We start from the raw sequence: 72,089 nt of genomic DNA, 5'->3' as shown, positions 1-72,089 counted from the left end.
TGAATCAACTAAACATTTCGAACCATTTAACCAACCTATTTGTTTATCATGTTTAGCCTTTTAGATTTTGAATGTCAGCTTTTCAACATCAGTTGTCGAAAATCTTTTTGAATTTTTGAAAATAAGAAACATAAATGCAGAAATAAAATGCAGAAATGAAATATGTACAAACATATTTTTGTGAGTTTGTGTAAGAGGATCATATCAGTTTTGAGACACATCACAAGCACCGTTAAGCTTTTAATCGTTTTAAGTTCTAAACGATTCACGTTGATTGACGATATTGTTGTCCACTTAAGTTTTCATACAATTTTCAATCTATTCAGGATACTATTTAAGTGTTTTATGAACTTAGTTCGATTCATGTGCCCCACCTCTTGAATATACTCCCGTATCCAGAATCTCAATATTCAGTCTTACAGGCAAGAATACTACAATGATATCTGTACATAAATTAGGGGTTAAATGCGAGAACTGAGGGATCTCAGGTCAGAACTTCCGTTCAGCAGAGAGATATCAGCTTCGACTTAGCAGTGTGTCCCCTTTAGAGGATCTTTTCAGCTACAACAGATGATTATCAATTTTATTGTCTAATCAGCTGAGGGCTTTATGCTATGTTTCAAGCATTTTGCGGAAAGTATTAGCCAAGGACTAGGTCAGAACTACCGTTCAGCAGAAGTCCCGGAATAATACCCCAGACATCATAGAGTATAAACACCTAGTATATCAGAATACGAGACCTTTCAAACGAGATTTCAGGGGTTACCTATATATCCAAGTAGTGTTCCCCACGAATTTCACAAGTTTGAAATTTTAGGTTTATATCCCGAATAAATCTACTAAATGTACAAAAACCTATCGTCACATCATCAGTGAGACCGTTTATCACATTTTACATTACATTTCTTTAGCATGCTGTGATAGTCCACTGATTTACTATCATTTCCTCTTTTTCACAACAAAACTCAGTTTTAAATTTTCGATGTTTTTGACATTTTCAAATTTTCTATTTTTTTTTTAATTTTCTCCCCCTAAAATCAAAATATGTTTCAATTTTGATTTTCTGGGAAAATTTGAAACTAACTGTACAAACTTGACAACTTGATGAGAATCACATTAATTCTCCATCCACTTGGCGTAAACAATCAGAACTCCCCCTCACAACAAACTATTTTCCCATTATGATTTCAAAACACTTAAGTTTGTTTTAATCAAAATGGTTTTTCCGGAAAATTAGTTTTATGTGTCATTTCATAAACTCGGGGTTTCATCACCTTGTTTTTCAAATTACCACTTATAGGAAAGATGAATCAAGTACAACTTAATGTCCCTGATTTATCTTTTGAAAGACGAAAAATCACCAGAGTGAAATTTCTCAAGAAATATGCCGATTCATGTTCCACGCTTACCAACCTGGGAACTCCGGCAAGTCAGGTTTTTCATTTGAAAAGTTTTACCCAAGCCTGACTGTCCTTGGGTGATTTTGAATTCTTGTTTATCAATGGAGGAAAGTTCGTATCATCCATTGTTAAACCTGAATTCTCAGATTTTATCTCAACAATCGGCTCTTCTAGTTTTGACGAACCAGAATCATTGCTTGAATGTGGCTTGTCTGACTTTATTGAGTCAGATTCGTCGCCGACATGTGGCTCCTTTGTTTCCGAAGAAACAGATTCATTGCCACAAACTGTTACCTTCTTCTTTATCTCCTCTTTTGTCCTCAGATTTGCATCTGATGAATTCATCTTGCTTGGCTTTGCAGACGATGGGGTTGATTCATCAGCACTCTTATTCGATCTGTCGGGTGAACTCGAGGACAAAATCTTCTCCAGATATTCTCTGGCCTTCTTCCTCTTCTTTCGCAGTTTGTCTTTTTGCCCTTGTGAAAGCTTCACTTTCTTTTCTTGAACTTTAGGTTCTTGAACCTTCTGTTCTTTGACATTCTGTTCTGAAACTTTCAGTTCCTTGGGCTTGACAGTGACTGGTTTCTTTGCCAATTTCTGAGAATTAACCCTCAATCTTTCATTTGATTTCCTTGGGAAATTCTTGGCAATGTGTCCTTTGATTTGACAATTATAGCATCTTCTTGTCTCAAATCTTTGTCTCTGGCAATTAACAGCAATGTGTCCTTGATAACCACATTTGTAGCACACTCTGTTATCGTACCAATCACCATCTTCATACCAAATGCTCAGATCAAAGCACTGTTTGGCTTGGTGATACTCTTTCCTCTTCTTGATTGTTGGATTTGTCTTTTGAGCACTGTGGTCAGACCTGCACCACTTATTACCAACAATTTTTGAGTTTTCGTTTTTCAATTTTTGTACTTTTTGATTGCGATTGGATGATCGATCTGATGAGCTTTTATTTTCTTTTTGAACAATTTTCGACTTTTTAACAATTTGTTTTTGTTCTACACTCTTCTTAACAGGTTTCTGCTTTGAGCATTCACCTATTTCAGTAGATTGCAAAACAGTATTTTTGAATTTTTCTTTTAATTCTAAAAACAATTTTTGTTTTTCAATTTTTTCAATTTCATCATCAGATTTCTCATCACAATCTTTAACTTTGACATTGTCAAAGTTTGTGACATTGTCACTTATTGGAATTGAATTGATCGGTTTTGGGCATGAAATATTCACATACGCTGAAGAAATCACAAAACCTTTCAATTTATTTTCAAGCTCATTGATTTTCTTTCGAGCTTGCTCGCTTTCCTTTTCAAGCTGAATAATCTTCTCAAGATGAGAATTGATCATTTTTTGCTTTTCGATGTTATTCTTACTAAACACATTCCTCCCATCTTCAAAAATCTTTATTTGACTTTGAAAATCTTTTTCAATTTTTATTTTTTCATTTTCTGAATTTTTTATTTGAATTTTCAAAACATTTTCTGAATTTTTAAGATTTTTGTTTTCTAATGTCAAACTCTCTAATTCCCTCAAGAGTTTGGCATTTTCAAATTTCAGATTCTCACAGTTTGAATACTTGTCGATCTTTTTTACAGATTCAGCTTTCTTTTCCACCTTGATAGCTGAAATTTATTTAACCTGCTCCTCTTCCTTTCGCACATTTTCCTCAGATTTGAAATCTACTTTATCAGTTGCTGCTTTATTCTTTCGGAGTTCAAGTTCTCGTTCTTTAATCTTCTCGATGAAAAAACTCAAATTCACGTCTAAGTATATCTTCCTCAAATCTGACAAATACATGCTCCATCTATCATCCAGTAAAGCATTTGCTAACTTGTTAACCAATTCCTCATTGGTCTTGATCATCTTCAATCTCACCATCTCCCAATACAACTCGATATATCTTTTGATCAATTCTTCAATCGATTCTCCATCGATACCTGAAAAATTATTGAACTTGTTCAGTGCAGTATAAATTTCAGAATCCATGTCTTGGTAATGAGAAATACACAGCAACAGATTTTCAATCAACTAAAAATTTCACACAAACAAAAAATCTGATGAATATCCGATTGATGAAAATCCGGTGACAACAAATCACTTCGAATTACCTGCAAACACACAAATAAACAATCAGTAAAAATATCAATCAACTAAATCGGACGGAAAGTTGATCGAACAGATAGTATGCTGAACAATCGGACAAAAACGCTATTCAATCAAATGAGTCAAACGAAAAATCAACTTGTCGTTCGATCGGCCGACTTAACCGTGATTGGGCGATGCTGGTTAACTCAATTGATTATTAGACCTTCAAACAACCCAAACTGTGATTGGGCCTTCAAACACTTCACTTACCAACCAACTTTAAGAAATCAACTTGTTAGGACCTTTGTTTTGATTAAAATGAACTGACAAACATGTTACTTTTAACGTGATCTCTGACATAACATCAATTAATGAGCCGATGACATGCACATTGATTCAACAGTCTTCACATGTAAACAGACACAAAAACGCATGATTATCTAGATTCACATACAGCCAACAAACAAAATTCTTATTCAACTCTCATTGGGCCATTTTTTATTAAATGGGCGGTGTAACACAAGGCTTTGATTGGGCCTTTTTGCAAGTGGGGCGGTGTAATCTTCTTAAATGGGCGGTGCTTATTAAGTGATTGATTCAAATTTGAGTTAATGGACGGCACAACTATCACTATCACATGGGTTAGTGGCGGCAACAAAGTAATTAAATGATCCAAATTTTGCTTCACTTCACTGATAAAGCTGCCCACACCTTTAATGATCACAGATTTCAATTTATGAGCTTCACATGGGTCGGTTTAATAAAGCCAAACAATTTATCTATCCAATGATTAGGTCGGTGTAATTATCATTTAACAAAACTTTGATTGGGCCGAAGGTATTAAAGTGGGACGGTGAACAAACGACTTCACATGCAGACACCGACAACAACCTGTAATCATCAGACAAACATGTGAAGACGATGACAAAAAGGCGAACCAATATCAAACATTTGGAGCGGACCCAAACGTCAAATAAGCGGACCAATAAGTCAAATAAGCGAACCAGTTTCTTACTCTATGAGCGAACCTCACTTTGATCAAAAAGCGAACCAAACCTTTTAATACGAGCGGACCTGAATTGTTCGAATAAGCGAACCTGTATTACCAAATGAGCGAACCTGTCTGATCTGATCGTATGACGCGAATTCGACCCGAAAAACGCGATTTCTCCTAAACGACTTGGAGTTTCGAGCTGAAACTTGGTAGGGTTGTAGATCAGGTCTATACGCACAACATATCCAAAAATCAGACGAAACGGAACATGAAAACCTGTTCAATTTGACGTTTTTCAGTAAAAAATGTAAGAAATGAGTAGAAGATGAAGAAATCGATGAAATCGGATCTGATTTGGCTCTGAAATCGCTAAAATCTGGTACGAGATGATGTGTTTGATCTTGCAATCGAGCTCCTAGCTCTGATACCAATTGTAGGACCGGTTTTGACGCCGTTCGATTGCGTAACGAACGTTTCACGTGCGGAATCCGTGAACGTGCGTGACCGAACACACGATAACGTACTACTAACGTGATTCCATTGCTAGATTTGACGTGTACGGTACAAGAATCACGATTACACCACTTTCTCTCTCTAGAAAGTCTTCTCCTTCTAACTCTTCCAAAAATCTCTTCTAAAGTCTTACTAAAATCATGACATAACCCTCTATTTATAGGTCAAGGCAACTTAATGAAAGTTCTCATTAATTACAAGTTTGCCACCTTGCCATTTCTAACTAAATATGACATTATGCGCTTGATTTCTTCCGGCTTTTCACTACGACTTGAATTGACGAAGGCGATAGACAATAAATGCATCAACAACTATATAATAAACAAAGTTCAAAACAACAAACAACATTCAATAAAATATAGCATACTAATTCCTAATCAATGGGCGAAACAGTAGTCTCGATAAATAAGCTCCTTTCGGACCATTGTAGTTGTCAACATGTTGGAGGTATTTCAGAAGTTCGTTGCTCAGATCAACTTCAACCATATCCTCCCAGATGCTTGTTATCAGCCACTTGTTGTTTTCAATTATATCAGTCCTTTGGCGCCTATCTACATAATCAACTACACGAGGATTATGGAAAGCAAACACCTTCATCCAGCCTCTTCTTCATATATGAGCAAATAAGTAGTTAGCTCAGCATACTTTCCAATAACAATCAAATGCAGCCTCTTTGCGATGGTCAAAAAAATGCCCTTGGCAAGGATTGACTGCAATACTCTCTGGAAAACGAAGCATTCTGAAAGTCTCAGAAAAAACATCAAAAGCAACGATGTTCCTCTCACCTAGTGGATACCAATAATTTGAAACCATGAAATATATGGTTTTATCAGCATAAACTCCTGTAGACCATGAATAACCACTTGAACCATAATTATTTATGCTACCAAAATTTATTGTTCTCCATGACTCACGACATCGTGAGTAAACACGAGCAGTAGCTACATTACGGTAACATCTGATGTTCAGCACTTTCAGATCATTGAGTTGATCAAAATAAATTCCACCAGTATTAGAGTTTCGATCATGATTGTAATTTAAGTTGTCATCAGACAAAACCTTATAGCGCCTGGTAGTTGGATTCCAAAGAATCAGCTCACAGCAAATCTCTTCATTGCAAACTAACAATAATTCGTTAAATGACGATAGAATACGTAAGAAGCTAGGGTGGACATTGTTAGGAAAACTTAAGGTTTTGCTTCTAACAATATCCAAATTACCAGCAACTACGTCGTCAACGACAATTGACGTGTCTTTAAAGGAGAGTAGTTTCTTTTGTAGTGAATCTCTACTTCGAAGACCATGCATCATCTGAAATCCATGACTTGACAGTTCCCTATAAAAATTCTTGGAAAGATATTTCAAACGACCAATATCTTCTGTAGAGAGCCTTGTGAAAATTTCGTCAACAATCACTTGAAACCCAATGTTTTCCATTTTGCAGTGAACCAATGCGTCTTTGAAAGTAAAAGAAAGTGTAATGATATTGATATACAAAAACCTTTTGAAGATGATTGAGTAGATGGATGAAAATGGTAATGATGAAAACCTCTGCCCAATGTATTTTATATACCCAATGAAGGCGGTTATGACTAAATACATCGTCAAACGAAAGAATATGATGCGACACTCGTTAGGCTTTTAATGCATTTCCATGGGAAAAATATAAAATTTAACACTTATTATAATTACAATTAACCTCTTCATTTACCATAAGATAGAACTGAGTGAGTGACGTGCATTAATTTCAAAGTACATATCCCCAGGCATTTTGAATTTGAAATTACCCGCAATTTCAAAACCACTGCTAAGGTATATGTTTGCCAAAGGAAACATCTGCTAAGTTATACTTTCTTGGCGATGGGCAGTGGTTTGCCCTCTTGAATGTGGGCCAGATCTTTGACATTTGAATATAGAGCAGTGGTTTGAAATTAAATGTATTTTAACTCAGATAAAAAATCTCAGATAAAAAATTGCTTCATTTGCAATCATCATTTAGTCATAACTCAGATAAAAAATCTATTCATTTAAAGACCAGCAATACTCTACATAATAAACAAATGTTTCTGCAACTCCAGCAGACAAAGATATTGCGAACATCTGTTAGCCAACAACAGATATTACCAACAGTAGCAAGTCAGACATCCGTTAGATTAGCAGAAGATCATCACTAAACAAATGTTCTCTTTGGGCAGACTTTACCTTTGACAGGGAGTTAAAGTAACAGATGCATCAGTATTTACAATTGAGAGGAGGAAATTCTTTGAAAAGCTCTATTAGGCAACAACAGATGTTGGCAACAGTAGCAAGTCACACAGCCGTTAGATCAGCAGATGATGATTTAGAGCAGATGTTCTCTTTTGGCAAACTTTAACTTTGACAGATCTATACACTAACAGAAATTGATACAACATCAACATAATCTAATTAAACTCAGAGACAATTTCACTTCTACATCAAAAGTACCGATCTGCAATAATCAGATGATATTAAAAATTACATAATAATACTTATTCACCTTAAAATTAGTAAAAATAAAATGCTCCACAAACATTAATAGGATTAAAATTTAATTATGAGGATTAAAAGATCAACAATTACATCTAGTACTGAACAATGAAACTTTAAAATCTAACAACACCAAGAAATTTACGAATCTAACAGCAAAAATTTAGTGCTTTTAGCTTAAACTCCATCGAGTACCGAACTTCTCATTGTATATCTTTGACAATCGCCATGAACTCCACGGAAGTACTGAATGCATCACCATTAGGTTTCTGGAAACCTGGTCTCTCATGAACAGACCAAGATGCAGTACATGAAAACACTTATTCAGCTGTTGAAGAGTAGCCCTATCCTCATATACTTAATCCTTAACTTGCTTCATAAAGAGCTACTTTAAACCAAACTTTATGCTTATTTTAATACAAAAAAGGCAGGAAAGAACAAATCTCTAGTAAAATAAAATCTTATCTTACAGCAGTAGCAGATCCTTTCTTGCGTTTAGTAGAAACTACTGTGGGTTCTACATCATCATCATCATCTGCCCAAGTCATATATAATCATCATTTAGTCATAAGCAAAAATTATTTTAAATGTACATATAATAATCTTTCTTTGTGTTTAATTTAACTTTATGCTTCTTTTAATACAAACCTAAAATAACCCGCATATGATTGTATGAATTTCAAACAACTGTGATTAGACTGAAATATAATGCGAGAATTAGAGTATATCACTTCAAAATTCAAAATTAAAAATATCAAAATTAGGGTAGCAAAAAAAACACACTTTAAACGATGTTGGAACAATGATGCTGGAAACAACCGTAGAACAATCATCATCATCATCTGCTCACATCATTCACAATCATCATTTAGTCATAACTCAGATTAAAAAAAAACTTTAGTAAAAATCAAAAACCAAAATAAACATAATCATATATATAACATTACCATCATCAAGGCAAACCACATATCCCCAAAATTTGTTCTGAAAGTAGGTCAGAGAGAGCTTCCGTTTTCTCTTATCCTTTATGAAAAATTGTCGAGTATTGAGAAGAAGGGATTTGAGGAAGAGATACATTAGAAATGTGGTTTGAAAATACAAAAGAAGAGAACACGAGAATGTAAATATGAAGAGTGAAATGAGAATATAAATCAGTTTATATAAGAAGATGATTGACAGAAGTGAGTGACATGCATTAATTGCAAATTACATATCCCGATACATTTTGAATTTGAAATTACCCGCAATTTCAAAACATCTGCTAAGGTATACGTTTGCCAAAGGAACCATCTGCTAAGTTATACTTTCTTGTAGATGGGCAGTGCTTTGCCCTTTGGAATGTGGGCCAGACCTTTAACATTTGAATACATAAGGCAGTGCTTTGAAATTAAATTAAATGTATTTTAAAGTGATTTATATATTCCAGTTTATGATGCAGTAATGACATAAGAAAAGCCTTGTTGGACAGCCTCTCCAGCTGACACATCAGCTTTTCTTATGTCACTCAGATTTCTCCTTTTTATAGATAGTATAGATAGATTTGTCTTTTGTCAAACGTATTTGTGATTTTTTGCATCGTTAGCGGGCCAATAATTAGGTGGGTTATTGGAATTTGTGAACGAGCAATTAGGTTGTACGGTTATTATTAATAATTGTCCTTAGTCGTTATTCTAATCTAGTAATTCCAAGACCATGTTTATGTGGTGTTTTAAGTAATTAAACTAAGTTTTGTGTAACACCTATAATCTAAATCCCGGGTGGATGTTGCTTTTTTACATCTGATAACCTTTTCTCATTTAAGTTTGTTTGTTTTCTTGCAACCAAACAAACAACCAATCGATTTTGCTTCAGTAATATGTTAGAGAACTTAATTGATCAATAATTCCCTGTGGAGACGACTCGACTTCTTTATACAACACTTTTAACTTTTTTTTTATTAGCCTTCGAAAGTTACATCAATTATTTATGAGTGTAATGATTCTTTTTAGAAAAGATAACTCATGTTCCTTTGGTAATGAATCATAAAGCTAAAGCAAAAGGTGTCACAAGGAAAAGCGGGTGGCGCCCACCGTGGCATTTCGTTACAATTTCTCTGAATGTCGCCGTATAAATTGAATGTCAACCATCATGGTGAATTAGTTATGTCCTTGAGGACAAGGACATTTTCAACGGCTCCAGGAATGATACGTGCCTAGCACCCTCATGCGCATGATGGTGATCATGGGAGGCATAACATGCATCAGTAGTTCCGTTTTATTAGTATTTATTGTGTTATTAGTTTAATAGTGAGCATTAGTGGGTAGTTTTAGAGTAATGGGCATGCATTATAAAATCAGTCATATGTGTTTCTTTGAAGATTATGAATTAATTATGAAAATTGGTCAGATTATGATTTAATTATGAAAATTGGTCTTTTAATTTTTCTCTATAATTTTTCTCTCTTCTTTAATCACCATTCTTTTTATCTCAATCCAAGTGATGCATATCAATGTATTTCGTTGATTTACTTTCGGTAAATAAAATTGTGGTTTTTGCTCAAAATAAAAGACCTTGTAATTTAGCAAAGTAAATTACATGTAGTTTGGGCTCAAAATAACACACAAATGTGGACATTAGGCTGCTCAATTTCCTTTGGTGGAGCCCAACATGGAGCCCCATTGGTGGGAACACTACTGTTCGCCACACTCTAGCCCATATGGGTTTTACTAAACATATAATATGTAAATAACTTATATTTTGCAAAGTCATAGATTTGGGAATAGGTCCTTTAGTGTGGGTATCCATCGGCCCAACATTTTAGCCAAGAGAAGATGTTATCCGCTATTTACAAATTATATGATAAGTAATGTCTTAACCCGCGTTTTGCAGCGGGGTGAACGTGTGTGGTATTGTTGACACCTACATATGTAGTCATGTACATAAAACGAAACGTAAAGCTATGACAACTTGAATCTAAGTATCCAACCAAAAGAATTACATCATTGTAAAAATAAGCGTAAAAAACGAAAGCTTATTAAAAGAAGAAGTGACATAAAATTTATACCCGAAATATAATAAAATAGTTTATTAAATTAACGTAGATAATAAAACAATCAAGCTATACAAAACTAATATAAAAACATTATAAAATTCATTAAACAGTAAAAACATTAATCTTCTTATACTAATAAACAAAAATCCTTTTTGGACACGTGTAATTTCTCACCTTTATTTTTTATTTATCTCTACTGTTAAATAATAATAATAATATATTTTTTTTAATACCACAAATATTTTTGTTATTATTATAAACAAACTCAATACAATTACAAACTAATGGTAGATAGACGAGCAACAAGTTGCGTTGCTACCATAAATCTATTTATCTCTCTTGTTTTCATAATCTGAAATTGATTTTCTTTTCAACTCTAAAGTTTCAATCTTTGACAATTTAAGTCTACATCTGAAATTGTCAAATTGATTTCTTTTTTAACTCTAAAGTTTCAATGTTTGGCAATTTAAGTCTAAAGTTTCAATCTTTGGTAATTTAATCCCTTTGATTAATTTGATTTTCCATTTCTAGTTCAAAATTTTTCATCTTTTTCAATTTAACCATTTTAATTTTTTTTATTTTTAACCCAAAGCTTTTCATCTTTTGCAATTAATCTCAACACTTTTTTACTTTCAACTTTGGTCCTTATACTTTTCATCTTTCACAAGTTCTCCATTTAACGTGTCATTCTAAACTTCCGAGTTAACACGCCGTAACGTGCGTGTGGGGTTCACCTTTTTTTCATCTATTCTTTTCACGTTTGACAAGCCCGTCGCAGTGCGTCTATTTTCCCTATTTGATAGGTCTGTCGCAATGCGCGAGTCAGATATCGACTTAGTTATTTTTTTTCTCGGTTTTACGCACTCGCTCGTGGTCATGTGAGAACCATTTGCCTCTCATCTAACATGATATATATAACTAACGAATCCCCGTCGCATTGTGGCGGGTGGTAACTGTCACACCCCCAAATTACCACCTAGGGCGTGTCCCTGATGGAGGTGTAACGATTCAACAAAGAGCCACCAATCATATCAAACACAAGTTACAATATAATAAAATACCCAATTGAAATTAATGTAACGTCTGAAAAGTTTAATCAAAACCAAGTACTGAGCGGAAGCATAAAAGTATCAATGTATAATGTATTAAAAGCAAATTAAGATAACGGTTTACTATGACCACAACCACCCCAGCAGCATCAGACAGCAAGCTCCCAAGTTCCTTCAGTAATCACCTACAAGCATGTAAACAAGTGTGTCAGACTACGCTGGTGAGTTCAAGGTTTGTGTTTGTTTACCAAGTTGCGTTACCAGTCCTGTGAGTAAAACAGTTTACAAAATGATATGTTGTTTGTTGTTAAGATGTTTGATGTTTCGATGTTTTGATGTTTCTCATGTTAGATACCCTAGGGAGTGTGCCCATAAGTATCCGGGGAGTGGGTACCCCTTAACGACCGTTTGCTATGTTGCCTTCGTTAGATACCCTAGGGAGAGTGCCCATATGTATCCGAGGAGTGTGCCTCTAACAACCATAGCCATACCCAGATAATTAGTTCACGCCCGTCCTTACGGCCCGGTGTGAGGTTTCCCACCTAATAGCGCTATCAACTAATCACCCCACTTGCCCTCCAGGCAATAACCAAAACCGATTAAGTTATTTACCCAATGTTTTCCCTTCCAAATATTTACCAGTTGTCCCAAACCACCGGGACGCATGCTTGAGAAAAGTGCAATGAACTCACCTTGGGTTTGCTCGGTATGTTACGTTACGTTACCCGTTCCCAGTTGGTCAACCAAACCCTATCGTGGTTACCAATCCACATCAGTCACAAATCGACAAGTTACACATTTGTACACAGTAAGTCACGTAGTACATAGTAAGTGTTTAGATTTCATACGTATTTACATCACACGTTCATGTTCCTAACAGTAGTCACCAATGGTACCAGTTTCATAAAAATCGACTCACGTGTTGTTACAGATTGTGTCTAGCTACGATCATAGTATAATACATATCAAGCGTTCAGTTTTCAAATAAGTCTACATCCAGTGTTCACCATACCTAACAACGTTCTACAGCCCACTAAGTCAAGACTATATCAGTTCATCATTATGTGCGGCCCAGTTAATTACGGATATTCATTTTAATCATCAACCCATTAACAAGTCGGCCCACTACCAAATAAGAACATACACCTAGTCGCCCCTTTATTGGACCCTTGCTCGGCCCTATAAGTGATAACACTTGTGGCCTCCCCACCCCACTCATCAAAAGTCATAAGCATAATATCATAGTAGCCGCCAATTATGTAGGTCCCTATCTAAACTTTCCAAAACGGCACACACACATCAAAGTTCTATCAAATCATCATGTGACCGAATATATACATGACATATTATACTGTCATCATCAAACATCTCGTGACTTAGGGGCATCAACATCATGGACCACATCATCAACATATGTAAATTAAGTGTGGCCGACATATCAAATTTTGATACATGTTTGACCACCGACAGTATTTAATGCACTCACATGACTCACTTCAAAATAATAATAACACATGGTTGTCTAGCAAGTTATCATCGAATAAGCAGCCATCACTTATTAGTAGCCGCCGCCCACCATTGGACCATAGTTCGGTCCAATTATGAGGTGACAACCCATCCTTAAATAAATCACATAGAAATTAGTATATGACGACTACCGACCATGTTTAATGCAGTTTGACCATAGTATCTATCATGATTCCTATCATAGTTTATAACAAGCCGCCACTAACATTAATTGGATGTATATTCGGTGATCACATGACCGACCACATGCTTTATCCCTATTTGACCAAACAACTACTTTTAAGTATTGATTTCATCATTGCTTAGCCATCTATTCATCCATTAATAGCCAAAGATTATAACATTACATACATCATTAATTGCACGTTACAAGCATATCAAGATCCTGTGACTTTCGAGTCTTATTATACTAATACTTTTGCTAAACATCAGCACATAAGAAATAATCAAATAATGATGAGCATAGTATGGATTTACTTACCAAGATCTTTGGTAACCGAATGATATCTCACGAGAGAGGGGCTGCTATAGTTCGTACGAGCAGGGGATTAGAGGTGAGGGGGGTAGGGTTTGTTATAGTTATAAGCTCAATCGGAATTTTAGTTAGATTATAACACGTATTGCATATGGGCGGTTACTAATTACATATGGGTTTGTTATAGTTAAAGTGTTGGGCCTGCTAAGGGATTAACACGCATGTTAATCGGCCATACATATATTTAATCGGCCATACATATAATTTAAGTGGGCTGTCCCATTAATTCAACATACTCATGGGCCGATCCATTAAATTAAACATAAACATGGGCTGATAAGCCCAAACAATGTATGTAATTTGATTCGTATGGGCCGAACTAGGTTACCCGGTTAACAAGGCAAAGTTCATGAAAGAAAATAGCGCGGAATCGAGATTACAACTAACCTCGGAAGTTCGGATTGTCACATCATCCCCAACTTGAAGGAAATTTCGTCCCGAAATTGGCAAGCGTAAAGTGTGAGAGAAACGAAGTGAGAAATCAGGATTGTTGCGGGTTTTGCTCAGTTGTGGCATCATTCCCAACTTAAAGAGGAATCTCGCCCCGAAATTTAGCAAACAGTCACTGAGGAAGCTAGTTTTGTTGTGTGGTTTCCTGGGGTGTCACATCATCCCTCTGTTGGTTTGGAATTTCGTCCCGAAATTCCGCAGAACGATAAGAATGATGTCGATAGAAAAGGTCTGATTAGCAAGAACAAGATTGCAACCCTAAACTATGTGTGTGGCCTCTCGACTTTTACCGCTTGCTAGTTCTACTATGTGCTTGGTGTTCAAAAGTGTTGGGGTACGATTAAGCATTTGACTTACTTTTAAAGGCTCGAAACTAGTATCGGCACTCGAATAAATTAAAACAGTAACCTAAAAGTCGTCAAGTAGAAACTCACCCTGACCGATCACGAAGACACGTCCCCTAGCACCATTGTCGTCGTTGTTACCCCCATTGTTGTTCCCATTTCCTTGGTTGTTGTTGTTCTGATTCTGATTCAGCTGGGGGCAGTCTCTTTTGAAATGGTCTTCCGCACCACACTGAAAGCATCCCCTGTTGCCTTGCTCTTGCTGCTGCTGCTGCTGGTTCTGTTGTTGCTGATGTCCGGGCTGTGGGGCTCTACAATCTTTGGCTTCGTGGCCCGCTTTACCACACCTGTTACATGTTCGTCCACACTGCCCGAAGTGATGATAGCCGCACTTGCCACACTGAGGCTTCTTTCCTGCATAAGACCTCTGACTTTGATTCACTGAGGATGACTGGCTAAAGCTGCGAGTACTGCCAGTGTCGGTCTTCTTTTGGGGCTGAACCGAGTTGGACGCTTTGTCCATATCACCCCACTTGCGTTTACTATCAGCGGCAGGAATAGTGGCGGCGGTGGCGGCAGTAGTAGCTTTAGAAATACGTGGTGGCAAGGAGTCGCTCTCCACCTCCTGGTCAACGATTTTATGTGCCAATCTAACGATCTGGGTTAGGTTATTGAGATTCGCTGCGGTAACTAAACCCTTCACCCGTGGAGGTAACCCATTAATAAACAATTCGATTCTTCGGGGCATGGGTCGGGACAAGTTCGGACACAAATCAGCTAACTCATACGACCGCTTCACATACGCCTCAATTTCAGACCCCACCATTTTCAGATGATAGTACTCATTTTCTAACTTCGCTATTTCATCTCGAGGACAGTACTCCTCTCTCATCAGTTCCTTAAAATCATCCCACGTAGTAGCGTTTGCTGTCTCAATACCCAGCAGCTGAACCTGGGCATTCCACCAGGTTAAGGCACCATCCTCCAGCGTGCCTGTTGCATACTTCACGCGATCCCCCACAGGACAGTTGCACATAGCAAACACGGACTCAGCTTTCTCGAACCACCTTATAAGTCCCACAGCCCCTTCCGTCCCGCTGAAGGTCTGTGGCTTGCAATCCATAAACATTTTGAACGTACAAGCAGGCTGGTTGTTTGGGTGCGCTGAATGAAAGGAGATATGACACAAGGGTAAGAGTTGGGTTCACAATACAGGATTTAAAAGTATTTGGTACAATTCATACCAGCTTGGTAGGCTGCCAGAGCCTCAGCCACACGTGTGTTTATCAGGTTGGTTAACTCAGCCTGAGTCATGTTGATGCTACCACGACCGTGTCCTCGTCCACTCATGGTTCTATATTAGGGGAAGGAAACGAATTTAGGAGTCGAGAACGAGAAAAGTATTCAGGTTTATCACGTTAAGGGCGATTAACTACTATGTTCGTACACAAACAGGGAAGAACCCCTCTTACACTCGTTAAGCCTCATTGGGATTTGCATGCACCACGCCTTATTATTATGTGTGCACCCATGATAATAAGGCGGTTTGCATGCTCCTCTCAATGCTTCTTAACTTCTGTTCGAAGTTTCTCCCACTCCAATCAACACAAATTAAGCAATACCAATAAGATGAGAATTTACTAGATATAAATGTTATGTTACACTTATCAATGTGTCATGATGTCCACCCTGTCGTATTGTACATGCTATATATATAGTTACGTTTACTAGACATATAAGCATAAGCTAAGGAGGAACGAACCTTGCAGTCTGAAGCTGAGTGTCATGGTCATCGTTTGGATCAATTCGGTTATAGTCTGGTTTTATGAAAACGTTTTTAAAACCAAGTTCTCTATAACCAGTGGCTCTGATACCAAACTGTCACACCCCCAAATTACCACCTAGGGCGTGTCCCTGATGGAGGTGTAACGATTCAACAAAGAGCCACCAATCATATCAAACACAAGTTACAATATAATAAAATACCCAATTGAAATTAATGTAACGTCTGAAAAGTTTAATCAAAACCAAGTACTGAGCGGAAGCATAAAAGTATCAATGTATAATGTATTAAAAGCAAATTAAGATAACGGTTTACTATGACCACAACCACCCCAGCAGCATCAGACAGCAAGCTCCCAAGTTCCTTCAGTAATCACCTACAAGCATGTAAACAAGTGTGTCAGACTACGCTGGTGAGTTCAAGGTTTGTGTTTGTTTACCAAGTTGCGTTACCAGTCCTGTGAGTAAAACAGTTTACAAAATGATATGTTGTTTGTTGTTAAGATGTTTGATGTTTCGATGTTTTGATGTTTCTCATGTTAGATACCCTAGGGAGTGTGCCCATAAGTATCCGGGGAGTGGGTACCCCTTAACGACCGTTTGCTATGTTGCCTTCGTTAGATACCCTAGGGAGAGTGCCCATATGTATCCGAGGAGTGTGCCTCTAACAACCATAGCCATACCCAGATAATTAGTTCACGCCCGTCCTTACGGCCCGGTGTGAGGTTTCCCACCTAATAGCGCTATCAACTAATCACCCCACTTGCCCTCCAGGCAATAACCAAAACCGATTAAGTTATTTACCCAATGTTTTCCCTTCCAAATATTTACCAGTTGTCCCAAACCACCGGGACGCATGCTTGAGAAAAGTGCAATGAACTCACCTTGGGTTTGCTCGGTATGTTACGTTACGTTACCCGTTCCCAGTTGGTCAACCAAACCCTATCGTGGTTACCAATCCACATCAGTCACAAATCGACAAGTTACACATTTGTACACAGTAAGTCACGTAGTACATAGTAAGTGTTTAGATTTCATACGTATTTACATCACACGTTCATGTTCCTAACAGTAGTCACCAATGGTACCAGTTTCATAAAAATCGACTCACGTGTTGTTACAGATTGTGTCTAGCTACGATCATAGTATAATACATATCAAGCGTTCAGTTTTCAAATAAGTCTACATCCAGTGTTCACCATACCTAACAACGTTCTACAGCCCACTAAGTCAAGACTATATCAGTTCATCATTATGTGCGGCCCAGTTAATTACGGATATTCATTTTAATCATCAACCCATTAACAAGTCGGCCCACTACCAAATAAGAACATACACCTAGTCGCCCCTTTATTGGACCCTTGCTCGGCCCTATAAGTGATAACACTTGTGGCCTCCCCACCCCACTCATCAAAAGTCATAAGCATAATATCATAGTAGCCGCCAATTATGTAGGTCCCTATCTAAACTTTCCAAAACGGCACACACACATCAAAGTTCTATCAAATCATCATGTGACCGAATATATACATGACATATTATACTGTCATCATCAAACATCTCGTGACTTAGGGGCATCAACATCATGGACCACATCATCAACATATGTAAATTAAGTGTGGCCGACATATCAAATTTTGATACATGTTTGACCACCGACAGTATTTAATGCACTCACATGACTCACTTCAAAATAATAATAACACATGGTTGTCTAGCAAGTTATCATCGAATAAGCAGCCATCACTTATTAGTAGCCGCCGCCCACCATTGGACCATAGTTCGGTCCAATTATGAGGTGACAACCCATCCTTAAATAAATCACATAGAAATTAGTATATGACGACTACCGACCATGTTTAATGCAGTTTGACCATAGTATCTATCATGATTCCTATCATAGTTTATAACAAGCCGCCACTAACATTAATTGGATGTATATTCGGTGATCACATGACCGACCACATGCTTTATCCCTATTTGACCAAACAACTACTTTTAAGTATTGATTTCATCATTGCTTAGCCATCTATTCATCCATTAATAGCCAAAGATTATAACATTACATACATCATTAATTGCACGTTACAAGCATATCAAGATCCTGTGACTTTCGAGTCTTATTATACTAATACTTTTGCTAAACATCAGCACATAAGAAATAATCAAATAATGATGAGCATAGTATGGATTTACTTACCAAGATCTTTGGTAACCGAATGATATCTCACGAGAGAGGGGCTGCTATAGTTCGTACGAGCAGGGGATTAGAGGTGAGGGGGGTAGGGTTTGTTATAGTTATAAGCTCAATCGGAATTTTAGTTAGATTATAACACGTATTGCATATGGGCGGTTACTAATTACATATGGGTTTGTTATAGTTAAAGTGTTGGGCCTGCTAAGGGATTAACAAGCATGTTAATCGGCCATACATATATTTAATCGGCCATACATATAATTTAAGTGGGCTGTCCCATTAATTCAACATACTCATGGGCCGATCCATTAAATTAAACATAAACATGGGCTGATAAGCCCAAACAATGTATGTAATTTGATTCGTATGGGCCGAACTAGGTTACCCGGTTAACAAGGCAAAGTTCATGAAAGAAAATAGCGCGGAATCGAGATTACAACTAACCTCGGAAGTTCGGATTGTCACAGTAACTCTAGTTAACAATATATAAAAAAAATATTTCATATAATCCTTTGTTGAATAATTGAGCGCTGATGAAACAACAAACATGTCCCAAAAAAAATATCAAAGTATGCTCATCCTACTTATACATATGCATAAAAGAACTTGTAAATCAAGTATAGTAACTTTTTGTGAGACAACCCCACTTTGCCATTTATTATATATAATTAGTTGTTTATACAATTCTGTACACTCAAAGTTAAATCTCACTCATCTACCTCTATGCTATTCTATGAACACGTTATTAGACCATGCATAATTGTTAATACTCTTTAAAGGGCATTTTTTTTAACGGCTAATGTCCATTTTATTCATTATTTTTTATTATTTTTCTCTTCTTTGAGTATTATTCTATAAATGCCCCTCCCTTTTCATGCCCCTATAATGCCCAAATGAACGGTGTTGAGGTGTTGTCAAACCATTTCACGCCCATATAATGCCCGTTACGCATAGTCTTAGTGATCTATAAAAGCGATGTCGAGTTAATTTGAAAATAATTGCTTTTCCCTGTTCATTCTCAAAGCCTTGACAACTGTTTCTCTCAATGAAACGCTTTTCAACAATTTCCCAGAAGGGTCATTTTACTCTCACACCTTCAAAATCTTATTCTCATATTCTTTTTACTCTCTCTCTTTCTCTCTCTCTCTCTCTCTCTCTCTATATATATATATATATATGTAGGGTTTATGCGAGAACCACCTTTATTGCGAAAATCACTAGAACCAATGTGAATGCAACAAAATAAACCCACTACACCACCCAAAACCTAATTCCCCACCCCCCCCAAAGAAAAAAAAAAAAAAAAACCCTTACACCCTCCCCCCAAGCTAAATGTTAAAAACTAAACTATAAAGCTGAACCCCACAAAAAACCTAAAAAAAACCCAACCCCCCCCCCCCCCCCCAAAAAAAAAAAAAAAAAAAAAAAAAAAAAAAAAAACCTAAACCCCACACCCAAGCTAAATGCTAAAAACTAAACCATAAAGCTAAATTCTCCAAAAATCTAAAAAACTTGTGTTTACATTGTTTCTCGCAATAAAGGGTGGTTCCTAACAGATTTTTCTCCTATATATAAGCACTAGTACAAAAAAGGGCAGCTAATAGGACGGTTTTTTAATCAAATAAGTCGTTTAACAAACCGTCTTTAAAAATAACGTAGTTTTTGATAAATGACCGTCTCTTATTAATTGATACCAAAAACTACAGTCCATATAACCGTCTTAAAAGCACTTGATTTGGTTTCGTCTTTTTATGCAAATATTGGGCAAATACCACGGTATTGGGCAAATAAGATGGTTGATTTGGTTTCGCAAATAAGACGGTTCAATAGTTAAATAAGACGGATTTACTTTATTTACCGTCAATTTAATTCAACGATTTAATATTTTTCTAGTTTATCATTAAGTTAATTCACCACTTTATTTTATTTTACCATTAGTTTAATTCACAAATACTTGATTAGATTCAATTTCATTTTAATTAGAATAGCCTATAAACACATAAAACAAATAAAACAACATAACAAAATGAACCATATAATTAAAATAGCCGAATCATCCATTTTGACCCATTGTCTAAAGTAATCATTTAAACATAGTAAAAAAAACATCCAAGCATATTCAGTTTAACAAAAACAGAAACTAGCATCTAAAAACCTCCTTAGAGGTACTTCAACATCCTTTTATCATCCAAGATAACCACAAGCCCCCTCGACCACCGGCTAGCTAGAATTCCTTTGACACTGATCAAAACGCAGAAAATTGGCTATTAGCAACCATTAAAGAGTAAGATAAACCAGGATCCCATGGTTGGAATCATGAGGACATAGCAAATCCGAAAATATAACATAAGTCATACCAACTAGAGTCAACATCAACACAAATCCCTTTAGTACTCGTAGGAACCCCTAATATATAAGATATCTATTTTGTCAAATGCTTTTAGGCGCACCTAGGCCTTGTGGTCAAAACGAATGAACAGGTCAAAGTATATTAACCATCTGTGTAATTGACTCTCCATATATAGAATAAAAAGACTATTCCGGGGCTCACTCAAGTGTTCTAAACCAATAGTTATAAAAAAAATGAAGAAAAAGGTACTTAAAAAAGAGTAGCATTCTAATATACTTACCTTCGTTCATCCTCCTCGCCATGACGAAAAGATGATATGAACACCTTTAAAGTACGCTCTACAAATTCGTTAATTTTGACGAACCATTCTAGTTTTATTTACCAGCTAAAACATAAAGATAGATAAAAGTTAGATTACAGTTTAATATACATTGTAGTTAAACATATATAAGTTTGAGTGTATAAATATACTTACCATGTGTTCTCTGTTGCAAATCACAAAATCATATATGGCCATCATGACACAATAACCGCACTCCCATCCGTTAGGTTGTAGACGACACTAAATAATAAATTGAATTAACAAGTAATTAATTAAAATATATTAATAAATATCTTGAATGAAAGATAACTTACATCAACCTTATCCCAAGTTATTTTCTGTTTTATGGCCTTTTCAAATATATGTGTAATCCCGTAATCTGGAGGCTCCTTTAAACTTTTTTTTGAATCAAAGAGGTAACCCATCCAAGTATTATATATAGGATGATGTTGAAGTACAACCAATACCCAATGTTTGCTGCATGCGTAGGAAAATGATCTGATTTAAACAACACTTAATAAATAAAAATGAAAACAATATTATAACATAACTAAAACTAATACCCGGCTATATGTGGTGCCATAAACCATTGTTTGTCCTTATGGAAAGAGATGACATTTCTGATGTGGTCGATCACAAATTCAACATCGTCTGAGATAAGACCACCCTCAATATTACGGGGATGAAAATATGCGGTATTATTTAAACCCTCTGGTCCCCAGTTGCATATAAATACCTAAAATATAAGTAGCAAAAAAAACATGATAAGGTTAGTAACATTCAGTTTTATTGTAAAAACTAATAGCATAAAATATTTATACAAAAACTAGTCAAACATACATTGTAAACCAATGCACAGAGCAAGCATTTATCCAGTCGTTGACACATAACTGTATAACTGCCTCAAATTCAACTGTCTCTTCAATACGTTCCTCATACATCCCTGTCGGCGAAGTAAAAACTATAGACAAGGCTTTATCAGATTGAATCGCCAGTTGTTGCGCTAATTCATATATGCTTTGAGGCCTTGCCCTCGCCTTTTCTAAAAGATTTAATACTTTTGTTTTTTTTTCTTTTAAAGGGTTAGACGCAACAACAGGCTCAGTAGGTTTACAAGCACGAACGGTCTCATCAGGTTTAGAAAAAGAAACATGCTCTGTTGTATTCTGAGAAAACTGCTTATCAGCGAACTGCATTAACCAATAACGATATTAGTACACAAATAAATATACACATATATAAATAATGTGATTACCAGCTGATTAAAAGCCTCCTCGTCTTGTAATGCATTCGAGTAAATTTGATACTCGTTTCTTTCATTTGGGATCGTTTGTTGTTGGTGAGCAGATGTTGCATCAAACTACATTGCCAAAACAGATACTTTTATATATCAAGTAGTTATTAAAATAATTATATATATTAAAAGCTACCTGTGGCCTATAAAGTGTACTCATAGAATGGTGGGACGGTTCTACGATTTAAGAAACACCTTTGTTTAAAATCTGTATGTTGTGAAGACAAAAACTAATAAAATAAGAGAAACATAAAATAAAAAGAAAAGAACAAAATTTAGTGTAGCAAATTTCCAGGTCTCTTTCTCTATCTCAGCCCATTCGCTTTCTTTACATAGGTGTCCAACACCAAAAAGGAAAAATTAAAACAGTTGTGTGGCAAAAACATAAATCCAAAATCTTCACTGGCGCAAAAGCTTGTTAGCATTTTATATATATAATAATATACCTTTATTGATTTTGCGGACCACTGAATAAAACTTCCTTTTGCGTCTTCCAAAAATTCTACGGCGTCGGGAATACATGACTGAGGCAAAAGACGGATCCCTTCGCAACCTTCAACAACTCTATCTATTTGAACTTTAACGAAACCGTCTATCATTGGGTCGTTATGAATAATCCTCTCAGGACTAGGATGAACACGGCCCATACCTATAACCGTAGGAGCGCCTTGGTCGTAAGGATCCAAAAGTTCACATTTTTAATAGACTGCAAACAATAGCTTTTAGTAAATATATTAAAATTAAAAAAACAAACTTTAACAATAATATTACCAAGATTTCTGTGTACGAACTATCGAACGCATGACTTGAGCCACAAATACCAGGGCTCGCCCCAACTGTTGTTTCCACAGCCTCGCTCTTCTTTTTCTTTGTTTTTAATTCGGAAAACAAGCATTTCGTAGGACCAATCACGCCTGAATATAATCGTGTACACCCCCCATGTTGGTGTCCCTTCCCAATTACCTCCGTAACAACATCCTTTGTAGAATAAGAACCAGCATCCTTCAATTTTTTTTCTATTAAATACTATTAAAAATATGACACAGTTAAAAAATGATTAATATAAATCATGGTTGCAAAAGTCGCTAGACGCTCCATAGTCGGTCGACCAGGGAGTTGAGAGTACTCGGTCTAGGCGGAGAGTATTCGGGGAGTACTCGGACATGTTAAATTATAAAGAAATTACTTGTTGGAGATTAAATATATGTAAAGTAACATAAATTTACTAATATTTATAATAAAATATGTGAAAATGATATTTACTCCTTAATATGATAGGCATAGAAATTATGTTTTATTATTATTTAAATCAAACTAGGCCCGAGTTGACCTACTAGATCCAATTCTGGCCAAGGTTGACCACGTTTGACCAACTCCGAGTAATTAGGCGGAGTCGAAGAAAGTCGGCTCGGCAGCCTACCTTGTAGCGACTACCCGGAGAGTACTCGGCCTTGGAAACCTTGTTTTACAACCATGATATAAATAGATAGAACAAATATGTAGATGCTTACCAATTTTTTAAGTGTTCTTTTCAATTCTCCTTCTGATACAAAGTGTTCACTAAGTTCATATAACTTTGTAACTGGATTGAAAGGCGCTCTACTAACGGTATACATTTTAGAACGGTCATCTTGAATAAGATCTAAAATTGGATAACTTGAAACAAGCTGATTCCATCTACTTTCAACATGGGGCTCGAATCCAGAAAATCCACAACGTCCTACATGCGAAGGGTCAGTGTTCTGTTCTGCACTTTTCTTTGCTTTTAGGCTTGTTTCCTTCATAAAATATTACAATAAGTGTATATAGTTATATAATAATAATCTATCTCTTATACTAAAGCAAAATAATGGTTGACTATTTGACCATGATCTGGCTATTCTCTTTGGCCAGAGAATTGGGATTTTAGGCGGCAAAATGTTTTCTCTCCTTTCTCATTCAGTTTCATGAGCGGCAAATGGATTTTAGGCATTCTCCGTCATTCAATATGAAACCGCTCATATGCTATTCATATGAAAACTGCAATCAATCATCAATCAGTTGAAAATCTTCTCCAAAACCTTTAATACCTTTCCATTATTATCGCATATGTACAGTTTATGTTCAATCGGATATTCAAACGCCAAATCGCTTCATCGGTCTTTGAATCTGAATCATCAGTTAGTATTTTATTGCAATTGCTTCTTATGTTATGGATTATGTTGATATATGTTCGGATTGGAGCTCTGATTGTGTGTTTTTATTAGTTATAAGAAAGCCCTAATTTCCTTTGTCTTAATTTGTATGTTGTTGCTGATTAACATTTTGATTTTTTTTGTTTGCAGAGCTCATGTGCTTTTTTGAATCTATCTATCTCTGAACGATTAAGGGAGAAAGCTGTTGAAGAGGTTATACCTTTTTGAATCTCAAATAGATTATTATTTTTCTTATGGATTATTCTGTTGTGGAACCTAATTTAATGTATTTGATTGCCCCAAATCTCAGTCTCATGCACCAACTACCAGGTATGTTCTTCTCGATCCTCTCAAATTGTGATTGATGATGTTTGTCCGTGTTTTTCTTCTAAAGTAACTGACCGTGTTTGAGATTTTGCGTTATTTTGATTTATGTAAGTTCATCATTTAGGATATCAAATAAATCGAGTTACCTAAATCATTTGTTTTTTCAGAATTCCTTTCTATGCTAAGTTTTTCTAAAAGCCCCAAATCTGATTAGTTTTCTAAGAGTCCTAAACTTTGTGATCATAAGGATTCAATTTACTTCAGATCTACTCATTTGCATACACTATCTCCAATGACATTACTTATTAAAAATTTGATCATGATTGTCAAAATCTGAAATAAGCAGTGAAGCCATCAAAAATATTTGGGATTTCACTTAGAAAGGTATATCATCTTTTAAAATTTCAGTATAAAGTTCTTTAAAGAATGGAATCATGTTTAATCAGTATTGACTTCCTCTATCCAGGTTCAAACACCATAGGACATCACAGGGTTGGAGTATTTGCTGCAATGATGGATGTGTTAAACCGAAATGCTTCCCAAACAAATACATCATATTTTTTTAATTAGATTGTGTTAGGATGGTTGCAACACATCTCATATACATAGAGAAAGATCACCCATTTTAGGCATTTTTGTTAGTCTGCAACTACTTATTGAGTCAAATGAAGAAAATGGTTTCGGTGGGTATTATAATTTTATAATCTTTCATATAGTTTTAAGGAGTTAATATTTTTTTTCTTTTTGCAAATGAGAGTAATATACTAAACGGGACATTCTTTTTTTGCAAATGGAGTTAATTATAATCTTTCATATTTTTTTCTTTTTCTTTCTCGATTGTGCACTTTTGTATAGTACTACCTCAAGTATATACCAAATGGGTCATTCTTTTTGTTGCATACTTGTGCTCATAATCCTACTAGAGTTGATACTATAACTGAAAAATGGTTAACGGGTCAGAACGAGTTGGGTTGGTTGTGCCAACCCTTAAACACACATTCTAATACATTTTTTTTTAATTTGTAATATGCTAAGGACAATCCTTATGCCAGAAATTTAGAAGACCTGCGTGATGCAGGTTAATAGCTTCTTGTGACGCTGATAGTGAGTTTTCTTAAATAAAGTGAAGTTTTCATTTGCAGGTACGTATATATCATTCTCTTTTGGTGAAACTATTGTTTGCGGAAGGGAAGGGCTGGCCATCGTTAGACTTCGGATTTCACCAAGAAAAACTTTTTTCTCCTCCCTCTCAAGCATCATCATCATCATCTGTGTTTGGTGTTTTCCTGTGAGTTGCAATCGTCAACACCTCAACGGATCATCTTCATCTGTGTGTTTGAGGAATCAGGTATAATTTTGTAATAAGTTGTATTCATATATTAGAAACGTAGTCATTAAAATTTGTTGTCTATAGGAACTCAAATAATAGAGAACACCTAATGCTTTTTTAAATAAGAACTATGTATGGTATTCATTATTTTTATGGACCAAGGGATTATTTATTGATACTATTCATATATTGGTATGTCGAAGTGACTCGAGGTGTGTTATTCTTTTAAAACCGTTGAAATATAATATTATTATTTATTTATAGTTAAGTTTTTATTTTGTATTTGCAGGTGTATGGACTCATCATTAGTACGAAAAGGCTTTGTTCGAGGTTCTATGACGGTTGTTATCAACAGAAATATGTAAACAATATGTTGGAAGTTGTTGTTGATGGTACCTGGAAAGTATGCTCTGTAGCTTGTGGACCAATCCAGTTTCCTGCCTTTAACGGTAATTTTCGAAATCAAAAGTTGTTGCCTATATTATTATTAATTTACCAATCAATTATTATTACTTTTTTTTTATTTTTATTTTTTCAAATTTTAGGTGACCTGATTTGCACGCTATATCATGAACTTTATAGTGGTGTAGACCATATTTTAACATTCGAATACTGCCCAAACTCATGCAACTCTAATGGTGACTGTGTTGGTGGTATATATCACTGTTTTCTCGGTTTTAATGGCCACGGTTGTAGAAAACTTAAGTATCCCTTTTCAAATGTATATCATTAAGTGAATTGATTTGCATTTGGGTTGTTTTTATATAATATATTTATAGGGTCCTGGCCGATCAATTGCAGCGGAAATGGGGAGTGCCTAAAAAATGGTATCTGTGAATGTGCAAATGGTTACGCAGGGATTTATTGCTTAACATGTGAGTTTTCGTGTAAATTAGAAAGTATGTTGGCTTACGTTGTTTACCCTTTTTATTGTTTCACCAAACCTTTGTGGACTCATCGTAATTGATGAATTTTATAACACTAATATACATCATCTTTGTATGTTAGTTAGTAGGTCTTTGGTGTTATGTAGTTATAGATTCTTACATTAAGGACCTGTTTCACTTTTCATAGTATCTCTCATTTGCCTGTTAAAGATTCTAACTTGATTAGGTTGCTTAAATATTCATTTAGAGGACAACTATTTAGAATATTAGCGACTTTTTATTTTTTTACCACCGTCTCTCTCAATCCATCTTCAGATCATCTTCATTCGCTATGAAGTTGTTTTTTTACTCGATGACTACGTTGTGGATTCATAGGATTTAAGGTAAGACTCATCTCATATTTGACATTGTTTAATCGATTCTTAAGCATCATACGAGTTTACATTAAGTTGTTTTCCTCTTATTCAAGTTATGTTTACGGTATCCCTGGATTGATACATGCCCGACGTTCTCCTTCACCTAAATCTTGCTTCATGCTTACAGGTTTTATTGTGAGCAGGCTTGATAGGCTGCATTCCAAGGTAATGAATTCTAACTCTGATGCACTGATTATTTTACTTCTTATATGTACATTTGGGGTTTGGCGGTTACGAATTAGGCTCCTAGGTTGTTGATTGCTAACTTTGTCTTTGTCTCTGTACTTTTGTGCACGTCTTGGTTTTGAATTATGGTTTCTATGGGTTGTCAATCTTTTTTTGTCTAAGACTGAAGAACGTCATCTTAAACCCTTTTGTTAGCGGCTATCAATTTGTAAACATTTTGGAAAGTGCATTTCCATATAGTAAAATTTTACAATCATTGAAATGTCCACTATAAGTATCATAGCATATTCTTAACTCGTGATTTTGGATTCATGTGTTGGTACTTGGTTTCTTAATTTATGTGTAAACTTTGCACAAATCATATTCATATAGTACTTTCTTTTATTTGTTATTGCATACGTAATACACATGGAAAATACCTTATTTAGTTCTTATTTGTTGTACAAATAGTTTGACGAGAGTGTTTCAAGAATGACTTCTAAACACTTTTATGAAGATTAAGATACAAGTTTACTATTTTGCGCCAAATGTTTGTAGTTTTTTATGGCAGATGTGAGTAACTAAAAAATGGATGGGTTTTTATATTTAGAACTTTTTTAGTTCTTGATATTGGTAGGATTTAGTTTAAAACTATTTTTTAAAGATAAAACAATGTTTTATTTTTGAACCGGTGTATTACATTACACGGGGGTAACGAGTAAAACTTGGTTAAATTTTGTAATTTTGAATCTGTGAGATATCATATATTATGATTATTTTTAATAATTAAGCTTACACATACACGGGTTAAATGAGTAAAACTTGGTGGAGCAATTTTCAAATACTACAACTTTAAGGCCTAATAATATGTGTGTGTGAGAGCTTATTTTTTTAATAATCATAACATATGTGTTTTATGGAAACTATAAATGCGATGAGGTGGCTTTTCTTATTTCCTTTCACTATACACATGTCGACTTCCAGCTAAAAATAACTTCTGCTTCATATGGTTGTTATCATTAACATGGATTGAAAAGCTAAGCTTTTTTAAAATAATATCTTATACACTTTATTGAAATTTTTTTACACATCGTATTATGTTTATTCTATTATAGAACATCCAAAGTTGTATAAGGAGATGTTAGAGAGATTTATGAACTATTTGAATAATTTTCCATTATACATATAACTATCTCTTTACTGTTAAAGATTTTTGTTATTCATTTGTCATTTACAAGACGTTCACTTGCTAAGCCCGTGTACACATTTCTTTTATTTCAATGTTTATGTTAACACTATTAAATATAATATAATATATTTTGAGCAACCCGTGTAACACACGGGTACTTAAAATATATTTCAACGTATATAAAATTAAATTTTTACTTCACAATTTTAAATGATTTAGCTTTCCTGTTTAGCCACCTGTGTAACACACAGGTATTTAGTAAGAAGATAATGATTGTAATCAACTTTACAACTTGAAAATTTGACAAAAAAAGTGTTTGCGGGTTGGGCTAAGCCTTTTTGCCAACGGTTTGATTGTGTTATCCCTTAAGAGTAATCATTTCGACCTGTTAATTAGCATAAATGACGTGTATGCAAATCTTTATTGTTTTGGATTATTTTGATAAGATTTCTTTATCAGTGTAAATTGACATTATATCAGCTGCAGTTGGAGGCAGGAACGGCAGTGGAAGCTGGTCACATTATAGCTGCAGTTGGAGGCAGGAACGGCAGTGGAAGCTGGTCACATTATATCAACTACAGCTGGAGGCAGGAACGGAGAATGAAAAATTTGAAATGTAATCGTTAATTAATTTTTATAAGATATTATTTATCTTGATATTCGAACAAACCTGTAATAAATTATTTACGTATTAAAGTATAATTTTTTTGTTGTTTAGCCACCCCTGTATTACACGGGACTTAGACTAGTATTAATAATAAATGCACATGTTACCTTCCATTCTTCACAATCAACAATAGCAACAAAAGAACCCCAAAGTTCCGAGTCTAGGTAATCGTACTTTTCAAAGGGATCATTACTTGTATCATTTTCAGGGGTTTTGTCTTTATCTTTATCGGGAGATTCATCTTTATAAACGTAATTTTTTTCTAAGTTTGTAACGAAACTTCCTCATTATGCTCTTCGCCTTTGATAATGTAACTGTTTTTCCAAGGTCATCAGTAATCTTCCATGTTGCCTACATATTAAAATTAACAATAAACATGAACAAGAATTAAACATGACAACATAGAATTCGAAAGCTTTTGCCTTTTTTTTTAAATTAACCAATATAATTTTCTAAATTAGAAGGAAAAGGAAGAAAGCTATACCTTCGCATATTCCCAAAGATCTTCATATAGTTTAGGGTTTACATGTTTGACGAATTTATTGTACGGAACCGTTTTCTTAACTTCCACACCAATAAAGGACATAAACCTTCCAGCATTCTTACCTATCGCTCTACCCGTCTTGTCAAAATCAACAGTGCATTCTTCGGGATGCAAAAGCTTTTTCTTGCATTTGGAAACTCCTCTTTTTTTCTTTTCAGACATTTTCAAAACTTGATTTCTAGAAAAAAAAACACACAATATGGAAAGTGATGTGTTGTGTGTGACAAATAGACAAGTAGAGGTCAAGTTGAGTATGACACTTCCACCATCTTTAAATATATATTCCACACCATGAAGTTTTTCACAAATATATTTTTTCTAAAGCATATTTATTAAAAATAAAATATATCATCACATGATGCATGCTTAAGATACTTTAATATATTCCAATGCTTTAAACAACCCAAATCAAATAATTGAACTGAAGTGAATTGAGTCACATTCAACAATCAATTTACAAATAAAAACCGAATCAAGGGAGAAACACTCATTTTATAATCAGGGAACTATATCATACATTATCTTCAATTGATGTCACAAAAAACTAATCAGAGAAAAAACTTGATTTTACAATTACATACATAAGACAAGAAGACCAGTTGAGGTTTGAGTTAAATCAATAAAACTACTTATTCTTAAACCACTTATAACAATCATCAAGCAAGTCAATCATTAAGCAAGTTATCAAAAAAAAAAAAATCAAAATTTTACAAAACTAGTAGCAGAACCAAGGTCAAACCTAAAAAAGAAGAAACATCGACTATAATACGAAGAACAATCATCATCATACTAAGATTGCAGGTAGAGATTGGAGATAACTTACAAAGATTGCAGATTATTGAGGGGCTTGGAAATGATTATCGATGACGGCGGAATGATGAACAGTTAATTTGGGGGAGTATATGACGAAAGAAAGTTAAAACCTTAATTAATAATTTGAGGGAGTACATATGATGAAAAAAGTTAAAACGTTAATTAATTCCCGCTGTATAAAAATTGCCGCTTAAATTTTTCACGGTGAGCTTTTTTCTTTTATGTTTTCGTTAATTAATAACTATTATTATTTAAGAGGAAATCTATTAAGAGATCTTCGAGGCTGAAGTTTATTTACATCTAAAATACCAATAGGAAAAAAGAAGAAGAAATTAAACATAAAAGATAATATTAAACTTATTTTAGGTCTTACTAACAACAACCTTTAGAGTTACAGTATTAATATAAATATATTTTTAAGAAGGTTATTTTTAACAGTATCTTTTATTGATTTAGTTGATCCAAGCCTTGCATCTCCTTATCTGTTTCTTTTGCTTTTAACACCTTGCTATAGTTTTGCTACAATTATTTGTGAATTATTATTATTATTATTATTATTATTATTATTATTATTATTATTATTATGATTATTATTATTATTTAAATATTATCTGATGAAGAGCTAATTTCTATTGGTTACACAGATGTAGTTTTATTGGTGAAGGGGGCGGTTGATAAAACGTGTCATCTTGTGCTTTAATTCCAACATATTTCACATTTTTTATCTTCATGTTAGTTTGGTTTTTTTTCTTTTAACAATTTACTAATTTTAATTATATATGTAAAATCATAATTTGAGATGTTAGGATACAAGTTATGCACTTATTTCTATTAGGGGTGTAAACGAGTCGGGCCAAGCCTGAGCTCGGCTTGGTTTGAGCCTACTTATTTTAACTCGACCTCAGCTCGTGAGTAAAACCCAAAGTTCAGGGTCGGTTCGGATCAGGCTCGATTTATTTTGAGAAGAACCTCAAACGAGTTAAAAGCTCGGCTCGAGCTCGCTTAAATGAGCCAAAGCTTGGACTTGGGGTCGTTAAGGCTCGACACTTGAGCCTCTAGGCTTGTTCACACTCCTAATCTCCATCAATATTTTTTATTAACTAATAATACGATTTAAAAAAGATACACGTTAACATATAAAGAATTTTAGCTTACGCTCCATTAAGAATGTGATTGTCTTCCCTGACAAGACAACGAGCACTTTGTAGTGATTGAGTAGATAATGGAGCCTAAATTAACTTTTAATATAAAAAAATTTGGAAACAAAGAACATAAAAAAAACGCATCCATCATATGACATTTTTAAGAAAGCTAAATCATAGTTTCATCAAAGAGAAACATTGTTATAGAATAAGAACGTAGAATATAACCGATTTAGCGACAAATACCCTTCGTCATCGTTAGATCATAAGTATCATCATCTTGTCCTGAAAAAAATAAACTTTTATTAATAAATTAACATTAATTTAATTAATTATATAGAAAGAAAATATATGTATATGATTAATATAAACCTTTTTGGTTTGGGCTTATAACACCCGACTCATTAAAAACAATATTAAATTACTTTGTGGAAATAGGCCCAGATTTTTTTTTCTTACTTAATAAAGTTTATTATTCCATAAATATATTAATCCACATATTCGGATTAATAAAACATTTACAAATGCCCATTCAGAAAATTTCGCCATGACCCGTTTGCAAAACGATCATTCCTTACGAAGACAAAACCTGCTTAATAACCAAAGTCGAAAGTTTTATAAAACAAACATAACCAACTACTACATTGACATACTAGCGCTTAGCTAAAACAAACACTGAAGTTAAACTCCAAAATGTAAATAACTAGGTCAAGTTGACCCGATAAGAACCCATATACTTAGTGAATAAATCATCACTAAATCTTTCCATAGTTGACCCGCTTCCAAGACTTGAGCACTTTCGCCTTTCTACCACCCGAATCTGTCATATAACATTATCATATCATTAGCCTCGACCGAGAAACTCTATATATATATATATATCTACGGTAATCATAACAATGACAAATATATTGAGTGAACCGGATTATTGGTGAACGACTTTTGAGTTCTTTTCTTCTTGCATGTTACCGGTTCAAGCCACCCCGTTGTTTCTCATAACTTGTCTATCCGTTCATTGTTTTCAAACATATCACCTACATTGAAGATACAAAAAATTAGCTTTTGCTAAGTGAGGACTCGTAATATTATATTTTTTTTGTATCAAACATAAAGGAGGTTTTTTTTAATGCTCATGACGCCCAACAAAACAACGTCGAGCCTCCACTTCATTATCTCAAGTCATGCATTCCGTAATTTTCTCCTTTCTAATCCGGGAGCCTTTTATCCATATCTCATGTATATCCCTGCTAACATAGAGTCAAGGGCACTTCAAAGGAAACCATTATTAAAGCAATCCGGGCAATATAAATAAAATAGTAAACCGTCGCATAACTATATTGTAATTCATTAAACAACATATACGCTTATCAACGGTCATTTTACTTAACCTACTCTTAAAAATTCATGTATGTATTCATAACATACTCAATTAGGTCACATATGTTTAACGACACAAGTGTCATTCATTTATAAGCACTACTCAATAATCACGTATGTTTGCACATACGGGTCACAACACCAATGACTTCTTAATTTAGCATGCATACCCCATATTCAAGGAATCACTCATTTCAACTCATGTAAATATATATAATCACATTAAGGTTTACAACAATAACAAAATCACATCCAATGGATTCTTTGTAAATTCCCCAAGATTATGCAAGTACTATAAAATTCATATTTTTCAATCTTAGTAGTTCAGTGTTTTCCCCCATTTACAATAAATATTTCACTTCAAACTAAAATTCTTAGTGACGGGGACTCAGAGACCTTTCCGTGGACATAAAATACGCCCCGAACGGACATTCAGTTGATTTACTATGAATTTTTAAAGATTGGTAAAAATATGGAAATAAGCTGAATTTTCAGCACTTTGGTCTCTCGACCCATTAACAATTTGCACTATTTTTCAGTGGTTTTAAACCCCAAAAACATAATAAAAACAATACGTTATTGTTAAATCGAACCCCAATTACACCGTCCACCTTAACTATAAAGTTTCAAGTTAACAAGAATACTATTTAATTCAATTCGAATCCAAACACATTCGAGTCACTCACCTTCGCCCGTAGGAGTGTTGTTGCTTTATCACCCGTTTGACCCGTTGACATCCAAACGTTATCTCACCTATCTTGACAGCAAATCAAACTTGCAAATCATTAGAACACATAGCATGGGCATTCATCTCATAATACCTACGTATTTATCTAACCCATCATCAAACATATGTTCTAGAACGTTATTTATTTATTTTTTTTTACCTCAAACTTGTTAATTCGTTTATCATCGCCCATTTGACCCATTATCCCGCATTTGTGTTTGGTCATAATATACGGGTCATTTTCACCATAATTTCATCAATTAACCAATAGGTATAAGTTTTAGTTATAATCCAACCCAATTAACCCATTCACTTAAGTGATCCGTTTGGGTGATTAAGCGATATTAACATTTACATATGTTCTTTATGTTAATCCCATTCACCATTAGATTCACTAAAGCTTTAGGTTTACTAAACATCAATTTGTTATTAGTAAATCATTTACATCAAGAAAACATGACAAATCTTTCAAAATCTTACTTTTATTTTGGTTTGGGCATTTAATCAAACACCTTGTGGGCATAAACTAAGATTCACCATTTCTTTACTCCTATGAACTCCCACACCCTCAATTCACCCATAAGGATGTCTACTTTCTTTGTAATTCCCAACTTGTACCATCTTTCATGTTTTTAAATGAAATCACTATTGTTTTTAGATTCACAAGTTCTGTTCACATTTGTGTCAGCAAATATACATGTTTTTCATTCTACCTTTCTAATTTGTTAAACTTAGTAGTTAAATCTTTACATGCAATATAAATAAATGATTTCAAACTACATCTAATCTTTCTAATATATCGATTAAGGTTTCTACATCCAGAAGTCAAGCATCAAAACCATAAAATTTCAGTTTTATTCAACAATAAAACATAAGAACCCTAACCCATGAGTTTTTACTATCAAAACATAGAGGATTACTTACCATTATCCATAGAAATCGAGAAGGATGATAGAATCAAGCTCCAATCTCGTTAATTCTTCTTCAATTTGAGAAATTGACCCCCATATAGGGGGTTTTCCCTTCCTGCGACCTGAACCAGAAGGTTCGACCTCCACCTTTTTTTTATTTATTATTTTTTTTTGTTTTATTTCCTTTTCATTGCAACTTGTTATTTTCTTACCTCATTTATTATTTTTACCAAGTTTAGTCCTCAAAGTCATACAATCTTATAAATAATAGATTCAATCTTTTATTCTCCTCTCACTCATGGCCATTTAACTCCGTTTATAATAAACTGTATTATCGTATTTTTATAAAATACTATTTCACCCGCCTTTAAATTATTTTTAAGGAGTGTATATGTTTATTTAAAACATATGTTATTCCTTATGAAAAATCCGGATGTTACGAATTCCTATCTCGCCAATATAAACTCATTTTAGAGATTTAATACATGCATTTCAAATATATTTTAATCTCATGAGAAATCGGGATGTTACAGGGCTGCTTTTTCGATAGATATCCCTTCGTCGTGGTCAGATCATTGTAAGTATGAGGTGCCAATTGTGATATAGTCATTACTCTGTTGAATACTGACAGAAAATGGTGGTAATTCGTCACACTGATTGTATTCTTCCTCGTCGTCAACATCATCAACACCAAGAATACGTCGCTTACCTTGTAATACTATATGGTATCTTGGTTTGCACGGATCCTTGACAAAAAATACTTGTGTGGCTTGAGTTGCGAGAATAAATGGTTCTGATTTATACCCGTCTGTTGTAAGGTCAACCAGTGTAAAACCATATTCGTCGACGTTAACACCTGTGCGGTTATTGACCCACTTACTTCTAAACAAAGGTATTGTGAATGAAGAATACGATAACTCCCAAATTTCTTGTATGACACCGTAATATGATTCTTTGGCGATTGTCATTTGGTCGACATTTGTTCTTGAGGCTATTTGTGTAACTCCGCTATTTTGCGTTACACTTTTATCATCTTGATTTTTAGTATAAAATGTATAACCGTTAATATCATACCCTTGGTAAGATATTACTCTAAAGTCTGGCCCTATTCCCAACCTCTCCACCGTCTTATCAACATTTGGTTCACCATAAGTTTCCTCCACCTTTTTCTTCAACCAAGCGGAAAACCCCTCGTTATGTTGTTTGGCATACCAATTATCTGACTTGCGCAAGTGTGTCAATCGTAATATTTTCTTGTGTTCATTAACATACGGAGCAATACATGTCATATGTTGTAGAACAGTAAAATGAGCAATTTGTAACTCATCAGATGGTGGGGTGATTAATTGCTTACCAACTCCTCCCACGCCTGCAAGTCGGCCTGAATGACGAGATTTAGGAACACCAATACTTTTGACGCCTTCCAAATAACCTATAAATAAATCAAGTATTAAAAGTGTCATTTATAATTAAGAAAACTAAATTATATTATTGATTTTGTGATAACAATACTGTGCAGAACTCAATTGCCTCTTCAGAAGTATACCCTTGAACAATACTACCCTCTGGTTGATTACGGTTTCTCACATAACCCTTTAACACACCCATATATCTTTCAAAGGGGTACATGTATCCTAGGAATACAGGACCACAAGACTTTATCTCTTTTACGACATGAGATACTAGATGAACCATTATATCAAAGAAAGATGGTGGAAAGTACATCTCTAGTTCACAAAGGGTAATATATATATCCTTCTCCCAATTATCCAAGACTTCGGGATCAATAACCTTTGAGTGAATCATGTCGAAAACAAACAAAGTTTTGTAATTGTATGTCGAACTTCCTCAGGTATCAATCCACGAATTGCAATAGGAATCATATGCGTCATCAAAACATGACAATCATGAGACTTCATGCCAAGTAATTTACAATCTTTCATTGACACCAGACTTTTAATGTTTGCAGAATAATTAGATGGAACTTTAATATCATGCAAACATTGACAAAACTTTCGTTTTTCTTCGCCTGACATAGTATAGCATGCGGGTGGAAGATAAATACTATTGGCTCTCTCAATAGGGGCAAGCTCTTTACGTATTCCCATAGCTTCCATGTCTCTACGGGCATTAATCCCATCTTTAGTTTTTCTAGGAATGTTTAACAATAAACCTAACAAGCTATCACATACATTTTTCTCAATATGCATAACATCCAAGGAATGTAGAACTTCCAAACTTTTCCAGTAAGGTAAATCCCAAAAGATTGACCTTTTTTTCCAGTTATCTCGTTGCTCAGTACGAGATCTTTTTCCTAGAATAGTATTCATATTTTCAACTCGTGAAAATGCATCAAAACTTTTCCTAGCCCTTCCAAGCTCCTCATTTCCGTCAAACTCTTCTGTAAGTCTTCGATAATGGTGATCTCGTGGAAGAAATCGTCGATGTCCCATATACACATTTTTATTGCAATGTTTTAACCTTATAGAGCTTGTTTCGTTTTCACATACAGGACAAGCTTTTTTACCTTTCGTACTATATCCTGACAAATTGGCGTATGCTGGGAAATCACTTATAGTGCAAAGGAGACAAATAAACATCGTTACCAAAATCCGGATAATCATAATCAAAGGAGACAAATAAACATCATTATCATTACCAGGTTCACTTTTTCATAAGCATCGTACATTTCTACACCAGGGCTCCATAGGGCTTTAAGGTCATCAATCAAAGGAAACAAATAAACATCAATATCATTACCAGGTTGTTTTGGACCCTGAATTAGTAATGACATCATTATGTATTTTCTTTTCATGCATAGCCACGGAGGAAGGTTGTAGATGCACAAAAGGACAGGCCATGTACTATGACTACTGCTCATATTTTTGAAAGGATTGATACCGTCTGAACTAAGACTAAATCGTATATTTCTAACCTCGTTACCAAAATCCGGATAATCATAATCAAAGTTTCTCCACTGAGGTGAAGCCGCCACATGTCTTAACTTTCCACCATGCTTACGCTCATCAGAATGCCAACGCAACAACTTTGATTCTTTAGGATTTGCAAATAAACGCTTTAATCTTGGTATAATGGGGAAATACCACAATACTTTAGTCGGTGGTCCATTTTTGGTCACATCGTCATCATATTCACCAGTATCATTTTTACGTTTGTACCTCGATTCACCACATATATAACACGTATGAGTTTTTTCAAACTGGTTTCTGTACAACATACAATCATTCGGACATCCATGTATTCTTTGAACCTCTAATTCCATTGGACACATCAATTTCTTAGCTCGGTATATGGATATGGGTAACTCGTTGTCTTCGGGAAGCATGTCATGTAATAACTCTAATAGACATGTAAAACTCTTATCGCTCCGACTGTAGTGTGTCTTTAAGTTTAAGAGCTTTGACACGGCGCTGAGCTTAGAAAACTTTTTACAACCAACATATAATGGTTTTTTTCATCGTCAAATAATTTTTTTAGTTTTTCTTGATAATTGTCGCAAGAATTGGTTTCCAAATCATTGCACATGTCATTCAAATTGTCATTGGCCGCGTCTAAATAATCATCGTCATCACTAATGTGCGGGCCCTCGTTCTCGTCGTTATAATTAGCTTCTAAATTAATCGAAGATGTGCTACGGTTAGCAAGTGACTCACCATGTTTGGACCAACAAGTATAATTCAACATAAATCCATTTTTCAGCAAATGATACTCGATTTCATTTGTTTATGGAAATTCGGTAATATTTTTACATTCCGTATAAGGACATGTGATGTTTTTTTTCCTTTGTTCACACAATCCTCTTGAGCAGTCTTAAGAAAACTTCGCAAGCCGATCACAAACTCTTGGTTAGTATGTCTGATTTCGTACTTCCAATAATTACGATCCATCTGAACTGAATAATTGAATAAAAAAGCAGTCCGAAAGGGACAATCCAAAATTAATCTCTAATAGAATAATTACAGACGGGTATAAACTAAAGCGTTTCTATATCTAAATGAATGAGTGTAAATAATAATTTAAATTAAATTAAAAACATATAATTCTAATAAACATACCTTGTTGAAGATCCAGGTAAAAGAATGAAGAAGTCCTCAAGTAGAAGAATCTATTAATATAAATGATGAATGCGAATCCTTATTGAAGTTAAAGAAATTAGTTGCATTGAATATAATATAAACATGATTGGTATATTTTTTAATTTCAAAAAGAAATTATGGGATATACAACGTTCGTATAGGTGGGCAGGGAATGCTTTGACTTTTTCTAACCCAATTAACTCTCTACCTTTCTCTAATTAATCTCTTCTAATTAATTTGAATATTCAGGTTCAAAAGATAACTCATGTTCCTTTGGTAGTGAATCATAAAGCTAAAGCAAAAAGTGTCACAAGGAAAAGCGGGTGGCGCCGACCGTGGCATTTCGTTACAATTTCTCCGAATGTCGCCGTATAAACTGAATGTCAACCATCATGGTGAATTAGTTATGTCCTTGAGGACAAGGACATTTTCAACAGCTCAGGAATGATACGTGCCTAGCAGTCTCATGCACATGATGGTGATCATGGGAGGCATAACATGCATCAGTAGTTCCATTTTTATTAGTATTTATTGTGTTATTTATTTACATATATATTATATGTTTAGTAAAACCCATATGGGTTAGAGAGTGTGGCGAACAATAGTGTTCCCACCAATGGGGCTTCATGTTGGGCTCCACCAAAGGAAATTGAGCAGCCTAATGTCCACATTTGTGTGTTATTTTGAGTCCAAACTACATATAATTTACTTTGCTAAATTACAAGGTCTTTTATTTTGAGCAAAAACCACAATTTTATTTACCGAAATTAAATCAACGAAATACATTGATATGCATCACTTGGATTGAGATAAAAAGAATGGTGATTAAAGAAGAGAGAAAAATTATAGAGAAAAATTAAGACCAATTTTCATAATTAATTCATAATCCTCAAAGAAACACATATGACTGATTTTATAATGCATGCCCATTACTCTAAAACTATCCTATGTTCCCGAGTCATTTAACAAGGGAAGGTGAGGGAAGGGGAGAGGAAGGAAATTTTCTCTCCTAATCTCTTTAATTTGTGAGGATGAATATATGGTTATATTTGGTCATATTTTCTTCCCTTTTCTCTCCCCTCCCCCTGTTAAATGAAACTCGGAAACATGATTTTTCATATTTTCATCTCTTTTTTCCCTCCCCTCCCCTTGTTAAATGAGTCTCGGGAACAACCCAACATTTTAGCCAAGAGAAGATGTTATCCGCTATTTACAAATTATATAATAACTAATGTCTTAACCCGCGTTTTGCAGCGGGGGTGAACGTGTGTGGCATTGTTGACACTTACATATGTAGTCATGTACATAAAACGAAACGTAAAGCTATGACAACTTGAATCTAAGTATCCAACCAAAAGAATTACATCATTGTAAAAATAAGCGTAAAAAACCAAAGCTTATTAAAAGAAGAAGTGACATAAAATTTATACCTGAAATATAATAAAATAGTTTATTAAATTAACGTAGATAATAAAACAACCAAGCTATACAAAACTAATATAAAAAACATTATAAAATTCATTAAACATTAAAAATATTAATTAACAATATATGTAAAAAAATATTTCATGTAATCCTTTGTTGAATAATTGAACGCTGATGAAACAACAAACATGTCCCCAAAAAAATATCAAAGTGTGCTCATCCTACTTGTACATATGCATAAAAGAACAGGGGCGGACCTACCGTATAATAAGGGGTAGCCTCCGCTACCCCTTAACACTCCGGTGGTAGTGTAAATTTTGGAAAAATTTGACATTTTTTTAACGTTTTTTCGATTTCGTTACCCCCTTTTTTTTTTAAACATTACCCTTATAACAATTTTCTAAATCCGCCACTGTAAAAGAACTTGTAAATCAAGTATAGTAACTTTTTGTGAGACAACCCCACTTTGCCATTTATTATATATAAGGCAAATTGGAAATAAATAATCCCAACTCACTGTTATTGGCCAATAATAATCCCAACTCATTTAATCACCAATAATAATCCGAACTATTCACTTTTGTTTGTAAAATACTCCCACGTTAAAAAAACACTAACTAGGTTAAAATATTGCTGATGTGGCTTAACATGTGTGGAATGACGTGGCTGGTTAACATCTTACCTGTGTATAAAATGATTATAAGCCTCATTTGCACACACAATCGCACTCTCCTTCAAAACCCTAATTCTACAAATTGGGCAAATTCAGTCGATTGTGTGAGCAAATGAGACTGATAATCATTTTATACACAGGTAAGATGTTAACCAGCCATGTCAGTCCACGCATGTTAAGCCACATCAGCAATATTTTAACCTAGTTAGTGTTTTTTTTAACGTGGGAGTATTTTACAAACAAAAGTGAATAGTTCGGATTATTATTGGTGATTAAATGAGTTGGGATTATTATTGGCCAATAACAGTGAGTTGGGATTATTTATTTCCAATTTGCCTATATATAATTAGTTGTTTATACAATTCTGTACACTCAAAGTTAAATCTCACTCATCTACCTCTATGCTATTCTATGAACACGTTATTAGACCATGCATAATTGTTAATACTCTTTAAAGGGCATTTTTCGTAACGGTTAATGCCTATTTCATTTATTATTTTCCATTATTTTTCTCTTCTTTGAGTATTATTCTAGAAATGTCTCTCCCTTTTCATGCCCCTATAATGCCCAAAGGAACGGTGTTGAGGTGTTATCAAACCATTTCACGCCCATATAATGCCCGTTACACATAGTCTTAGTGATCTATAAAAGCAATGTCGAGTTAATTTGAAAATAATTGCTTTTCCCCGGTGATTCTCAAAGCCTTGACAACTGTCTCTCTCAAGGAAACGCTTTTCAACAATTTCCCAGAAGGGTCATTTTATTTTACTCTGACACCTTCAAAATCTTATTCTCACATCCTTTTTACTCTCTCTCTCTCTATATATATATATATATATATATATGTAGAGTTTATGCGAGAACCACCTTTATTGCGAAAATCACGAGAACCAATGTGAACGCAACAAAATAAACCCACTACACCACCCAAAACCTAAAAAAAAACCTAATCCCCCACCCCCCCCCAAAAAAAAAATACCCTTACGCCCTCCCCTCAAGCTAAATGCTAAAAACTAAACCATAAAGCTGAAACCCCACAAAAAACGTAAAAAAAACCCAACCCCCCCCCCCCCCCCCACCCCAAAAAAAAAAAAAAAAAAAAAACCTAAACTCCATACCCAAGATAAATGCTAAAAACTAAACCATAAAGCTAAACTCTCCAACAATCTAAAAAAACTTGTGTTTACATTGTTTCTCGCAATAAAGGGTGGTTCCTAACGGATTTTTCTCCTATATATAAGAAAGGGTTATCTTGAGACCGCTAAATTTTGCGAGAACCGTGAGAACGAATGGAAAAACCAATTAAAACCATTTTTTAATACAAAGCTCATTGTAATTAAGATACAACATCAAAAAAAAAAAAGAATTTACAAAATCAAATAATTCATTTATCCTCTCAAAATCACGTTTATTAAATTTTTTACACATGCGTAAATTTTCTTTATGGGAAATTGGCCTGTAATAATCCCACCTAGACCTTATTGGCCATTAATAATCCCACCTCAGAATATTTCCCTGACCAGTCCCACCTTTCACCTATTTTTCCTACAATGGTCCCCCGTCAAAAAAACTTAACGGAGTTAAGCTTTTTTCCAAATTACAAACAGATTTTTTAGGGCTTTTGATTAGAACGACGATACGAGTCCATTGATGTAAAACTTGCCTCGAAACGGTGCTCCAAACGATGAAAACGGCGCTTCAATTCGGGTGTTTAAATTTCCAATTAACCAAAATCAAGTCACTTGGAGTACCGTTTCGAGGCAAGTTTTACATCAATGAACTCGTATCGTCGTTCCGATCAAAAGCCCTAAAAAATCTGTTTGTAATTTGGAAAAAAGCTTAACTCCGTTAAGTTTTTTTTAACGGGGGACCATTGTAGGAAAAATAGGTGAAAGGTGGGACTGGTGGGGGAATATTCTGAGGTCGTATTATTAATGGCCAATAAGATCTAGGTGGGATTATTACAGGCCAATTCCCCTTTCTTTATTTACGAATTCACATAAATTTAAAGGTGTAAATTAAATTTCTAATATTGTATTCGAATAATAATGTTAAGTGTAAAAGAAATTTTGAATTTGAATTGTTTTGACCAAGTTCTCGTGGTTTTTAATTCGTTCTCACAATATATATATATATATATATATATATATATATATATATATATATATATATATATATATATATGTGTGTGTGTGTGTGTGTGTGTGTGTGTGTAAAGAGATAGAGGGAAGAGGCGTGTGAGTATTAACACTCTTTCAAAAACCATAGTTTATAATAATCACAATTTAAATAGAAGGTTTGATTATCTATCATTATTAAATACGTATATTATTTTAATACTTATCAGTTAAAAAATATACACAATTTGCTTAGGTTTACTGACAATTTACTTAGGAAAACCTAAATTAAGATTAGGATCAAATACAAAGGAAAAATAAATAAGAAACGTAAGAAGGATTTTGGTCTATTGATCTAAGATTTTGAGGGTTGAGATTAGTTTTAAAGAAAAGAAGATAATGAAAGGGTATAAAAGGAATCCTACATTTATTTATTTTCTCTCTCCACATGCAAGGCATATATCAATTCAAAACGTCCATAATTTTTTCATACGACATTTAAAAAAATCACCATAATAACAAGCGTTTTTTATCTTTAATATGAGTATGATATTAATATGCAAAATAAAATAAAAAAGTTCATTTTTACTGGGTTTTTTTGCATCGTGTTAAAAGTTCAGATCATTGTCTATTTTAACTGTGTTTGTTCATTACGTTTTTACTAGGACTTCTATACATTGTGTTATTATCAAAACTTATAACACAATGTTAATTTGGGTTCAGTGTCACACCCCCAAAATCCACCCGCGGAGTACCACCGCTTGGGAGCGTGACTGACCAGGATCAAGCCATCAATCATATCAAACATAGCATTTAATAATAAAAGCAATTAATGTAACTCATCATGATATGACTGATGTTTCAAAACCAAACATTGTTTAAGTAGCGGAAGCATAGTAATGTAAACTCAAAATAGTTATAAGTTCTCGTATCGATCATGATCCACATCCCACAACGACCTGCTCCTCCCTGTGCAAGCTCCATAATGTACCTATGGTCCTGCAAGGCATGCAGCAAATAATCAACAAACTAGTTGAGCGAGTTCACAGTAAGTTCATAGTATAGTGTGCATGTTTAACTAGTGGGGGTTTCCCAGACTAGTGTGTACTAAAGGTGGGGGCTTCCCAAACCTTGTGTTCATATTACTGGTGGGGGCTTCCCATACCTGGTGTTCATATTACTGGTGGGGGCTTCCCATGTTTATCCTGGCTAATGAGGGCTTCTCATTAACGGTACTTACTAGACTAACTTTCGACCATGTGTTCTTCTTTACCGAGAACAGGAAAACGTATAGGGTCACGTAGGCTTTACGTGACGTGCCCTTCCCCGAGGACAGTGGTACGCGTGGGGGCTACGTAGGCTTTACGCAGCGTGGCCTTCCGACCTGGAAGCCAGTAGATGGTATTGGGTTACGTAGGCTTTACGTAACGTGTCTTCCCGACCCGGGAGACAAATGGTAATTACTGGGTTACGTAGGCTTTACGTAACGTGTCCTGACTATCCTGAGGACGATGGTCTATAGTCTAGAGAATGCGTAAGTACAAGTAATCATTCCATATTCAACATATCCACCCAATTCCCAACCCGGGAATCCCATGCCTTGGCTGTGTGAACTCACCTTGGTTTGCTCGGCAGATACACAAAAGAGTACAGGTAGCAAGTAAATGGTCAACCACGTCCTATCATGGTTATTATGCAAGTCAGGTTCGTATATAGCACGTTTGTATCACGTATGGTATCGAGTATGATCATGGCAATTCACATAACGTATCAGCAGTTCATATCAAGTAACGAGTCCAAGTAGTCGGCCCAATTAACGTAAGCAGTCCAACAAGCAACTATGTAAACAAGTCCAACAACATAACAGTCATAGGATTGGGCCCGTGACAGTGTAGGCCCAAAACAGTGTACGTGCAAAGAAGGTCTCGAGTCGCAACCAGCGATCTCGAGTCGCAACCGGTGGTCTCGGTTCATCATGGCCCGGTTACGAGTCACAGCCGGAGATTACGAGTCGCAACAGGAGGTTGCGAGTCGCAACTGGTGATCTCGACTCATCATGGTCTGGTTACGAGTCGCAACGGGACTCGCAACCGTGGTCTCGGCTTGTGCTGTTTGTGGTCTCGAGTGGGGTTCCGACTCGCAGTCTGAGTCGCAACCGTGTGTGTAACTGGTTTCCATAATTCCTGTAACAATCATCCCGTGATTCTAGCAAACAACTTAGGCAGTTTCACAATTCAGATCAAACCTAGTGATTAGCAGATTTCTATATCATATTCAACGTGTTCATCTTTAAACAATTGCATAACAGTATCAAGTATAAACAATCGGATCATAATCAAACATATAGCAATCGGTTGGTTTTTAAATCTTGCAGCCCTATCATGCATCCTAACCGATTAACACATACTCGGACCGATTAGTAATTAAGAACTAAACATCATCATACAATCCGGTTATAATCCAGCATATCAACACATATTACCGAAAGCAATACATAGATCTTATTTGATTTACTAGCATAATCAACATACTAACCGGTTACAAGAATATTATTATCAACATACAAACAATAACACACAACCAATAACATAATCACTAACCGGATTAAAGAAGGAAAAAGGGTGATTCCGAGTAGGGGTGATCTTGCCGTCGAGTTCCAAGCGACCGAGAGAGAGAAAGAGTCTAGGGTTGTGTGTGTGTGGGGGTGTTTGTAACAAATGAGAAAAGGATCAAGTCCCTAAATGTTTACACGGTACAAGGGGGTGGGCCGAGCCTAACTCGGCTGCCTAATGGATCCGATTTCAAAGTGTGGCCCAAACGGGCTTGTGTGACCGGTTTGAATAGTTTGGGCTCGTGCAACACATAACATACATACGCACATAACAAATGTTCATTTAAAATCATATAATTCAGTTCTCATAAGCACGTAACGTTACATCAAAGCAAGTCTAAAGTTCGAGTTGTCACATTATCCCCAACTAATTGGAAATTTCGTCCCGAAATTTGGTATGCACTCACTGAGGAAGCTAGGTAAGTTATAACGTTCACTGGTTTTCCTGGGGTGTCACATCCTCCCCCGTTGATCTGGAATTTCGTCCCGAAATTCCGAAGTAGTAGCTTCAGTCTCAGTAGTGGTTGCATTGTTCCCGAATAACTGGGGGTACTTTTCTGTCATCCTGTCTTCGCGTTCCCAGGTGTACTCTGGACCACGTTTGGAGTTCCAACGAACTCGTACAAGAGGGATTCTCTTGTGTTTGAGGACCTTCACATCCCGGTCCGTGATTTCTACTGGTTCCTCGACGAACTGCAACCGCTCGTCGATAGTGAGTTCCTTGAAAGGAATGATGAGGTTTTCATCAGATAGGCACTTCTTTAAGTTCGATACATGAAAGACATTGTGAACTGCCCCGAGTTCAGCTGGTAGGTTCAACTTGTAGGCTACCTTGCCAATCTTTTCGATAATTTCGAATGGTCCGACATACCGCGGATTCAGTTTGCCCCGTTTGCCAAAACGAACCACACCCTTCCAGGGTGAAACTTTCAATAAAACCCGGTCCCCGACCTCAAATTCCAATGGCTTTCTACGCTTGTCCGCGTAGGCTTTCTGACGGTCGCGTGCTGCCGCCATGCGTTGTCTTATTTGTGCAATCTTTTCTGTGGCGTCCACTACAATCTCTGGACCCGTAATTTGACTATCCCCCACCTCTGCCCAACAGAGAGGTGACCGGCATTTACGCCCGTACAATGCCTCGAATGGAGCGGCTTGAATGCTGGTGTGATAACTGTTATTATACGAGAACTCCACCAAAGGGAGATGCTTTTCCCAGCCGTTGCCGAAATCTATAACGCATGCCCTAAACATGTCTTCAAGAGTTTGAATCGTTCGCTCAGACTGCCCATCCGTCTGAGGATGATATGCTGTGCTCATGTCTAATCGTGAGCCGAAAGATTTGTGCATCGCTTGCCAAAGTTCTGACGTGAATCGTGCGTCGCGATCCGAAATGATGGACGTGGGCACCCCGTGCCTCGAGACAACTTCTTTGAGGTATACGTCTGCGAGAGTGGAGAACTTATCCGTTTCCTTTATAGGTAGGAAGTGTGCAGACTTGGTGAGTCGATCCACGATCACCCATATCGTATCGTTCCCACGCTGGGATCTAGGTAGGCCTGTAACGAAATCCATGGAAATTTCTTCCCATTTCCATTGTGGTATCTTAGGCTGCTGAAGTAGACCAGCTGGTTTCTGATATTCAACCTTGACTCTCGCACAGGTCAAACATTTTCCAACGTATGTAGCGATGTGGGCCTTCATGCTAGGCCACCAATAAGTAGTGCTGATGTCGTGGTACATTTTATCTGACCCTAGATGTACCGAGTAGCGAGACTTGTGAGCTTCATCCATTACAAGTTCGCGTAAACCGCCATAGAGAGGGACCCAAATCCGGCCCGTTACATAGTAGGCGCCGTCTTCCCTTTGTTCCATTAGTTGTCGTGAGCCGCGTAAGGCTTCAGCCTTGACGTTTTCGGGCTTCAATGCTTCTACCTGAGCATTTCGTATCTGTGCAGGAAGGCTAGACTGAATCGTAAGCTGTAGCGCTCGCACGCGCTTCGGTAAGGTGTCCTTTCGACTAAGGGCATCAGCCACAACATTGGCTTTGCCTGGATGATACTTGATAGCGCATTCGTAATCGTTAAGTAACTCGACCCACCTTCGTTGACGCATATTCAAATCCTTCTGCTTAAGGATATGCTCGAGACTCCTGTGATCGGTGTAAATCGTGCACCTGGTACCGTACAGGTAATGTCGCCATATCTTAAGCGCGAAAACAACAGCTCCCAGCTCTAGATCGTGCGTCGTGTAGTTACGTTCATGAACCTTGAGTTGACGAGAGGCGTAAGCAATAACCTTGTCACGCTGCATCAACACACATCCAAGTCCCCGAATGGATGCATCACAATATACCACGAAGTCATCTGTGCCCTCTGGCAAAGAGAGAATAGGTGCACTGCAAAGCCTATCCTTTAGGTGCTGAAAAGCAGTCTCCTGGGGCTCTCCCCAGCGATAGGTAACACCCTTCTGTGTCAGTAGCGTCAGCGGCTGAGCAATCTTCGAAAAGTCTCTAATAAACCGTCTGTAGTAACCCGCCAAACCCAAGAATTGATGTATTTCCGTTGGCGTACGCGGTGCAGGCCAGTTTCTGATCGAATCTACCTTGGATGGATCGACATGGATCCCATCCCTGTTTACCACATGGCCTAAGAAGTGGACTTCACGAAGCCAGAAGTCGCATTTAGAAAGCTTGGCGTACAACTGTTCCTTCCGAAGAAGTTCCAATATCAGGCGAAGATGTTGCTCGTGTTCCTCCCGACTCTTGGAGTAAATCAGAATGTCGTCGATGAAAACAATGACGAACTTGTCGAGATAGGGTTTGCACACCCTGTTCATAAGATCCATAAATACAGCAGGCGCGTTCGTTAACCCAAACGGCATGATGAGAAACTCGTAGTGGCCATAACGAGTTCTGAATGCAGTCTTGGAGACGTCCTCATCCCGGACTCTCAGCTGATGGTACCCCGACCTCAAGTCTATCTTCGAATAGTAGCACGACCCTTGCAACTGGTCGGATAAGTCGTCGATGCGCGGAAGAGGATAACGGTTCTTCACCGTTACCTTGTTGAGTTCACGGTAGTCGATACACATCCTGAACGTACCGTCTTTCTTTTTCACGAAAAGCACTGGAGCTCCCCAAGGCGAAGAGCTTGGACGTATGAAACCCTTTTCCAAGAGTTCTTGCAGTTGCTTTGACAGTTCCTCCAATTCTGATGGTGCTAGACGATATGGTGCGCGAGCTATGGGCGCTGCTCCTGGAGCGAGCTCGATTTGAAATTCGACCTGACGATGAGGCGGTAAGCCAGGTAAGTCTTCAGGAAACACCTGAGGGTAATCACATACAATTGGAATATCCTCCAATTTCTTTTCCCTTGCTGATGCGTCTGTAACGAGTGCCAGAATGGCAGTGTGCCCTTTTCGTAAGCATTTCTGAGCCTTCAAGAAAGAGATGATGCCAACCACAGCACCACTCTTGTCGCCTTGAACTTCAAGAGGTTCCTGACCCGAACGAGGAATGCGAATTATCTTCTCGCTGCATAAAATTTCTGCCTGGTGTTGGGATAACCAATCCATCCCAATCACGACGTCGAAACTACCCAAAACTATGGGAATGAGATCAATAGAGAAGGCTTGGCCAGCAAGGATAAGATTACAACCCTGAACTACGTGCGTGGCTTCTAGACTTTTACCGTTAGCTAACTCTACTACATGTTTGGTGGGTAAAAGTGTTGGTGCACGTTTTAGCAGTTGACACATTTTCACAGACATATAGCTTGTATCCGCACCCGAATCAAACAAAACAGTAACGTAAATATTGTCGAGGAGAAACTTACCCATAACTACGTTGGGATCGTTCACTGCGTCACCTCGACCTAGTACGAATGCACGACCACGAGCTTCATTGCCGTTGTTGTTGTTGTTCCCACCGTTGTTGTTTCCGTTGCCCTGATTATTGTTGTTGTTGCGGTTCTGGTTCAACTGAGGGCAATCGCGTTTGAAGTGACCTTCAGCCCCACACTGGAAACATCCCCGGTTTCCACGCTGTGGCTGCTGTTGCTGCTGCTGGTTCTGTGGAGCTGGTTGCTGAGGCTGCTGATTCTGATTCGCAGGACGAGGGCTCCTACAGTCTTTGGCCTCGTGGCCCATCTTAAGACACCTTTGACAACGACCCTTGTTACACGGGCCGTGGTGATGCCTGTTGCAGTTGTGGCACCTAGGTTGACTACCCTGATATCTCCTCTGTCTGTGACTACCAGAGGATTGCTGACTAGGACTCTGATAGTGGTCAATCTTCTGCTGCTGAGCTTGTGGCTGAACAGATGCTGAACCTTTACTAGAATCTCCATCCCATTTTCTTTTACTATCGCCAGATGTAGCAGGAGTAACTGAGGTGGTGACGTTAGCAGTAGCATTAACACGCTTGGGCAGTTTATTCTGATCCACTGCCTGATCGGTGATACGGTGAGCGAGACGCTGGATTTCCTGGATGTTGTCAAGATTAGCCGAAGTAACATGGCTCTGGATCTCTGGCGCCAATCCCTTGAGATACATCTTAATGCGCTTGTATGGAGGGTCCACCATAGTTGGGCACAACACGGCCAGCTCATTCGACCGTTTAGTATACGCTTCGATTTCTGATCCAACCATTTTCAGGTTATACAGCTCGTCTTCCAGCTTGTGAATATCTTCACGTGTACAATATTCACGCTTGATGAGTTCCTTGAAATCGTTCCATGGGGTGGCGTTAGCAGCTGCCAACCCTAAGATCTGGACTTGTGCGTTCCACCAAGTCAGTGCTATCCCCTCCAAAGTGTCGGTGGCAAACTTGACCTTGCGAGCCTCAGGGCACTCGCACATTTCGAATACTGATTCTAGCTTCTCGAACCAGTGGAGGAGTCCAACCGCTCCTTCTGTGCCGCTGAAAGAGTTTGGACGACAGTCCATGAAGTTCTTGAATGTGCAGACAGGCTGCTGCGCGTGTTGACCTATTGTGTACGAATAGGACGAGAGTTAAATACGAGAGTTATTGTAGGATCTAAAGATCCTAGTGTGTGCCTATACTGCAGGATATACTACCTGCTTGAGCTGCTGCAACTGCCGCAGCAACTTGAGCTTGAACGAGAGCCTCTAGCTGGGCTTGTGTCATGTTGATTCGTCCAGACATGATCTTCATTGTAACAAGTAGCATAGGTATGAATGTTTCGCGAATAGGGCGATGACAGAAAAGTGTAAGCACGTAGGGTTTCTCATGCTATAGTATCATGTGTATCTAAACGTAATGCGAGCAAAGTTCTAAACAGTTCTATCAAACAGGCAATAAACATAAACCTTATTACCTAAAATGTCGAGTCTTGCACGTGGAGCGAAGCGTCGTTGTGGATCGTTGAGAGTACTGTTCTGGTTATAGTCCGGTTTTAATAAAAACGTTTTCCCATATTAAAACCAAGTTCTCTATAACCAATGGCTCTGATACCAATCTGTCACACCCCCAAAATCCACCCGCGGAGTACCACCGCTTGGGAGCGTGACTGACCAGGATCAAGCCATCAATCATATCAAACATAGCATTTAATAATAAAAGCAATTAATGTAACTCATCATGATATGACTGATGTTTCAAAACCAAACATTGTTTAAGTAGCGGAAGCATAGTAATGTAAACTCAAAATAGTTATAAGTTCTCGTATCGATCATGATCCACATCCCACAACGACCTGCTCCTCCCTGTGCAAGCTCCATAATGTACCTATGGTCCTGCAAGGCATGCAGCAAATAATCAACAAACTAGTTGAGCGAGTTCACAGTAAGTTCATAGTATAGTGTGCATGTTTAACTAGTGGGGGTTTCCCAGACTAGTGTGTACTAAAGGTGGGGGCTTCCCAAACCTTGTGTTCATATTACTGGTGGGGGCTTCCCATACCTTGTGTTCATATTACTGGTGGGGGCTTCCCATGTTTATCCTGGCTAATGAGGGCTTCTCATTAACGGTACTTACTAGACTAACTTCCGACCATGTGTTCTTCTTTACCGAGAACAGGAAAACGTACAGGGTCACGTAGGCTTTACGTGACGTGCCCTTCCCCGAGGACAGTGGTACGCGTGGGGGCTACGTAGGCTTTACGCAGCGTGGCCTTCCGACCTGGAAGCCAGTAGATGGTATTGGGTTACGTAGGCTTTACGTAATGTGTCTTCCCGACCCGGGAGACAAATGGTAATTACTGGGTTACGTAGGCTTTACGTAACGTGTCCTGACTATCCTGAGGACGATGGTCTATAGTCTAGAGAATGCGTAAGTACAAGTAATCATTCCATATTCAACATATCCACCCAATTCCCAACCCGGGAATCCCATGCCTTGGCTGTGTGAACTCACCTTGGTTTGCTCGGCAGATACACAAAAGAGTACAGGTAGCAAGTAAATGGTCAACCACGTCCTATCATGGTTATTATGCAAGTCAGGTTCGTATATAGCACGTTTGTATCACGTATGGTATCGAGTATGATCATGGCAATTCACATAACGTATCAGCAGTTCATATCAAGTAACGAGTCCAAGTAGTCGGCCCAATTAACGTAAGCAGTCCAACAAGCAACTATGTAAACAAGTCCAACAACATAACAGTCATAGGATTGGGCCCGTGACAGTGTAGGCCCAAAACAGTGTACGTGCAAAGAAGGTCTCGAGTCGCAACCAGCGATCTCGAGTCGCAACCGGTGGTCTCGGTTCATCATGGCCCGGTTACGAGTCACAGCCGGAGATTACGAGTCGCAACAGGAGGTTGCGAGTCGCAACTGGTGATCTCGACTCATCATGGTCTGGTTACGAGTCGCAACAGGACTCGCAACCGTGGTCTCGGCTTGTGCTGTTTGTGGTCTTGAGTGGGGTTCCGACTCGCAGTCTGAGTCGCAACCGTGTGTGTAACTGGTTTCCATAATTCCTGTAACAATCATCCCGTGATTCTAGCAAACAACTTAGGCAGTTTCACAATTCAGATCAAACCTAGTGATTAGCAGATTTCTATATCATATTCAACGTGTTCATCTTTAAACAATTGCATAACAGTATCAAGTATAAACAATCGGATCATAATCAAACATATAGCAATCGGTTGGTTTTTAAATCTTGTAGCCCTATCATGCATCCTAACCGATTAACACATACTCGGACCGATTAGTAATTAAGAACTAAACATCATCATACAATCCGGTTATAATCCAGCATATCAACACATATTACCGAAAGCAATACATAGATCTTATTTGATTTACTAGCATAATCAACATACTAACCGGTTACAAGAATATTATTATCAACATACAAACAATAACACACAACCAATAACATAATCACTAACCGGATTAAAGAAGGAAAAAGGGTGATTCCGAGTAGGGGTGATCTTGCCGTCGAGTTCCAAGCGACCGAGAGAGAGAAAGAGTCTAGGGTTGTGTGTGTGTGGGGGTGTTTGTAACAAATGAGAAAAGGATCAAGTCCCTAAATGTTTACACGGTACAAGGGGGTGGGCCGAGCCCAACTCGGCTGCCTAATGGATCCGATTTCAAAGTGTGGCCCAAACGGGCTTGTGTGACCGGTTTGAATAGTTTGGGCTCGTGCAACACATAACATACATACGCACATAACAAATGTTCATTTAAAATCATATAATTCAGTTCTCATAAGCACGTAACGTTACATCAAAGCAAGTCTAAAGTTCGAGTTGTCACATTCAGGCCACTGCATTTTTATCAAAACTTAAAACACAATTTATGACACAATAAAGATGGTTATATATTCGGTTACTCTATATATTGTGTTATAGGTTCTGGTCATTGTGTTTATTCTGCTATCCATTGTGTTTTAGTCTGTTGTTCATTGTGTATTAGTATGTTGTCTATTGTGTTTTAGTGTGTTGTCCATTGTGTTTTTTATTTGCTCTCACTAATTGTGTCTTTTATCTGTCGTCATCAATTGTGTTTTTAGTTTACTTTCCATTGTGTTTTTAGTTTCATACTCATTGTGTTTTACGTTATGTCAATTGTATCTTTTTATCTATTGTTATCGATTGTGTTTTTGGTCTACTTTCTATTATGTTTTTAGTCTAATACTCATTGTGTTTTACATTATGTTCATTGTGTCATTTATCTGTTGTTATTGATTGTGTTTTTAGTCTATTTACCATTGTGTTTTTATTTGATACTCATTGTGTTTTATGTTATGTCCATTGTGTAATACGCAACTGGGTTTTCTCATTGTGTTTTACGTTATGTCCATTGTGTAATACGCAACTGGGTTTTCAATTTTTTTTTCTAAATATAATAATATGGTACTCATATTAAAGATAAAAAGACGCTCGATTTTATGGTATAATTTTTTTTAAAAACAAATGAAGTATAAAAAAGTTATGGACAATTAAAAAATAGGGGGGGAAATAGCATGTGACTTGCATGTGCATAATATTTTTATTCTATTTTACAAAATTACCCTTTCCACTTGATTTCTTTTGGGACACTTGTCACTCTATAATGGCTTCTTACATTTCTTATGTTTATACTTCTTTTTTGTACATATTACCAAGTTATGTCATGTTTTCAACAAGAAGAAAATACATTATTTTTGGGAGATAAAAATATATTTTCCTAGTATATATTTAGAAGACATATGATTTTTGAGAAAAATATATATTTTCTTGGGAATACATTATTTTTGACAAATAAGTTATACATATTTTCTAAAGTGAGACTTGAAAATATATTGTTTTAGAAATATATTATTTAGAGAATACAAAATACGAGACTACGAAAGTACATGTATAAAATACCCCCATCCTTGGGAAGAAAAATACGAAATTAAATATTTGAGAAGTATTAATACAAAATATTGATTAAACAATTATTCCCAAAATTAAATATAATTTAAAGTTAAAATAATTATTATTTTAACAAATAATTATAAGTTGGAATAACATAAGAAACGCAACTCGAAAACGTTAAACTCTAAGCCAAAGCACGGCTCGTTCGTCTAATAGACGTTAGTACACTGTAGGTAGTCGTGTTTGCTGCGGAGATTTGAGTTGCTAGTTCTGAAAACGCAATACTGTGAGTTCATGTCCCCCTTTTCTTTAAACTGTTTTGTTTATTAACTTCAGGGGTGAAATACATGTTACAAAAGGGATTACATACGAATACTATTGGTATGATTAGCCTAGGAAAGAACCATAGATCATGTGATTGGGTAGGCTGATACTTGGGACCATTAATCCTCGTATCAGGACCGAGGGGCATGAGTGATAGATCTATTTAAGTGTAGCGAGCCAACACCCATGAGGACCAGGGTGGCCCATAGGGTGACTATGTCTTCCAGCCAGAAGCCCGGTACAACTTTGCTAGGTTTGAGTCTTCCTACACCGTCACACATATCAGTGGCCTTGCAAACCATTGGTGATCTTTTCCTTGTTTGCTTTCATACCGGGACATACATACATACACTGTTTACAAAGGTTTATACACACTTATACAAACACATGAACTCGCTCAACTTTTGTTGACGTTTTTAAACAACATGTAATTCAGGGAACTAGTGGATCTGGTAGGTGTGTGCATGTGTCTTCAAGTTGCGTTTGAATAAAGGATGTCATCCATGGTCGTAATGTTTAGGAGGTGTATCCTCTTCCTGGATGGGATACATGTTTCTAAACTTGGTTTTTAATTAACGTCTTTTGAGTGAGTCTTTGTGAACTCATTTAAACAAGTCATGATTTGTAACTTAAATTTGGTGTCGATGTTTTCAGACAAGTAGCTGTGGTATTTTCAAACTTAACTTTTATGGATGAATATCTTTTGGGTTTTCATCATATAGCATTGTTATGATTGATTTCTATGGTATTAAGAAGTCACACCAAATAACCACGCTTCCGCAAAAGTCAGGGTGTGACAGCTTGGTATCATAGCTTTGATCGTAGCGAATTAGGATTCTTTCTCGAGTCTAGACTACGATCATTAGGGCTCTCACTAAAACATTTTTACGTTGCATACACAAAATATCTAGATCCAGAGAACAAACATTTTTACAAACAAAAGGGCACAAAAACACATTAGTTGTTTATACAATTCTGTACACTCAAAGTTAAATCTCACTCATCTACCTCTATGCTATTCTATGAACACGTTATTAGACCATGCATAATTGTTAATACTCTTTAAAGGGCATTTTTCGTAACGGTTAATGCCTATTTCATTCATTATTTTCCATTATTTTTCTCTTCTTTGAGTATTATTCTAGAAATGTCTCTCCCTTTTCATGCCCCTATAATGCCCAAAGGAACGGTGTTGAGGTGTTATCAAACCATTTCACGCCCATATAATGCCCGTTACACATAGTCTTAGTGATCTATAAAAGCAATGTCGAGTTAATTTGAAAATAATTGCTTTTCCCCGGTGATTCTCAAAGCCTTGACAACTGTCTCTCTCAAGGAAACGCTTTTCAACAATTTCCCAGAAGGGTCATTTTATTTTACTCTGACACCTTCAAAATCTTATTCTCACATCCTTTTTACTCTCTCTCTCTCTCTATATATATATATATGTAGAGTTTATGCGAGAACCACCTTTATTGCGAAAATCACGAGAACCAATGTGAACGCAACAAAATAAACCCACTACACCACCCAAAACCTAAAAAAAAACCTAATCCCCCACCCCCCCCCCCCCAAAAAAAATACCCTTACCCCCTCCCCTCAAGCTAAATGCTAAAAACTAAACCATAAAGCTGAACCCCACAAAAAACGTAAAAATAACCCAACCCCCCCCCACCAAAAAAAAAAAAAAAAGAAAACACCTAAACCCCACACCCAAGATAAATGCTAAAAACTAAACCATAAAGCTAAACTCTCCAAAAATCTAAAAAAACTTGTGTTTACATTGTTTCTCGCAATAAAGGGTGGTTCCTAACGGATTTTTCTCCTATATATAAGAAAGGGTTATCTTGAGACCGCTAAATTTTGCGAGAACCGTGAGAACGAATGGAAAAACCAATTAAAACCATTTTTTAATACAAAGCTCATTGTAATTAAGATACAACATCAAAAAAAAAAAAAGAATTTACAAAATCAAATAATTCATTTATCCTCTCAAAATCACGTTTATTAAATTTTTTACACATGCGTAAATTTTCTTTATGGGAAATTGGCCTGTAATAATCCCACCTAGACCTTATTGGCCATTAATAATCCAACCTCAGAATATTCCCCCGACCATTCCCACTTTTCACCTATTTTTCCTACAATGGTCCCCCGTCAAAAAAACTTAACGGAGTTAAGCTTTTTTCCAAATTACAAACAGATTTTTTAGGGCTTTTGATTAGAACGACGATACGAGTCCATTGATGTAAAACTTGCCTCGAAACGGTGCTCCAAACGATGAAAACGGCGCTTCAATTCGGGTGTTTAAATTTCCAATTAACCAAAATCAAGTCACTTGGAGTACCGTTTCGAGGCAAGTTTTACATCAATGAACTCGTATCGTCGTTCCGATCAAAAGCCCTAAAAAATCTGTTTGTAATTTGGAAAAAAGCTTAACTCCGTTAAGTTTTTTTTTAACGGGGGACCATTGTAGGAAAAACAGGTGAAAGGTGGGACTGGTGGGGGGAATATTCTGAGGTCGTATTATTAATGGCCAATAAGATCTAGGTGGGATTATTACAGGCCAATTCCCCTTTCTTTATTTACGAATTCACGTAAATTTAAAGGTGTAAATTAAATTTCTAATATTGTATTCGAATAATAATGCTAAGTGTAAAAGAAATTTTGAATTTGAATTGTTTTGACCAAGTTCTCGTGGTTTTTCATTCGTTCTCACAATATTTATATATATATATATATATATGTGTGTGTGTGTGTGTAAAGAGATAGAGGGAAGAGGCGTGTGAGTATTAACACTCTTTCAAAAACCATAGTTTATAATAATCACAATTTAAATAGAAGGTTTGATTATCTATCATTATTAAATACGTATATTATTTTAATACTTATCAGTTAAAAAATATACACAATTTGCTTAGGTTTACTGATACAACAACAATTTACTTAGGAAAACCTAAATTAAGATTAGGATCAAATACAAAATTAAAATAAATAAGAAACGTAAGAAGGATTTTGGTCCATTGATCTAAGATTTTGAGGGTTGAGATTAGTTTTAAAGAAAAGAAGATAATGAAAGGGTATAAAAGGAATCCTACATTTATTTATTTTCTCTCTCCACATGCAAGGCATATATCAATTCAAAACGTCCATAATTTTTTCATACGACATTTAAAAAAAATCACCATAATAACAAGCGTTTTTTATCTTTAATATGAGTATGATATTAATATGCAAAATAAAATAAAAAATTTCATTTTTACTGGGTTTTTTTGCATCGTGTTAAAAGTTCAGATCATTGTCTATTTTAACTGTGTTTGTTCATTACGTTTTTACTAGGACTTCTATACATTGTGTTATTATCAAAACTTATAACACAATGTTAATTTGGGTTCAGGCCACTGCATTTTTATCAAAACTTAAAACACAATTTATGACACAATAAAGATGGTTATATATTCGGTTACTCTATATATTGTGTTATAGGTTCTGGTCATTGTGTTTATTCTGCTATCCATTGTGTTTTAGTCTGTTGTTCATTGTGTATTAGTATGTTGTCTATTGTGTTTCAGTGTGTTGTCCATTGTGTTTATTATTTGCTCTCACTAATTGTGTCTTTTATCTGTCGTCATCAATTGTGTTTTTAGTTTACTTTCCATTGTGTTTTTAGTTTCATACTCATTGTGTTTTACGTTATGTCAATTGTATCTTTTTATCTATTGTTATCGATTGTGTTTTTGGTCAACTTTCCATTATGTTTTTAGTCTAATACTTATTGTGTTTTACATTATGTTCATTGTGTCATTTATCTGTTGTTATTGATTGTGTTTTTAGTCTATTTACCATTGTGTTTTTAATTGATACTCATTGTGTTTTATGTTATGTCCATTGTGTAATACGCAACTGGGTTTTCTCATTGTGTTTTACGTTATGTCCATTGTGTAATACGCAACTGGGTTTTCATTTTTTTTTTCTAAATATAATAATATGGTACTCATATTAAAGATAAAAAGACGCTCGATTTTATGGTATAATTTTTTTTAAAAACAAATGAAGTATAAAAAAGTTATCGACAATTAAAAAATAAGGGGGGAAATAGCATGTGACTTGCATGTGCATAATATTTTTATTCTATTTTACAAAATTACCCTTTCCACTTGATTTCTTTTGGGACACTTATCACTCTATAATGGCTTCTTACATTTCTTATGTTTATACTTCGTTTTTGTACATATTACCAAGTTATGTCATGTTTTCAACAAGAAGAAAATACATTATTTTTGGGAGATAAAAATATATTTTCCTAGTATATATTTAGAAGACATATGATTTTTGGGAAAAATATATATTTTATTGGGAATACATTATTTTTGACAAATAAGTTATACATATTTTCTAAAGTGAGACTTGAAAATATATTGTTTTAGAAATATATTATTTAGAGAATACAAAATACGAGACTACGAAAGTACACGTATAAAATACCCCCATCCTTGGGAAGAAAAATACGAAATTAAATATTTGAGAAGTATTAATACAAAATATTGATTAAACAATTATTCCCAAAATTAAATATAATTTAAAGTTAAAATAATTATTATTTTAACAAATAATTATAAGTTGGAATAACATAAGAAACGCAACTCGAAAACACGTTAAACTCTAAGCCAAAGCACGGCTCGTTCGTCTAATAGACGTTAGTACACTGTGGGTAGTCGTGTTTGCTGCGGAGATTTGAGTTGCTAGTTCTGAAGACGCAATACTGTGAGTTCATGTCCCCCTTTTCTTTAAATTGTTTTGTTTATTAACTTCAGGGGTGAAATACATGTTACAAAAGGGATTACATACGAATACTATTGGTATGATTAGCCTAGGAAAGAACCATAGATCATGTGATTAGGTAGGCGGATACTTGGGACCATTAATCCTCGTATCAGGACCGAGGGGCATGAGTGATAGATCTATTTGGGTGTAGCGAGCCCACACCCATGAGGACCAGGGTGGCCCATAGGGTGACTATGTCTTCCAGCTGGAAGCCCGGTACAACTTTGCTAGGTTTGAGTCTTCCTACACCGTCACACATATCAGTGGCCTTGCAAACCATTGGTGATCTTTTCCTTGTTTGCTTTCATACCGGGACATACATACATACACTGTTTACAAAGGTTTATACATACTTATACAAACACATGAACTCGCTCAACTTTTGTTGACGTTTTTAAACTACATGTAATTCAGGGAACTAGTGGATCTGGTAGGTGTGTGCATGTGTCTTCAAGTTGCGTTTGAATAAAAGATGTCATCCATGGTCGTAATGTTTAGGAGGTGTATCCTATTCCTGGATGGGATACATGTTTCTAAACTTGGTTTTTAATTAACGTCTTTTGAGTGAGTCTTTGTGAACTCATTTAAACAAGTCATGATTTGTAAATTAAATTTGGTGTTGATGTTTTCAGACAAGTAGTTGTGGTATTTTCAAACTTAACTTTTATGGATGAATATCTTTTGGGTTTTCATCATATAGCATTGTTATGACTGATTTCTATGGTATTAAGAAGTCACACCAAATAACCACGCTTCCGCAAAAGTCAAGGTGTGACAGCTTGGTATCAGAGCTTTGATCGTAGCGAATTAGGATTCTTTCTCGAGTCTAGACTACGATCATTAGGGCTCTCACTAAAACATTTTTACGTTGCATACACAAAATGTCCAGATCCAGAGAACAAACATTTTTACAAACAAAAGGGCACAAAAACACATTTCACGGCTATATTTATAATTCAGTCTTAGAGACTGGGGAGGTTTAGTCTTAGAGACTGGGGAGGTTCAGTCTTAGAGACTGGGGGAAATTGAGTCTTAGAGACTGGGTAGTCAGTTTGAGAAACTGGGAAGGTTTTAGTCTGAGAGACTAGGTAGTCAGTCTGAGAGGCTGGGTGGGATAGTCTGGGAAGACTAGGATGATTACAAGCTTTCATTGTTACTGCATACATACTTATTTGATGATTGTTGATGTACGTGCATATGTTGTGATTGTTTGTTACAGACATTATGTCATCTTCTTCTGAGAGTGGGGTATCCGACACGATAGACCCGAGTCTCGGATGATGAGATAGCCAAAGACCCTGAGGTTTTTACATCTGATACTACGAGTGACGACGATGATGATTTTCAGCCGTTCGTTTTACCAGATTTTGGAGATGACATACCGATAGCTGATGGTTTTCCTGATGGGGATCTACTTCTTGTTCCGATCCCTGCTCCTTTTCCTCTTGCTGCATTTCCTTTGGAGGATCTGCCTCTTGATGCTATGTCTGACGACAACATCGATCTTTTTATCGAGGGTCCCCCTGAGGATGCCAAGGATGGTGGGGCTCCGGTTGATGATGATGTTGTCATCCCACTTGCAGAGATTCCAGTCGATGATGATGTTGCTATTCCTCTTGTTGAGATTCCAGTCGCTGATATCATTGATGTTCTGTTGGTCGAGATTCTTGTCGATGAGATTCCATCTGATCATTCTGGTCCTGATTCGTTTGAGTCTGTATCATCTGCTACTTACTGACACTGATTCCAACACAGCGATGTCTGCCGCACCCATCTTTCCACACGACTTTGACCCTGATCATGAGATTGAGTTTGTCCCTGATGAGCAGCCTTTTGAGGCACCTGTCATTCCTGATGATCAGCTTTTTGATATACCCGCTGATCTTGAGTATGCTCCAGCTGACCCTGAGCCTGAGATTGCATCTGAGCCTATACCGGCACACGACCCTCTACCTGTGCATGTGTAACAACTTTCACCAAAACTTTTAATTTATTATTTTATTTGTCCAATAGGAAACCCTAATTGAGACCCCCATGTAATATTGCATAAACCCTAAAATTTTCAGAACAATTGAAATCAGGATCAGGACCCCTAAAACTCAGGGGGTATATTCCTAAATCAAAATTATCTTCACAATTCGTTGTCAAAAATCAAATTTTTATGAAACGTCGACTCACCAGGGCTATACAAGACACGAGGCAACCCTAGGCTAGGGGGGTGTGCCCCGCGACTCGCGACAGGGGAGGAGGATCCCTTCGCGACTCTCGGGAGGATCCAATTTGGACTATAAAGCCCTTGGCCTGGGGCTTGATCAGTTTGCCTATTTCGATGCAAAAATTCGAATTGTATGCCGAGTTACACATTGTTTACTTCAAAACACACACACCGCATGAAACGCTGCTGCGACAACAGGGTAATAACTCGATCGCTGCTACGATTCAATGTCCGATCGATTGAAACCGATCTAATGGATGTTTAAGTGCTGACCACATTAGGGTTATACTTTGTCATTCGTCGTGAATTCGATGGGTGTTTAAGTATTGCACTTTATCATTCGTTGTGAGGGTGTTCATCTCGTGAGTTAGCGTAAATGTTGTATTAGTTACTAACCTAGTTTCGTGTGCATTGTTATTTGAATTAGGTTAATCAGGCTTATCAGTAGGCTAAACTTTGCCCGTTAAACTTGCAATGTGAGTCATTCTCTTTTTATTAACAAGGTTTTACAATACTCCAAATTATTTTCAAAAGTTATAATTACATGGATTAAGTCGTGGTTATCTTGAATCACTGGCTAGTGGGGTATTGTTCACATTACTAATTTCTCACGGTTAGGCTTGTCACACCCTGGCTTTGCGGAAGCGTGGTTAACTTTGGTGTGACTTCTTAATACCATAGCTTAGTCATAACAAAACTATATGAATTAAAAACATGCAAGATCATCCATTATGTTTTGAAAACCAAATACAATACCATTGTTTTAACGGGAATACACCCTAACAACCATAATCCTGTTCAACAAACAAACAAAACATAAACACAGTTTAAGGACTGTGACTTGTCCAGGAAAGAGTCACATTCCCCAAACCAGGATGACCTCGTAACTAGTGTAGCGGAAAACGTGTCATACCGCGCCAGATCCTTTAATTCCCTGAAATACATGTAAGTTGAAAAATCAACAATAATGTTGAGCGAGTTCATGTGTTTAGTTGGTGCACGCGAATAAACCTTTATAATCATTGTAAGTGTGAATATTTTGTAAACTCTGGTATGAAAGCAAATAAGGAAACATATCAGTTAATGTGTAACCACATGGTCCAACCTGCGGGCGCATGGGAGGGGATAGGACAAGGTCACCACATGGTCCAACCTGCGGGCGCATGGGTGGTGTTACGACAAGGTCACCACATGGTCCAACCTGCGGGCGCATGGGTGGTGTTACGACAAGGTCACCGCATGGTCCAACCTTAGGGCTCATGGGTGGGGTTTGTTATGCTCAAATAGGCCTATCACTTGTATCCCTCGATCGTACTACGAGGACTAATGTTCTTAAGGTTTCACCTACCCAAATCACATAACCTAACAGTTCCTTCCTTAGCTGACCATACCATGTAAGAAATATTCGTAATCATAGTAACATGTATTTCACCCCCGCAGTTTAGAAAACTGAAAACAATTATGAGAAAAGGGGGACATGAACTCACAGTCGGTGCGTCTCTACCAAGTACTCCAAATCGGGCAGCTGTGCAACGACCTACATGTGCTAAATCTATTAGACGGGCGGCCGTGCCTTAGCTTTATAGTTTAAGTTTTTGGGAAATAGTTAGACAACTATTCCGTGTTTACTTTTCGTATATACTTGGTAGGTAATCTCCTTCCCAAGGATGGGGGATTTAATACATGTGCATTCGAATTATAATATTAAGTCTCACTTAATATATTTTCATTTCTAATTCCAAATATAAATATTTTTCTCAAAAATATTATATTTCCATTTCACATAATTTTCCTCAAAAATAATACGTCGATAAAATACGCGTTCATAAATATTTCCGTATAATGCGTAAGTTACGTTTTATCATTCGTGTGGTAATAGTAATTACCGGTGTAACTTATATAATTATCGTAGAGGCGTTCGTATTATTTTGGATCTGTTAACGTTCGTAAATATTATTTTTACTCTAAAAATAATATTTATGTATTTTTTCACAAAATAATCATAAACAGTGTGGTGAAAATATATTTACCGAATATATATTTGTCACGTTTAGTTTTTGTGAAAAATCCCACCTCCGAATATTTGTAATAAAGTCGTGGCGAAATATATTTTGAAAACATATCAAAAATAATTCTAACACTTGTAGTGTAAATAATTCTAAGTGTTAGGTTTTTAGAAAAATTTCGCCAGAGTTTCCTCTGTAACTGGAGGTGGCCACGCTTTCAAGCGTATCATTTTCTTTTACAAAATCAATTTCAACAACTTCTTTATTCAATCAAACAATTTCCGACACATCAAACTAGTCGACAAGAATGTAAATCGCATAATCACATGAACTTGTAGTTTTTCTAAACTTTACAGTGTAAATCCCATTATATTTTGTGAATCTTTTTATCAAGTAATTCGGTCTCGTATAAACCTCGTTTTTTGAGAAAATCTATCTTTACAACTTCCCGTCACCTTTCACAAAAACTGTTATTTTGTCGAAACTTTTCATTTCACAAGTGTTTACACACTTGTGGTTTATAAAAATCATACTTGTTAGTGTAATATCCGTCTTTTAGAAAACATAATTTCTATGATATGTGGTTCTTTGAAAATACCACCCGCAAATACGTAGATCTGCTAGTTTTAAACACTATTTTACAAGTAAAAATACTTTTACACAAGTTCATGTTTCTCGTGTGGTAGAGTTTCACCTTTTAACCCTTGTACCATTCAAAACAAGCTTATGTCAAGATCCATGACCTTAATCAAACCGGGTTAAATGGTGATCCGAGCTACCACAACATATATCGGGCCTAAATAATCACACAAAATCAATACTACAACTTTTACACCACTTATGATCTTTTAACCAACATTATTCATGTTTTAGTAGACTTTTATGCTTCAAAATGCAAGTTTCCGACTTTTAACCGTTACAACACATATTAACCACCTTAGATTAGTTCGAGAGAGTGTTTTAAGCATTTTACCTCTAGCTCGAGGCTAGGGAAGAATCTATGCGAAAAAGAGGTGGATAAAACCTAGATAGAGAGGTCCTTCGCTTTCCGTTAGCTCCAAGACTCCTCGTATGCGACCCTTAACACTTGTATGGTGTTGGAACTTGCAAGATGGAAGCCGAAAATGGATGGAGAGGGGGAGGGGTGTTCGGCCGAAGTATGTAGAGGGGAGAGAGAGTAGTTTTTTGTGGGTGTAATGTGTAGTGTTTGAACTCTTGTGCCATGGCTACTTCTTATAGACAAATGAAATGAGCTTTGTCCAAGAGGTATTGTGTCTATTAGATTTTAGGCAAATTTATTAAAATAATAAAAAGAATTCAAGTCTTGTCTCCTCCTAGCTGGGCCGATTACAATGGGGGGGGGGGGGGTACTAGTCCATTTCCAACTAGAGGTTAAGTATTAGTTAAGCTAACTAGGTTAGATTTAGGGACTAACTTGGTTAGTCACATGTTGTGCTTTATAGCGGGTGTTAAGGTGTTCAGGGACCCTAACTGGCTCAGAAAAAGACCAATAATGTTCATGTCAAAATTTTCATGTTCCGGGTATAGTCCGGTTGTTCAGTTGGATAGTAATCCGTTAAAGCGCTTAATAAAGCTTTTAAGTGTCGTAAATAACATTTTTAGTGACACAACTTATTTCTCCAAAGTGTCTGGAATATTTCCCCATGTTTTGGCACTTTATCAGTTAGCTGAAAGCTGAATCTTTGATTAAAGTGCTGTGTTTTGTGCTCGGTGTATGTTTTAGGCACATCCAAAATCACTGTAACTTATTCCTAGAGAAGCAGTTCCACAACCATTGTATCCCTACACTCACTATGGGTGTAGTAAAATATTTCTGGCTCATACAGGCCTTAGAGGCAGTATCTGCCTGATGCTGGCTTTATCAGCATGTTCAATAGGTTATCCGTTCATAGTGCTACTGTGTTTTTGTGCATCATGTTTGTCACTAGAGTTCAGTATGTAAATAATGTAGTGACGATATGTAAAGTATGATGCAGATATGTACAAGTATCAGAAGTCAAGTAGCAGTTCATCAGGAAATTCAGTTAAGCACAGTAATCAAGCAGTAATTAATTATTAATTAAGTCGTACGGATACCTGGTTTAGTGAGGGTTGTCACATTCTCCCCCCGTTAGAAAAATTTCGTCCCGAAATTTTAAGTTCTGCCAGTAGAAGCAGGGTTCTTAGGAAATAAGTGGGGGTATTTCTCTTTCATTCGGTCCTCACGCTCCCAGGTGGACTCAGGACCATGGCGGGCATTCCAACGAACTTTGACGAGCCTGACACTGCTCCGGCGGGTCTTGTTCACTTTCCAATCCGTGCCCTCAACGGGTTCTTCAACGAATTGGAGCGTGTCGTCAACATGAATTTCGTCGGTAGGAATGACAACGGTATCTTGTGTTGGACTTTTTCTTCAGATTGGATACATGAAATGTATCGTGAACACCATTTAGTTCGGCAGGTAGGTCCAACTTGTATGCTACGGTCCCAATTCTTTCCAAAATTCTGAACGGACCAACATATCGCGGATTCAACTTCCCACGCTTCCCAAAGCGTGCCACACCCTTCCAGGGTGATACCTTCAACAAAACCATATCACCTACCTCAACTCGAGAGGTTTCCTATTTCGATCCGCGTAGGCTTTCTGATGGTCACGAGCCGCTCTGATGCGATCTCAGATCTGTGCAAACTTATCAGTGGTTTCCTGGACTACATCAGGACCAACCAACTGTCTATCACCAGCGTCAGACCAACAGAGCGGTGATCTGCACTTGCGCCCATATAAAACTTCGAATGGCGCGGCACCAATACTGGTATGGTAGCTGTTGTTGTATGAAAACTCAACCAGGGGTAAATGCTTATCCCAGCTACCGCCCAAATCCATAACACACGCTCTCAGCATGTCCTCCCACATCTGAATCGTCCGCTCGCTTTGACCGTCGGTCTGTGGGTGAAACGCGGTGCTCATATTCAGCTTCGAGCCAAAAGCTTCTTAGAAGGATTGCCAAATCCTTGAGACGAACCTTCCGTCTCTATCGAAGTTGATTGAGAGAGGTACTCCATGGCGTGTAACAATCTCTCTCATGTAAATTTCGGCCAATTTACTTGTATTATCCTTCTCTCGGATAGGCAAGAAGTGTGTTGACTTCGTTAATCGGTCCACTATTACCCAAATAGTGTCATGGCCTCTTGGCGTTCTTGGCAATTTTGTAACAAAATCCATGGAGATTTGTTCCCACTTCCACTTGGGAATCTCTGGTTGTTGCAGTAGTCCCGAAGGCTTCTTGTCTTCCGCTTTAACCTTAGCGCAAGTTAAACATTTGCTCACATAAACAGCCACATCGCCTTTCATCCTAGGCCACCAATAATAATCTTTAAGATCCTGGTACATCTTATCCGCTCCAGGGTGGATAGAGTACCGCGACTTGTGAGCTTCATCGAAAATAACCTTCCTTAAACCTCCAAACAAAGGAACCCAAATCCTCTTCTCAAAACACAACGTTTCTTCCTTGTTTGGTACCAATAACTCCTCCATCCCACGGAGATACTCTTCTTCAAGGTTTCTTTCCTTGAGAGCTTCTTGCTGCGCTGTACGAATGCGTAAGGAAAGGTCGGTCTGAATAATCATCTCCAAAGCCCTAACCCTTATGGGCTTGATTCTCTCTTTTCGACTTAGGGCATCGGCGACCACATTCGCCTTCCCTGGATGATACTTAATCTCGCAGTCGTAATCATTCAACAGTTCAACCCATCGTCTTTGCCTCATATTCAACTCCTTCTGGTTGAATATATGCTGGAGGCTCTTATGATCTGTAAAGATTGTGCACTTCGTACCATAAAGGTGGTGTCTCCAGATCTTTAATGCAAAATCACTGCGCCAAGCTCTAAATCGTGTGTGGTATAGTTCTTTTCATGTACCTTCAGCTGGCGTGACGCGTAGGCAATAACCTTTTGGCATTGCATTAACACACAACCCAATCCTTGACGCGAAGCGTCGCAGTATACCACAAAATCATCTGTACCCTCTGGTAGGGCTAAGATTGGCGCGTTGCAAAGCTTATCTTTCAATACCTGAAACGCTTCTTCCTGTTTGATTCCCCAATCAAACTTCTTGTCCTTCTGAGTGAGGAGCGTCAATGGTTGAGCGATCTTTGAAAAATTCTCGATGAATCTTCGGTAATATCCAGCCAAACCCAAGAATTGCCGAATCTCGGTTGGCGTCTTTGGCGTTTCCCAATCCTTGATCGCCTCGATCTTGGTTGGATCCACGTGGATTCCATCTCCATTTACCATGTGCCCAAGGAATTTCACCTCCTCGTAGCCAAAACTCGCACTTAGAGAACTTGGCATACAACTGTTCCTTCTTTAGCGGCTCTAGAGTGGCTCTTAAATGCTGCTCGTGCTCAGCCTTCGTCTTTGAATAAATCAAAATATCATAGATGAATACAATCACGAACTTATCCAAGTACGGCTTACAAACTCGATTCATTGGATCCATGAATATTGCAGGTGCGTTTGTCAACCCAAACGGCATAACCAGAAACTCGTAGTGCCCATAACGAGTTCTGAAAGCTGTCCTTGGGATACTCTCCTCTTGTATCCTTAACTGATGGTATCCAGATCGCAAGTCGATCTTTGAGTAAAAGCTTGAACCTTGCAGTTGATCAAACAGATCATCAATTCTTGGCAGAGGGTATTTATTCTTGATCGTCAGCTTGTTCAGCTCCCGGTAGATGATGTTTATTTGAAAATCATCATCCTTCTTTTTGACGAGTAGTAATGGGGTTACCCCAAAAGGAAATTTTGGTCTGTTATCTTCCTTCTCTATCCATTGCTAAAACTTCTCTGTCATTCCTTGCATCTCCGAAAATGTAAGTCGCTACGATGCATTGACTACGGGTGCAGTGCCTGGAATTAATCGTTGAGGAGACGATTCCGGCAAGTCTTCGAGGAAGACTTCGGGGTATTCTCCAATCACAGGGATGTCTTCGGGTTTTGGTTCTTCGGCTTCTTTTTCCACGACATGAGCCAAGAATGCAACACATCCTTTGTGCGAAAATTTTTGTGTCTTCTTTGCCTGATGATCCGTAGGAGCGTATCCTGCTCCATGAATCACCATCATTTCTCCGTTCGTCGTCGGGGTGCGGACGACAATCTCCGCTGGGTTGTTCGACAACCAGTCCATCCCAATTATCACATCGAAGCTTCCGTTAGGCTTGTTCTATCGAGAACTGGGTATCTAGGTTACTTACTACTAAAACAACTATATTTTCTGAAGCTAAAATTTGACAATACTGTCAAATTGAGCGTAACATTGACTATTATGAGACGTACCGATATCCACGCTTGGATTCTATCCCCGCTGTTGAGCTTTCATCCACATGCCTGAGTGTTCTTAGGGCAATACTTCCTGAAATGCCCCACATCACCGCAATTAAAACATGCTTGGCCACAGCCTTGATCGTCACCATCCCTGCCTTGATAGTTGTTGTCGTTGTTATTTCCTCCGCGATTTCCGTTACCATCTTGACCTCTATTTCCATGTTCAGTACCTTGCCGACATGTTTCCTTGACATGTCCCACCTTGCCACAGTTACCACATTTTCCATATCTACACCGCCCGTTATGGTGACGTCGACAGTTGTTGCACTTTGGTAGGATACCCGTGTACTCTTTTCTCTTTTTGGCCTTGTCGTCGCTACTCGACTGGGTACCCTGTTTGAAATTCGCCAACTTCCTCTTGTTGTCCCCAGATGACTCTACATGAGTCTCCTTCTTCTCCTCAGAGGCTGAAAATTTGTTCATCCTGATTGCCTCTTCCGTCAGGGCTACACTTAGATTGATGGCCTCAGAGATTGTGGCAGGCTTTGATGCCGTTACCATGCTCATGATTTGGGGTGCCAATCCCCAAATGAAACGCTCAATCCTTTTAAACTCCGGATCTACCATGTAAGGAACGATACGCGATAGAACTTGGAACTTCTCCACATACTCAGCTATTTTTGGACCTTCCATCTTCAAGTTCCAGAACTCAGTTTCTACCTTCTGGCTTTCTGTTCTCGAACAGTACTTTTTATGCATTAGCTCTTTCAGCTCGTCCCATGATAGAGCATATGCAGCAGCCTCGCCCATGGTCTGAACCTGAAGTTTCCACCATGACAGAGCCCCATCTCGGAACAGCCTGGAAATGTACGTTACCTGATCTCTTGGGGCGCATTTGCTCGCACGCAAAACAGTGTCCGTCTTCTCAATCCAGCGTACGAAGGCTACGGCACCCCCAGTGCCGTCGAAATGTAGGGGCTGGCAGCCTAAGAACTGCTTGTAGGTGCAGCCGTTGGGTGGGTTATTTCCTGAGGTACCTCCGTTGCGCTCGGAGTGATGGGCCTCGTATTGTGCGATGACTGCAGCAATGATTCCCTGAAGTTCCGCCTCGTTGGTGGGTATGCGTACATCCCGTCTTGGAGGCATCTTCTAAATGATGATCGTATGGGTCAGGTCATAGTAAGCAAAGTGTACGTAAGTATACAACAATATCAACACATAACATCCCATGTTATAAACAAATCAATCACATAACATCTCATGTTATAGAACATAAACAATAGATTACTGCGATTGCATTGCCACGAATCGAGACCAGAATGTAAGGTTTACAGGTACCCAACTGTATCATACAACATCAACGACTTAGTAGGTGACGACCCTAGGCAAGTCGTGCGGTCGCTGGACAGGTTCAGGAATCTCTGGTTCGTCCATTTTCAAATTCCAGGACTCCATCTCAAACTTCTGTTATTCCAATCTTAGAACCATATTTCTCCTTAATCATTTCCTTGAGCTCGTCCCAGCTCAGTGCATAAGCAGCATCTGTACCAAGGGTCTGAATCTGAAGATCCTATCATGAAAGTGTGCCATCTAGAAATGACCCCGAGGTAAAGGTAACACTCTGTTGGGGTGAACAGTTAGTCATTCTTAGAATGGAGTCAATCTTTTCGGACCAACGACAAATGCAATGGCGCTTCCTGTTTCGACGAAGTTCAAAGGCTTGCAGTTCAGGAACTGCTTATAGGTGCGGTCAGTTTAGGGGGGGGGGTCATTCCCCGTAGTTCCATCGCTGCGCTTAGTGCGGAGTGCTTCATGTCATGCATTTGCCTGTGAGATGCGTTTTTGCAGCCCGGCTTCTATCCTTGGCAACATACTGGTGTTTGTGTCATGCCTGGGTGGCATTCTCTTCTGCCGAAATGGCATGAAGTAGGTTAGATAACTTTCCAATTGTCTATGAGATACATAGCACCATAAGCCATCATGTACTCACCTAATTTTACACACAAATATACTCAATGTATGGGTGGGGAAATAAATTACTGAGCCTCCACATAGGCTTGCCAATTTGGCTTGTTATTTGAAATAGAATAAACTCGAGGCTTCATCGCCTTGGTCATTTGTGTTCGAGTTATTTCCTGCCACATTGGTTTTCATTAGCTTGACCCGCAGAGTCCACCAGGATTTCTGTGCACTACAAGTCGTTATTACGTGGGCCCCGTAATAATAAATTGTCTTGCACAGTTACCCCAAATTTTCTCTCGTCCAAGCAGATGATCAATCAAGGAGCAACAGCAGGTGCATTGGCATGAACAGGGTCATGCTCTAATGCGGTGTTAGGAGCGACGCCTGGCTCAGGGGCCACGGCTGGCTCCGGATCAACAAACTCCATCTCAAAATCAGCTGGATCAACTATCACAGGGGGTTACAGGATCCTCCAAGGGCTGGCCTAAGCGTATGAACTCAAGGTCATGGTCTGGATCAAAACCAGATGGAAGAACAGGATCACCCTCAATACTGTGATCAAACTCAAAGCTATGTGCGGGAACCGGTGCAGCCGATGATGCCGTATCAGGGTCGGCGTTGTGTGAATGATGCTGCACTCCCTG

At 37.1% G+C, this 72,089-nt stretch overlaps 2 protein-coding genes and 1 long non-coding RNA gene across 4 annotated transcripts; all 3 read right to left on the bottom strand.

Annotated features, from left to right (window-relative positions):
• Window positions 1–29,632: 29,632 nt before the first annotated feature.
• On the bottom strand, window positions 29,633–31,019 carry LOC110934533. Its single transcript, XM_022177513.2, has 3 exons — window positions 30,916–31,019; window positions 30,033–30,270; window positions 29,633–29,899 (listed from the first exon to the last, which is right to left on the bottom strand). Exons 2-3 carry the CDS (start codon window positions 30,252–30,254, stop codon window positions 29,792–29,794), a joined length of 330 nt encoding a protein of 109 aa, XP_022033205.1. The 5' UTR covers window positions 30,255–30,270; window positions 30,916–31,019; the 3' UTR covers window positions 29,633–29,791.
• Window positions 31,020–32,621: 1,602 nt separating this feature from the next.
• Window positions 32,622–35,583, bottom strand: LOC110936101. Of its 2 annotated transcripts, none has more exons than XR_002589719.2 (3): window positions 35,076–35,583; window positions 32,969–34,181; window positions 32,622–32,867 (listed from the first exon to the last, which is right to left on the bottom strand). It is a non-coding gene; the product is annotated as an uncharacterized LOC110936101 (long non-coding RNA). The 2 variants fall into 2 exon arrangements; XR_004890322.1 differs by having other exon boundaries at window positions 32,969–34,177.
• A 51-nt stretch (window positions 35,584–35,634) lies between these two features.
• Window positions 35,635–37,515, bottom strand: LOC110933189. Its single transcript, XM_022176423.1, has 2 exons — window positions 36,996–37,515; window positions 35,635–36,494 (listed from the first exon to the last, which is right to left on the bottom strand). The coding sequence occupies exons 1-2, from the start codon at window positions 37,513–37,515 to the stop codon at window positions 35,635–35,637; spliced, it is 1,380 nt and encodes a 459-aa protein (XP_022032115.1).
• Window positions 37,516–72,089: the final 34,574 nt, after the last annotated feature.

The sequence above is a fragment of the Helianthus annuus genome, chromosome 4, assembly GCF_002127325.2.
Source record: "Helianthus annuus cultivar XRQ/B chromosome 4, HanXRQr2.0-SUNRISE, whole genome shotgun sequence".
Lineage (NCBI taxonomy): Eukaryota > Viridiplantae > Streptophyta > Magnoliopsida > Asterales > Asteraceae > Helianthus > Helianthus annuus.
The sequence above is the reverse complement of the archived record's forward strand: the minus strand, read 5'-3'. Positions and strand labels throughout refer to the sequence as shown.

Excerpts from the sequence above, each read along its gene's own strand:
- LOC110933189 (XM_022176423.1), bottom strand. The coding sequence starts at position 37,515 with ATGGGACATCGACGATTTCTTCCACGAGATCACCATTATCGAAGACTT. Across the intron at positions 36,495-36,995 it reads TCTGGTGTCAATGAAAGATT|GTTATTTGGAAGGCGTCAAA; the intron begins GTAAATTACTTG and ends ATTTATTTATAG.
- LOC110934533 (XM_022177513.2), bottom strand. The coding sequence starts at position 30,254 with ATGTCTGAAAAGAAAAAAAGAGGAGTTTCCAAATGCAAGAAAAAGCTT. Across the intron at positions 29,900-30,032 it reads ATCTTTGGGAATATGCGAAG|GCAACATGGAAGATTACTGA; the intron begins GTATAGCTTTCT and ends TTTAATATGTAG.